Below are 72089 nucleotides of genomic sequence, written 5' to 3'. Positions count from 1 at the left end.
AGCTTCACTCCAGGTTTTATTCTTATTCACAAAGTGATAGCGATGAGGAATATATGTCTCTGTACCACAGACTAATGTGACAAGCAGTACAAAGAGACTCAATAAAACATTATGTTGAAGCAGAACAGAAGTCTCAGAATATAATTACATGCAAAATTCAAATAAGACATCTTAACAGCTTAATGCTCAAGTATCTGATCATCATTAGGATTTATCCATAGACACACAAGACACACTTAAGACTTATTGTGGCCACACACTGACCTGAGTAAAGCAAGATTATAAGAATTCCTTTCTGATCCATTTCTGTGGAGGAAAAATTTATAAAACTTATTATTAATATTATAATTCTTTTATGAAAACAAATGAAAGGATATTTTCATTAGCCTATTTTTTTTGCATGACACAGTGATCTACCCAGGCATCAATTTTTCTAGGACTGTTTTACAAGGGCTTTCTAGTGAATGAAGGCGTAAAACTTAAAAAAAAAAAAACATACGGTACTACAAATTTAGTATGGTCACAAGAATCTCAGCTGCCTAGTCCTTAAGAATCAGTAGATAATTTGGTAACAATTTGCAGAAGAGACCCATCAGTCTGTGGAAACTGTACACACATTTATTCACCAACACTACTTGCACATTACAGGAACTCAGGTGGGAGTTATTGTCACTTCCCCGTACATTACTGATCTCTCTCCAAGCCACTTTCACATGTGGTGTCCAATCACTGATGAAACGCTGGAATAAATGCATTATTGTAGATAATGAATGATGACATATTTAGAATGATGAACCTCGGCTGAGTCACTTGTAGGCTGTAAACATGTCAGTATTTTGTCTGATATTTCATATCAAATATGCCTTTTCAGCAAAACCATAATGCCAAAATAGAGACCCGTCAGATACAGTCTTAAGACATTAATAATAATAATAGTAATAATAATTATTATTATATATACATTAATAATAATAAATATTATTATTATTATTATATTATAATTAATTATATATTATAATATTAATAATAATAAGTATTATTATAATTAAATATTATATACGACTACTACTACTACTACTACTACTACTAATAATAATAATAATAATAATTATTATTATTATTATTATTATTATTATTATTATGCGAGATAATTAGCATTTTATCCGCGTGATGTCAATTCACCAGGTCACTAGGTCATTATTTGAATAAACCCAAACTGCATATGAAGGAAATCAGCAAATCATGGGTAGTGTATACCAGTGATTAAATATAAACAATACAACGCATGTACTGACATGTTTACAGCCTACAAGTGACTCAGCCGAGGTTCATCATTCTAAATATGTCCAAGATAACAAGGGAAACACATCCTGATGGCTAGAGTTCGTCAGGGGATTAAAAAACGCTAACAATTTCCTTTTTGGCCTTTACTGCGTTCCGTAGAAGCTCAGTGGTCCGCGCATATAGCCAATGTTTTATAGCCAAACGAAACTACCTTCGGTATTATTTCGCGAACTGGCGCGTTCACGTTGTTGTCACGTGTTGGACGCTGTCGAATCAAAAGAATCTACGGTACTTTGTTTGGATGTCGTGCCGAATGCGCGCATGCTTTCTGTCACACACACGTGCACAGACACATAAACAGAGATAGAGCGGACCGTGTTAACTTTATCCTTGGGCTTTTTATGGGAAGTAGCAAGTCTTTACAAGTCAATAGGCGCAAGTCCAAGTGAAAGTCCGAGTTATTTATGTTAAAGTCCAAGTCGAATTGCAAGTCTTTTTATATTTTGTCGAGTCTAAAGTCATCAAATTCATGACTCGAGTCTGACTCGAGTCCAAGTCACATGACTCGAGTCCACACCTCTGGTATTTTCTACATTTACTCACACATGCACGCAAGCAAGCACACACGTGCGCGCACACAAACACATGCATTATCTTATGAGTAATGTTTACAGTATTACTGTTCTGCCACTCCAATGCATACGTTGACAGACAGATAACTTCTCTACCAATCACCATGCTGAAGCAGATATTCTGTTCACTCCATTTAATGGATGCCTGGAAGTAGGGTAACACTAAAAAGAACAAATTAAACAAATTAAAAGTACATCAAAAAAAGTTATATTTCACATACTGTATAATTACTAGTGTACCATAAGCATGTATGCAATACCACTGCATATAAGTCTGCACTCATGCATATGTAATAAGCACTGTAACTGTAAATAAAGTATCTGAAATCTTTCACATTCCAAACTGTATACTAAATAAATAGCAACATACTGCACCAAAATAACAATATGTACTTGTAACATAAGTAATATAAGATTTGTGTATAACCAATAAACACATAGTGACACCTGTATAAGAATCAAAGTTTGCAATTAACACATAATACTATCTAATATAGTTTAATTACACTTAACATAAACTCACAAACCAACGATACTCCCGAAAGACAAGAACTGTAGTGGATGGCTGAAGATGGAAGGAACCACAATAACAGGCTGCTCTCTTCCATGCAATAGACTAAAGCTGGTCCTATATTGATGACATCATCCGCAAGTTACAACTCGTAAAGGAGCCAGCACCTTTTTCTCTAATATTACATATGACAACACACTCCCTGTCTGGAACCTTTTTGAACCTGTTTCCACTGCTTTTTGTAAAGATTGGCGTGATCAAATTCTCCAGGTGGACAAGGACCGTATTTATGAGTGAGTAATGTTGAGGGGGTGAGTATGAGAGGGTCCTCCGGGTCCATGGAAACCGCTACCAACGGTCTGGAATTTATTATCGCTGTTGCCTTTGCCATGAATGTTACGAGAACCTGATGTGTGATTCTAGATGGTCCCAGCTGCAGAATTATTGAGTCCAAAATCTTGCGAGTTATCCCAATCATCCGCTCCCATACTCCACCCATGTGGGAAGCGTATGGAGGGTTGAAGATCCATGAACATCCTTGTTCTGCAAGAAACTTTGTGACCTTGGTTTCATTCAAGTTGAAGGGCATGCCAAAAGGTTTGTATAAGCTGGTTAAAGGTGAGAGGACTGCACGACGTGTGAATAGCTTTGTGTCACATGACAACTGAAACGTGAACGTGTCAGTGAAAAGATTCCAACTAACTCCAAGGGTACGTTGTACAGGCACAGCAACCTTGCCTAGGTCTCATAGCCCACTAGCTTGGTGAGCTATCCTTACTGTTGGAGGCTAATTTGTGAAGCTTTAGGTTGGAATGTGCCAAGGCTGCTTTTGTCCTCTTGAGGAGATCAATTGCAGCTGCTGCAGATGGTAGTGATCTTAAATCATCATCCACATAGAAATCCCTTTCTATGAACCTTTCAACTTCTGCTCCTAACTCTGTCGCAGCCTCTCTTGCTGCATGTCTAAGCCCATAAATCGCAACAGCAGGAGAAGGTCTGTTTCCAATGATATGGACCTTCACCCTGTACTCGATAAAACTCTTTTCTGGGTCGTTATCTTTAAACCAGAAGAACCTGAGAAGGTCCCTGTCCTCTGGCTTGACGAGTAAGCAGTGGAACATTTGCTGAATATCTGAAGTAAATGCTACCGCTTCCTTTCTAAAGAGCAAGAGCACCCCAAGAAGTCCATTGTTGAGATTCAGGCCCTTTAAAAGTACATAGTTCATTGAAACCCTAATAAATTGACAGCTTGATTGGAAAAAAACACCCGGATCTGTTCTGGCTTCTTCGGGTGGTAAACTCCAAAGTGACCACATGTCAGTGGTGCGCTGAAGGTATTTAATGGTTCTTATGTTGGCTTTTACAGGCTACTTTACACTGATCAACAGTTTGTGCCCTGCTGTAACCAGCAGATAAAAGGAATATCCTGGCATCCTTCGGCTCAAACTAATCTGTGTGATTTAGATTGGTCATACATCCAGTCCGATGCTTGATCCAGTCCAGATAATCATTCAGGCAGTACCTGTAAGCTTGCGAAATAAGCAATAAATGGTTGCCATTTGTGAAAAAAAAATATTATTAGAACCTCTCAGTGTATATTTTATCTTTTCTGGCTTAAGAAAAAATAATAAATCTTTAACCCACTGAGAGATTGAGGGACAATTAACGGACTTCCAGTGTAAAAGTATTGTACGTCTGGCCAACAAAGATAAGAAGGCGACGACGTCTTTATGTGCAGAACTTAATGGAACTGAAACATCTGTAATGCCAAATATAGCAGTTAATGGACATGGCCTCAACTGTACCCTAAGTATAGTGGACATAAGATTAAAAAAACCTGTCCAAAAGTTGTGCAGGTTTGGGCACAAAAGGAACATGTGACTTAAGTTACAAGAAGAGGCATGGCACCTGTCACATCTGTCCTCAACATCAGGGAATATTTCAGCCAACCTTGATTTGGAATAATGGACTCTGTGCAAAACCTTAAACTGAATAAGACTGAGATGGGCACAGGAAGAGCTGGAGCTTATTCTGTCTATAGCCTTCCCCCAACATTCCTCACTCAACTGCAATCCCAGTTCATTTTCCCAAGCAGCTCTGGTTTTAGCGATTTTACAGTTACCATAAGATAAAATAAAATAAAATTATAGATTCTTGATATCACACCTCGCTGATATGGATTAAATGTGATCAGATTTTTCCAGGGCTGCCTGGGGGGTATAGAAGGTAAATTAGTAAAACGCTTGAATACAAAGTTGCGGGAACTTGCGGGTAACGAAAAAAATGAGATGCAAGCAGCTCACACTCCGAGGACAGACTAGCAAAACTTTTAAATACTCCATCTTTATACAAATTATAAAAATTTGTGATGCTTTTGTCGTGCCATGATAAAAATGCTGAATCTAAAAGTGACGGGGGAAACAAATTATTTTCATGCAATGGACCCATTGCTGATGCAGATCCAAATTTAAAGTGGCGTCTAAACTGATACCAAATCTTAAGTGTATTAAGTACCACTGGGTTATCAGTGTATTGAGTGGGTTTGATTGGAAATGAAGTGCAAAGTAGAGCTAATATACAGGGTGGTTTACAAGACAGTAACTCTAATTTGCACCATGGGGATTTAAATGAGTTTATCCAAAAATTTAATTTTTGAATATGTGCAGCCCAGTAGTAAATTTGAAAATTAGGCAGAGCTACATCTCTGTAGTAAGGTCTTACGGATTCTAGGAGGTTTCCCAGCTCAAAGAAAAGAGATTATGATTTTATCTAAGGAATCAAAAAAATACTTAGGAAGAAATAAAGGAAGTGATTGAAAAAAATTAAGAAATTTAGGAAGAATGGTCATTTTAACTGCATTGATTTTTCCGGCTAAAAAAAGAGGCAGATTGCTCCATCTCTGAATATCAGATTTAACATCAGTAATAAGAGAGGAGAAGTTGGCATGAGAAAGGTCAGACAGAGAACGAGTCACTGTAATACCAAGATATTTAAAGCCTGAACAATTGAATTTAAAAGGCAGGTTTAGATGCTGAAGTTGTAAAGCACTATTGTTAACCGGGTAGTATTCACTCTTATGCAAATTTAGTTTATACCCAGAGAAAGAACCAAAATTATCCAAAATGGTTAAAATAACAGGAATAGAGGATGCAGGATCAGTCACATATAACAACAAGTCATCGGCATATAGGGATAATTTATGTTCCAACCCATTACCAATAATACCTTTAAAAGCAAGAGAAGATCTAAGCTTAATAGACAATGGTTCAATAGCAAGGGTGAAAAGCAGTGGTGACAGTGGGCACCCCTGCCGGGTACCACGTCCAAGAGTAAAATAATCAGAGCTTATATCATTTGTTTGAACACTAGCTTGCGGGGATTTGTAAAGGAGGCGAATCCAAGAAATACATTTATCACCAAACCCAAATTTCTTTAATACGGCAAACAAGTATTCCCACTTAACCCTATCGAAAGCTTTCTCAGCATCCAGTGAAATTACAACCTTAGGAGATACAGATGTTTGCTTGGAGTAAATTATATTAAAAAGTGTACGAGTATTAAAAAACAAATGCCGTCCTTTTATGAAACCGGTTTGCTCCTCAGATATAACGTGGTAAAACATCTTCTAAACGGGATGCAATTACTTTAGCCAAAACTTTCACCATCAGCATTCAGCAATGATAATGGCCTATATGATCCACACTGAAGGGGATCCTTTCCCTTTTTAAGAAGAAGAGCAATTGAGGCTTGGTTAAAGGTAGATGGTAATAAGCCCTGATCGAAGCATTCATTGAACACACCAAGAAGCAATGGTGCCAATTTATCTATAAACTTTTTATAAAATTCAATTGGAAAACCGTCTGGGCCTGGAGCTTTATTAAACTGCATTGCCTTAATTGAAACTTTGATTTCTTCACAAGATAATGGAGAGTCCAAGTCCCTTACAGATATTGTATCAATAACAGGAATATCAATACTTCGAAGGAAATCATTCAATTTTATAATATCTTTAAGGCATTCAGATTTTTAAAGGGAGGAGTAATATGATTTAAAAACTGCATTGATCTCTATAGGATCAGCAGTAATAATATTTAAGTCATTTTAAATTTGTGGTATTAGGCGTGAGGCATGCTGTCGTTTTAGCTGATGTGCTAACAATCTACTTGATTTATCGGCATATTCATAATACGTTCCCCGAGTCTGTAACAACATACGTTCTGTTTCTTTTGTTGAAAGAAGATCAAATTCTGATTGTAGGTCAATGCGTTGCTTGTACAACTTGGGAGAAGGATTAGATGCATACATATGGTCGAGTTTGCTAATAGCTGATGTGAGTTCGTTGAGCCTAGTCTTGCGACTTCGATTTAGAAAAGCAGAGTATGAGATGATTTGCCCTCTAAGATAAGCCTTGAGAGTTTCCCATAATACTGAATAAGAAGTGGACTCAAGATGGTTAAACAACAAAAATTCATCAATAGTGTTAGAAATGAATGTACAAAACTCTTTGTCCGCTAAAAGAAGTGAGTTAAACCGCCAAGACGATGGGGTCTGTTTATGCGTTGATAATTGGATATCCAGTGATAAGGGAGCATGGTCCGAAATCACAATACTTAAATAATCTGAAGAAACAACAGAAGGATTGAGATGACTGTCAATGAAAAAATAATCAATTCTAGAGTATGAATGATGCACCTGAGAAAAAAATGAGAATTTTTTATCTACAGGATTACGGAATCTCCATGGGTCTACAAGGCCATTCTGTGACATGACATCAAAAAAATTTTTAAACATGGCAGACTGGGACACAACACGAGAGCTAGAGCGATCCAAAACTGGATCAGAAACACAGTTTACAGTGGGAGCCACGTCAAACAGCCGCTTGGAGCATGATAGGTCCATGACAGGACCGTGACAGGACCATGATCGATCCGTGCACGGAATGTGATCCCCCGCGATGACGTAGTTAACGATGCCCCACCCCATAAACGCCCCCATGCGCTTTCTAAAAAGATGGTTGCAATGCTGTATAATTCCGCCAGATGGAGCATTGACTGCTTCAGTTAACTGCAGTGTCCAAGCAGCCGTATACTATATTTAATATATATATAACATAACTTACATCAACATAGTTTCATAAATAGATGATGTGGTAAAAAAGAGGGATAAAAAACGATTCATAAAACAGATTTAAATCACTCAATACACAATCCATGATGCTTATGCTATTTTAATTAATGATTAAATTAATTAATAAAACTACTTATTGCAATATTTTTCACGACATCCTTAATAATACTTAAAGACGGTAAAATCTGTAATTTATCTATACCAGTTGTTATAGGTACGGAATACAAATGCGGGCTATGTACAGTATTTTACATTACGGTTGTAGGTGCATGTTATTCACAAGTTCTGACGCGTGTCTTTAGTTACACAGTGTCACTGACGACATCAGACGTTTCGTTGATTTCTTTGTCTCTTGTTTATTTTCAACATCAAAAACAACGGTTGTTACAGTTTCTTGCATAAATCCACTGTAGTCACGACAAGTCGCTTGCTGTGTTCTGTAGCTTCGATAGATTACAGTTACAACAACTTATTTTACTGTATTCCTTTTAGCTTACTGTCTCACGTTATCACGGTCAAAAGCTTGTGTGCTCCACACCTTTCTGTATCCTTCCGTGTCTTAACAACAACTACAACTAACGTGCGTGATAGACATGGAACTGCATAACTGTGGGATGATGTCACAGAACAACACATGAAATGATGTCACAATACAAATTATATTTATGATACTTAATGCTTAATGCTTAACTAATAAACTGAAATAAGATAAACATAACAACAAATCACAAGAATGAAATATGGCCCTTACAACGGTGTTTTTATCTATTTCCGTTTAATAGACTGGTAGATCATATTTACTGCAAAGTAAAGCTTGAAATTTAACTTCTGCTTGAGTTTGTTTTCGTTATATTTTTGATGTTTTCGCTGATGTTTTTTACGCTGATAGTCAAAAATTGCCATAACAAATCGATTAATGGCGCATAATATCTGGAACAAATATCTGTTCATACGGATCAGTATGTCTTTAGTCATTTAACCAGCATAACGTTTCCCCATCAAAGATCTGATGGGACATTAATCACTTATCACTACGGTGAATAGATGCGGCAGCAGTGACAGACTAAATCCCCATAAACATTCACACTTGAACACAATACTAACAGAACTAAACAGTTCCAGAGGGTCAGTGTCTGTTATCAGGACAGGGATCACCTACAGGATACTACTGTAATTTTTACTGCTTATATATTTTTGCCATAGTTTCATTTGGTTTTACGCGATTTCATGTTTTACTTGTTTGTGTGTGTACGTGTGTGTGTGTGTGTGTGTGTGTGTGTGTGTGTGTGTGTGTGTGTGAGAGAGAGAGCGTGCGTGAGAGAGGGCTTATATTGTGATTTATCCAGGGTTACTAAAGCCTGGCTTACTACTACTAATAAAAAATATTTCAATGTAACCCATGGGTCTCAATCACAAAATCAGCCAACGCTGTAAATGATGACAAGACAAATTATATAGGCTACCCTGAAACGTTAATTATATATATATATATATATATATATATATATATATATATAAGATTGACTATTATTGTCAGGGTCAAGTTTACGGGGCTTCTCAGTCTTTCGTTAATTTTACTACTGACTCAAAACCAATGTGGCTTATTAAAGATGCACTGCTTTATTGGACATGGCTGTTTTGTAATGTTCTGCAAAATAAACTCTGTCTACGGTTCGAATATACTGTGAACGTCTCAAAGTCACGTCTCTAGATCCTTCTGCAGTAATGTTATCGTTGTGTAAATTATTAACGTATCGATGTATTTCACTTGCAGACAAAATAGACCATGTCTAGTAACGAAAGTAATGAATCTCTTATGCAGCACGGCTAAAAAGATAAGAAAAGTTACACCAATCCTGCCACGATGCTACCCTGTCCCAACACTGGCTGGGGAGATGAACTCATACCAAAACTCCAAAACTTACTATTATTTCATGAGATGAAATTAAGCTAGGATGAAGAGAACAGAAATGAACTCCCCTCTGTGTAATATCTAAGTAGAGTGTAACTGGAGCAGCCACAAAATGCCCCCCGTGTAACTCTGATTAGGAAAAGCTCACAGACACCAAACCTGCAGCACTTTGGTGTAATTTTTATTATCTTTTTAGCCGTGCTGCATAAGAGAAGAGTAGTGACAAATTCGTTAATTTTAATAACGTGATGTTTGATTTGATATTATATAATTTCCAAGTTTGATAGTGTCGATTTTAGAGTGCATTACGTGCGATGCGAAAAGGAAGTAAATAAACATGTAGCAATGCAAAGAGGACAGAACTGCGAAATATTTAAGCAATATAAATTCAACAAAGTGTGATCATAATTTGTTGTTGCTGCTGTTTAGGTAATTGGTTCCATCGTGTTACTGAACGCAACTGTGTTCACAAAACCGAGCGGAGGGAAAGAAAAAACACTCGCTAACGCGTTTAAATGAAAAGGGGCAGCGGCTTTTCTTTGAATATAGCGATTGCGTAATGGGGGGCAATCCGTGGGGGGGGGTTTAGGGCATAACACACCTCTGAACGTCTTTTGTCTTGTAAATGATTATCTTCGTTCACCTTCCAATCCCCCACAGCGCACACACTCTCCACACTGTTGCTATGTCTGTTGGGGCACTTGGTTATACACAGCACCTTAATGTATGAAACCCTTACTTCCTGGTTTGTTTTATTTTAAATATTGCTTATTACCTTTTCCCGCAAAATAAACATTAAACATAAACAACATGTTATCATTGTGTAAATTATTAACATATTGGTGTCTTTTAATTAAGGACAAAAACAGACCCTGCGCTTGTGTTTAGCACTGATGCTGAACAGCTGTGTTCATAGGTTTAATCAACGATTTACAAGACAAAGCGTTTGTGGATGAGAGGTGTGTGTGCGCGCGCGCGCTCCGGCATTTCTCCGTTGCTTTAACACAAACATTTGGGCAGAGACAAGTAAGTCTGAAGTACCCCTCCCCTCGCCAAACACACACACACACACACACACACACACACACACAGAGAGAGCAATTAGCACCATGTCACAGTCAGTATTCTCCACTGAGGTTTCTTACCTTCCACTCCTTCTAAGTTTGTCTTTGCTCTTTTAATGGAGTTCTTAAAAAAAAAAAAAAACTTTTATACTGAGAAAAAATGATTATGGGTCACATAATCACAAACCAACACAGATAAATATAATCAAGTGTTTAACTGTTGTTTTCATTTGTTTCTATAACCAGTAATAATAATAATTATTATTATTATTATTATTAGCCCAACTCTTTGACTATTTAAAACAACGTCGGGTCCCATTTTTGCACATTAAAGTTGTTGGTTTAAACACGCACACATAACTTTAAAAATAAAATTTATTCTTCCAAAACTAGTCAAAGGTAAAACAATAATTTGTATAAAACAGGTAAAAACATGTTAAATTTTTGCTTAAAGGTCATTAAAATACCCGGATAACACCAGCTGCTTATCAGTCTCTATCTGGTTCTTTTATATTAAAATATCATTTAAAAAATATATGTATATATATTAAAGATGGAACTGTTTAATTCTTTGTTTTCCCCCTAAAGTATCAGACGTTTTGCAATTCTATGTTCAGAATATACAGTAGACCTGACCAAACATCATTCTAAAGCTGTTGCACTGTGACGTCATCCCTCCTACAGCTCCCTCAACAGCTTGTTCAGGCTCCTCCAGTAGCTCCAAAAGGCCAACCGTCATCCGTCTGACCCCCCAATCCTCCACGGCGGAGCTCTGCTTAAAGACAACAGAAGAATTTAGTGAAGACAAAGATAAATAAACTTTACAGAATATCTAGTTGTAATAAATATAAAAGATATTAGTAAACCTACACCACAGAGTGGGTGAAATACTGTTTTGGGGAATTCTGGAATGTAAATAAACTGGGATAACTTTAACCATTGAACTTTGTTAGTGTTAACCCCGGTCTGTCTGTAGTATCGTCTGCATTAAATTAAAATGCGCTTTTCATACAAATAAGTTAGGCGATATAACACTCGTATATATTAGTTCATCTCTGAAGCCAAACTATAACTTACCCAGTACTGAAGCCCCCCACACCTCCTCACACACCTCCCCACACACACACCTCCCCCTCCTCACACTCCTTAACTGATAAACACTTCAGAGTTTTTATCCATCTCGGTAACTAAACGCTCGCGCTACCGCGCAAAGTCACAGCCAAACTGAGAAAAATATAAACCTGGTTATAAACGTTTAGCTCGCGAGCTCCTGTACATCTATCCTCAGCTTGTGTCCTTCATGAACTGCATCACATTATATTCACAGATATAACCTGCAGATTAACTCTTACCCAAAGAATAAATAAATGCTGAATTTATCCAGACAACACGCGGTCAGACTCTAAAGGCATTTTTATAGAGCACAAACACTCTTCATCCGGTAGTGCAGCTTTTGTAATAGGGACATTAAGAGTATTTTCGAAGCTTTAGTGTCTTTTTAGTTAAAGAGGAGTGACATTGTGAGTTTGTGACACTGACAGTAAGCTGTAATGTTAACTCCAGACTTGGTAAACAGATCATTAAGTTATCTAAAGTTACATCTGACCGCTGCTGGTGCTGCCAGTGATTTTCAAAATGGCCGATAAAAAAACTAAACTGGGAAATAAACTTTAAACTAATCCCAAACTAATTTTATAAATTAAAACACCACTTACCGCGAATAGTCCATTAAGCCGCCATCTTCATCTCTAGTGCAGTTTGGCAGCGTCAGTTCGGCGGGGGTGGGAGCGGGTTGTTAAAATCACGTGATTGCAACTCAGCGCAGCTAAATTGCTGGCTTGTGTTAACGTGTCCTTGAGAACGAAGTGCCATCTAGTGGTGGAACCAGGTAAATGCATAAATAGGGCTTGAATGGGCGTGTTTACTTTGAAATCTTGACACGCCTTTCTCGAAGAAAAAGGAGGGGGGACTACGGCGTGCATGGGGCAGCCGTACGCCATTCGTACGCAATTCACACTTCCGCGGCTATTTGGCGTGGCTCCATCTGTAAATCTCCCCCAAAAATTATCAAGTGGGTGTTTAAGCAGGGAAGGCTACTAAGTAATTTATTCGCAAAATCTGGATCATCGAAGTTTGGAGCATATACATTTACCATCCACACCTTGCTTTAAAATAGTGTGCCTGCAACAATAAGATACCTGCCATTTCTGTCAGCAATTATATGGCTAGGTGAAAACTGTATCTTTTTGTTAACTATTATGGCCACACCTTGTGACTTAGAATTAAAATTAGAATGAAAAATTTGACCTACCCAGGGACGGAAAAGCCTATTATGATCCTTAACTTGAAGATGTGTTTCTTGTAAAAACACTATATCATGTAAACGTTTCAGGTGATTAAATACCCTAGATCTTTTAATTGGGTTACCTATATCTCTAATGTTCCAGCTAAGAAAACGGATAGGTGTACCACTCCCAACTAAACTTGGGCCTACATAGGAATTGGCCATTTATCCAAAAAATGTGAAAATGATAGAGATTCGCAGAGCCAGAAGGATGACACCCCCCTCCCACCACATGCACACACTCACAAACACACACAAAACACAAATCTAAAGTCTCCATCCTAACAAACCCTAGGAGACAGCAAATTAAACAAACTAAAAGAAAAGTCGCTCTCACAGTAACTGTGACCACGACTCAGAGAGTGAGCCCGATGTAGAAGGGGAAAGACGAAAGGGGAAAAAAAAAAACGAAGGAAAACAAAAAGGCTCCCACAGATTAAATACAGTAGAACAAAAATAATGCGCAAATGGAAGTATCCTTATCCCCAGCTTATAATAATGTATAGGTAAATAAAAACCATCTTGAAAGAAAAAGAAGAAAAGGAAAAAAAAGAAGATGGAAGAAAACCAGCAACAACAACAAACAAAAAAACCCTAGAGGTGAATGAATACAATATATTAATCAAAAACACTAACTTTGCAAAATAAGAAGCTTGTATAGATAGAGGTAGCATCAGAAAATGTAAACAGATCACACATTAAGCTTTTTTTTTAAAAAAAAAAGAAAGAAAGAAAGAAAAGAAAACCCCTATTCAACAATAAAACAGAATTAAGGTTTCCCATAAGGACGAACTATTTAAAACACGACGAGTGCAGATCACGCAGTTTGGATAGTTTTAATGTAGTCCTTTGCTTCATCGGCCGAAAGAAAATCTTTCCCTACACCATTGTAGGTTATCCTCAGCCGCGCTGGATGGAACAGACCGTAGCGCACGCCCTCAATGCCACAGAGTTGTCGTCGGACCTCATTAAAAGAAGCACGCGCTTTTGCAATTTTTGCTGTGTGGTCGGGAAAAAAAGAAATACTAAATTCCTTTAATTTAATCTGCCCTAACTCTCTGGCACGCCGTAAAACATCAAGGCATTCACTGTGGTGGTGAAATCTGGCCACAACAGTTTGAGGTCGTTCACCAGGCTTTGGTACAGGCTGTAGAGTGCGTGAGATTGGTCTAAAGTCGGCTCCTTCTCCAGGTTAAGCGCCTCTTTAAGCAACGCAGCGATGCTAGAGGTTGTGCAAACATTATTATGCGAACATTATTACGACGTGATCTGGCTTCCAATTCTTCGCATTTGTTATCCAATTTAATTAAATCTGCTGTAAGACGTTGTATCTTACTTTGCATTGCAGTAATATCATCAGTACAACCGGAGAGCGAACGCTCCATCTCACATACGGTACCCTTTAGCGCAGACAGTCCGGCTTCAACGGCCTTGTCATTAGCCAGTTGTGTCTTTACAGCCTGTAATTCCGATTTAATTGTAGACATGTCATCACCCAATGCAGCACGCAGTTCCGCCTTAAAAATATCCGCAATTTCGTTTCTTAATGAGGACAATATCTCGAGCTTCAGCGCACCCGTGTCAATCACAGAGACTGCCTGGTGAACCGTGGGATCAGCGCGCGGCGGCGAATCATGCGAAGGTGAGGCCGTGACCTGTGGATTAGGCCTCCGTTGTGACTGCGTTGTACTACGGGTTTTAGTGTTTTTACCGGACATTGTAACCACCTTTAGAGACAAATGTGCAAATAAAACTGTTACTGTAAGAATGACAGTAAAATTAAAACTGGACAGCGCAATTTAATAACAATTTTAACAATAATCCTCCAGAGCCTCCCAAAACACGTCCTACTCCATCACGAGCTCAACAGCGCCCCCATTCAGCTGTTTAAGTTATATGAAAAATAACGTGCCTACCAGCCCACTATTATTTTCTGTTTAAATTTAAAGAAGCCCGCGCTTGCATGCAAAAAGACAAAGTACACCCAAGAATACAAATGTGAATAATCTTCAGTAAAGTTAGCCTAATACAATATTGTTTCCAATGCTGAAGCACACATTTGTATTACAAAGTATATATAACAAAGTATTTCGCCAGCAAAACATAAACATAAATAGAAATAAAATGTTTAATGGTACCAACTAAACCAGATCTGATGGATTTGATACTTCAGATTCAGATATTTTGATTCAGTAAAAAAAAAAAAAAATTTTTTAGCACACATTCAATCAATAATATTTTTTAAAAGTTTGATCCGACATTAAAATTCGCCTCTTTAGTTTTAGAAAACGCGGAAGAATTTTTTTGTACTAAATAATACTTATTCAGTATAATCAGGACCTCTTATTTCTATTTACTTTAGGTCGTTGTTCTTGCAGTGTGCGCTTTGCAATGTCAGACACATTCAAATGCAAATAATACACCCTCCCCAGGTGTGAATCAGCTGTTCTCACCTTTACACTCAGAGAAACTAAAATGCACCCCTCCTCACTGTGCATGGTTTCAGTAAAGTGAAGAATCTTGGATCTTGCTTCAGGCCTCTTCTTAAATTTGTGTAAATTTAAAATCTTCTGGATTCTACATTCTAAAATTGACATTGTTACCGTTTTTAATTCCTGGAATGAGATTTTTCTTATCATAACATGCATTGTTTTGCTTTAAATCACTCTACACAGTTTTAATTTTAGATTTTATTTTAAAAATAAATAAATAAACAAAATGTTATGCTGTGCGAAATACACGCTGATGTAAGCCGCTTTATTTCAGTCATAATATACCAACATATTTTTTGCAAATGCTATTGTCCTTCTTCTTAATTTCCTACGTAGTCTAATCAGCTCTCTACCGCACGCATAAAGTTTTCCTGAGCGCAGAGGAATTTTGTTGTACGAAATAATATTTAAGCAGGGCCTCCTATTCATACTAATCCTGCGATGTTGTTCTTTTAGTGTCACTGTGTGTGCTTTACAATGGCAGACAACATTCAAATGCAAATAATTCACTTCTCAGGTGTGAATCAGCTGTTCTCACCTATACACTCGGAAAAACTAATGCACGTCTCCCCACTTTAAAAGCTGGATCTGAGGGTCTTCTGAAGAGCTGTAGTGCTTCAGGCCTCTTTTTAAAATTGTGCACACACACACACCAAAACACAAAGAAAGCAGACCAAACGTCAGCACGTCCCTCCCCCAAACAGCGCAGCAATGAGCATTTACTTACATCTAAACTGAGTTGTTTACATGAGTCACTGATCAATAGCTCATGATACATACATTTAAACAATTAATTCATACAGATGTACCTGTTTACAGGCTTGTTACTGAATGATTTCCTCCGATAAAGAGCCGTATAAGAACAGTGGAGTGGCACTATACCTACTGTAAAATTACAGTACACACATAAACATACTTATTCAATTTGAGAACATTAATTACCCTAATCTACATGTCTTTAACTGTAAGAGGAAACCGGAGAACCTGAAGGAAACCCACCAAGTACGAGAGAACTTGTAAACTCCATGCACACATAGGTGGGAATTGAACCTGACCGGGAATCAAACCCATATCCTGGAGGTGCAAGGTGACAGTGGGATCCACTAAGCCACCATGCCACCTGGGTGGTAACCTGTCCTCCATGATTTACTTTTGGGTTGTTAGAGAAAAACACTGACATGACCAAATAAAAATTTAAGTAGCATTGTTAAAATAGGAAATCATCCAAGGATTACATTTCTGGACTTTGCAGTGGCCTACCTCAGGAATGGTACGTTTGGCAGGATTGAGCAGAGGCAGATCATGTTCCGTGATCCATGCTTGCTCATTGATTCTATACATACATATATATATATACATACAGTGGTGTGAAAAACTATTTGCCCCCTTCCTAATTTCTTATTTTTTTGCATGTTTGTCACACTTAAATGTTTCTGCTCATCAAAAAACGTTAAGTATTAGTCAAAGATAACAATTTTGAACACAAAATGCAGTTTTTAAATGAAGGTTTACGTTATTAAGGGAGAAAAAAACTCCAAATCTACATGGCCCTGTGTGAAAAAGTGATTGCCCCCCTTGTTAAAAAATAACTTAACTGTGGTTTATCACACCTGAGTTCAATTTCTGTAGTCACCCCCAGGCCTGATTACTGCCACACCTGTTTCGATCAAGAAATCACTTAAATAGGAGCTACCTGACACAGAGAAGTAGACCAAAAGCACCTCAAAAGCTAGACATCATGCCAAGATCCAAAGAAATTCAGGAACTAATGAGAACAAAAGTAATTAAGATCAATAAGTCTGGTAAAGGTTATAAAGCCATTTCTAAAGTTTTGGGACTCCAGCGAACCACAGTGAGAGCCATTATCCACAAATGGCAAAAACATGGAACAGTGGTGATCCTTCCCAAGAGTGGCCAGCCGACCAAAATTACCCCAAAAGCGCAGAGACAACTCATCCGAGAGGCCACAAAAGACCCCAGGACAACATCTAAAGAACTGCAGGCCTCACTTGCCTCAATTAAGATCAGTGTTCACGACTCCACCTTAAGAAAGAGACTGGGCAAAAATTTCAAGGCGCAAACCACTTTTAAGCAAAAAGAACATTAAGGCTTGTCTCAATTTTGCTAAAAAACATCTCAATGATTGCTAAGACTTTTGGGAAAATACCTTTTGGACCAACAAGACAAAAGTTGAACTTTTTGGAAGGTGCGTGTCCCGTTACATCTGGCGTAAAAGTAACACAGCATTTCGGAAAAAGAACATCATACCAACAGTAAAATATGGTGGTGGTAGTGTGATGGTCTGGGGTTGTTTTGCTGCTTCAGGACCTGGAAGGCTTGCTGTGATAGATAGAACCATGAATTCTACTCTCTACCAAAAAATCCTGAAGGAGAATGTCCGGCCATCTGTTCGTCAACTCAAGCTGAAGCGATCTTGGGTGCTGCAGCAGGACAATGACCCAAAACACATCAGCAAATCCACCTCTGAATGGCTGAATAAAAACAAAATGAAGACTTTGGAGTGGCCTAGTCAAAGTCCTGACCTGAATCCTATTGAGATGTTTTGGCATGACCTTAAAAAGGCGGTTCATGCTGGAAAACCCTCAAATAAAGCTGAATTACAACAATTCTGCAAAGATGAGTGGGCCAAAATTCCTCCAGAGCGCTGTGAAAGACTCGTTGCAAGTTATCGCAAACGCTTGATTGCAGTTATTGCTGCTAAGGGTGGCCCAACCAGTTATTAGGTTCAGGGGGCAATAACTTTTTCACACAGGAGTTTGGATTTCTTTTCTCCCTAAATAATAAAAACCATCATTTAAAAACTGCATTTTGTGTTTACTTGTGTTATCTTTGACTAATAGTTAAATGTGTTTGATGATCAGAAACATTTTGTGTGACAAACATGCAAAAGAATAAGAAATCCGGAAGGGGGCAAATAGTTTTTCACACCACTGTATGGTTGTTAATGCTCTAAAGTTGACAGGTTTGAAATGTGATTATTCACTTTACAGAGGATTTTTTTTAAGGACTAATAGATAATTTAAGTGACATCAAAGTTTTATAACATGGTAGATTTTGCCAGTCATACACAATCACCAGGCTGGTACTGTGCTATCTCAACTGTGTGACAAAATCTTAAAGCTTTAGTTTCTCCTGACTATTTACTCCAATAACCTTTGTTGGCTATTGGCATACAGGGGCATACTCGGGACATGAAATAAACTAAAAGCAGTCCGATTGGTTTTTCAGGCAAAAGCATTAAACAAAGACACCCAACTCTTGGTTTGACTTATTCATTGGATTGGGGTGATACCTTGATGTAAGGCTCACCATGACTCCTACTGTAGTTTCTCCATGAAGCTAGACTGTACTTTTTACTTTAACCAGGTGCCTCTTTTACTGCCAAACTCATCGGGGTTACCAAAATACATGAATACACGTGTAACTATGGGTTAAGCTGGTGCAACTGAAGTAGAAAGCCCAAGTAGAGGAATTAGACTTCTGGATTTCCAGATGTGGTCAGACATGTCCTTGATCATAGTGTTGCGTTGTGATAGAGAGAGATCAGTGATGAAACTCGTCACATTGTGCAACCAGGGCTTCTGTGGTGTAGTTAGTGAAATGAGTTAGGCAGAGAAAAGTTAGTGTGAACCCTTCATTTGTGTACATTATTGTTCAAAATAAACAACAACAACAACAACAAAAAGACAAAACAAAAATATTAGAGTCAATAAAAATAATAATTTTATTGGGGAAATTAGTTCCAGTAATCATTACAATTCATAAGATAATGTTTTCCTTGTCAAAGAGATTAACATCACAGATATAAAGATACTATAATCCCTAAGAAAATACAATTTAAAATTATTTACAAATCTACTCATCAGGTACACGTGATGTGCCATAACTTGTCTTTAGCCTTTAAACTGTCAAAAATATAAAGAATAATATGTAAGATGTTTATGACATCACAAACCCGAACACACACTGACTAACTTTCATAGTTAGAGCAGATGAAGTTGAGTGTGTTGCTCTGAGGCAGGCTGATCCACTGCTGCTCTCCTCTAGACTGAACTGCTCCGGTTCTCTCCTCATTCCTGCAGTCTTCAAACCCTGTCCCGTTCCCCCGGGCCCAGTCCTGGTAGCAGATTGTCTGCCCAGTCACCCAGTACCAGAAGCCCAGAGTGCAGGTGTGACGCAGGCCGAGCCACACGTGTTCAGTGGAGGCGTTTCGAGCCACTTCCTTCACCCAGAGCTGCATCTCCTGAGTGAGCACTGAGACCAGGTCATAATGATTGTTCCTGCAGTATCTCAGAGCTTCTTTCCAGGTCAGATTCTGCTTGATCAATATAAGTTTGTCTGGAAATAAAAGCACAAATGTCTTTTTCTTCACAGTATATAATATCTACAATGAAATTCTGCAGTCACTGTTATATATCAGAAAGATATTTAAAAAATACAAAATATAAAAACACAAATAAATGTCAACTTATCACATGAACTAAATAATAAATATACATGTTGAATAAGTGTAGTGTAACTCACTCTCATGGCAGATGAACGGGAGGTTTTCTGTACAGTTCACGTCACTCCAGTAGAGTTGATCAGACACTTTCACTGCAGCACAGTTTAAACCTCCACTGGGTTTGTTAGAGCTCCAGTATCTGAATGAGGAATTACTCTGATCTGAACACTTCCAGGAGTCATTAAACAGACCAATCCAAAAGCCAGAAGAAGAAGAATTTTGAATGATTTTCCTGATCTTTTCATTCTTAGTTTGGTTCCTCACACTGACCAGGTCGATGTAGTTCTCTCTGCAGTAGGTCTGAGCATCACGCCAGGTCTTTTGTTTATTAAGCAATATGTAGCTTTTGGTGTTTGTGTCCTTCTCTAAAAGACATTGAATTTACAATATGAACAACTCCAATCAAATTCCAATGTTGGATTTTTTTTACACTTATTAGCATATATTTGAAAACTCTTACCTTCATAACACACAAAATATTGTGACACATCACACATATTATCATTCCATGTTCCATCCACATACATCTCAACACAAAACTCATTTCCCCCCTTGTTGATTGGTTCAGCACTTTTCCAGTTTCTGTAAGTGTCTCCATCTCTGTAGAAAGTTTGGTCTGCCAGAGACCACTGCCATCTCCCAGTGTCTCCTCTCTGTAGACCGATCCAAGCTTGGTTTACAGTTTCCATCTTCAGTGTGTTATTCAGCTTCATCATCTCTTCCATGTTGTTGATGGAGGCGAGATCAGTGTATTTCTGTCTGCAGTAAGTCTGAGCTTCACTCCAGGTTTTATTCTCATTCACAAAGTGATAGCGATGAGGAATATATGTCTCTGTACCACAGACTAATGTGACAAGCAGTACAAAGAGACTCAATAAAACATTATGTTAAAGCAGAACAGAAGTCTCAGAATATAATTACATGCAAAATTCAAAAAAGACATCTTGGTTTAACAGCTCAATACACAAGTATCTGATCATCATAAGAAATCATCTATAAACACACATTAACTTAAGACTTATTGTGGCTACACACTGACCTGAGTAAAGCAAGATTATAAGAATTCCTTTCTGATCCATTTCTGTGGAGGAAAAATTTATAAAACTTATTATTATTAATATTATAATTCTTTTATACATATGAAAACAAATGAAAGGATATTTTCATTAGCCTAAATTTTTTTGCATTACACAGTGATCTACCCAGGCATAAATTTTTCTAGGACTGTTTTACAAGGGCTTTCTAGTGAATGAAGGCGTAAAACTTTAAAAAAAAAAAAAAAAAAACATACAGTACTACAAATTTAGTATGGTTACAAGAATCTCAGCTGCCTAGTCCTTAAGAATCAGTAGATAATTTGGTAACAATTTGCAGAAGAGACCCATCAGTCTGTAGAAACTGTACACACATTTATTCACCAACGCTACTTGCACATTACAGGAACTCAGGTGGGAGTTATTGTCACTTCCCCGTACATTACTGATCTCTCTCCAAGCTACTTTCACATGTGGTGTCCAATCACTGATGAATCGCTGGAATAAATGCATTATTGTAGCAGAGGATTATATGGAGAAATAAAGGGGGTCTTTTCTTTCAGAACTGTCATTCTGTTATTCTGCACATTAACTTAACTCCGTGAAGAATAGTTGGGGTCAGTTGAAAGACTAATCAAGAAAAAGTAGACTTCTACTTATCGTGCGAGAACAAAGTAATGCACTTTCTTTCAATCAAATGTAAGACAAATTAAATTAATTATTTAGCTATGACAAAAAGAAATGGCTAAACCACTTCCCCAGCAGACTTTTAATTATTTAAAAATATGTATTATCAAGTATATTTATTTGTTATGAAATTAGTAAAAATAACTCACACTTTTGCATTTCATTCCTAACCGTGATCATTTATAGCTTTATGTACTTTTATAAAATTTCATCCCAGACATACAGAACCAAAATCCAGTCAGGTGTAATAACAGGTTAATTCAATATATTTTTGTTTGGTGAGTAAATATAAATCTTACCTAAATGTTTGTTGCTTTCTGTGTTTTGTCTCCTAAAGTAATCCTGTTTGCTCCTTCTTCTCGTATGTACCTTTATTTCACCATCCTCTTCATTTATCTCTGACCTGATGGCTCCGCCCAGCTCTTTGTTCCTGCGAACTTGAAAAGTGATCTATAGTTCATAGGTTGGTTCAGTGTTCAAAGAGTCAAGTATTTTAGTAGGTTGGCATGAAACAAGAGATGCTTTACATGAGGCTACAGGCTAAGATGTGTATCTGCATGCTGTATCAGGATATTGTTTAGCCGGGGTTAAGTTTGTATATCTATACATTCATCCCCAGTAAGCCCCCTGGCTGTCTTCTTTTTTTTTTTTCCTCATACATTATTTTAAATATGTAAAGCTGTTTCCATGATGGTGAGAAAAAAGTTGCGTCCCATTATACACTCTCAAGATACATATTGTATTTTCTACATTTACTCACACATGCACGCAAGCAAGCGCACACGTGCGCACACACACACACACACATGCATTATCTTATGAGTAATGTTTACAGTCTTACTGTTCTGCCACCCCAATGCATACATTGACAGACAGATAACTTCTCTACCAATCACCATGCTGAAGCAGATATTCTGTTCACTCCGTTTAATGGATGACTGGAAGTAGGTTAAAACTAAAAAGAACAAATTAAATCTAAGTACATCAAAAAAAGTAATATTTCACATACTGTATAATTACTAGTGTACCATAGGCATGTATACAATAACACTGCATATAAGTCTGCACTCATGCATATGTAATAAGCACTGTAACTGTAAAACCTGTAGATAGTCTTTCTTAGTTAGTTAGTTTTAATTAGTTTTTGTTAATTTATGTTGTAATTTATGTTAGGACTATTTGTTTTGTCTCTGCTAGCCGGCTAACTAGACCGCTTAGTTAGCTAGTTTAGCTTCTCTGTTAATTTTTTGTTGTAAGTTTATGTTGCATGTAGCACCGTGGTCCTAGAGGAACGTTGTTTCGTTTCACTGTGTACTAACTGTATATGGTTGAAGCGACAATAAAGCCTACTTGAACTAGAACATACCAACGATACTCCTGAAAGACAAGAACTGTAGCAGATGGCTTAAGATGAAAGGAACCACAATAACAGGCTGCTCTCTTCTATGCCTTAGACTAAAGCTGGTCCTATATTGATGACATCATCAGCAAGTTATAACTCTTAAAGGAGCCAGCACCTTTTTCTCTAATATTACATATGACAACACACTCCCCGTCTGGTATCACAAGATAGCAAACCTTCTGCTGATAAACTATGAAAAAAATAGACCAGTCTCTGGTTTACTCTGAAGGAATGATCATTATCACTTCAATTATGGGTGTGATGAACAATTTTGCCTCTTCTTTATCCATAACCTTGATCTCCACCTTTCGTGTGCTTCCATCTTCACTTGGGAACACTCTGGAGATGCGCCCCAAAGGCCACTGGTTATGTTTGGACTGATGGTCTTTCATAAGAACTACACTGCCCTCTGTGATGTCTTGCCTTTACATTTGCCACTTCTTCCTAGGTTGCAACGTGGAGAGATATTGTTTTCACCACCTGTCCCAGAAGGTGAACACCAAATTTTGAACCTGTTTCCACTGCTTTTTGTAAAGATCGGCATGATCAAATTCTCCAGGTGGACAAGGACAAGGACTGTATTTATGAGTGAGTAATGTTGAGGGGGTGAGTATGAGAGGGTCCTCCGGGTCCATGGAAACCGGGACCAACGGTCTGGAATTTATTATCGCTGTCGCCTCTGCCATGTTTGTTACGAGAACCTCATGTGTGATTCTAGATGGTCCCAGCTGCAGCATTATTGAGTCCAAATCTTGCGAGTTATCCCAATCATCCGCTCCCATACTCCAGCCATGTGGGAAGCGTAAAGAGGGTTAAAGATCCATGAACATCCTTGTTCTGCAAAAAACTTTGTGACCTTGGTTTTATTCAAGTTGGAGGGCATGCCCAGTTCTCTATACGCTCCTACGAATTTTGTCCCTCGATCCGATCGTATTTGTTTTACCGGACTACGAATGGCAATAAGGCGTCTCAGGGCGTTTATGAAACATGATGTGTCCATAAACCCCATTACCTTGATATGGACAGCCCTGATGATTAAAAAGGTGAACAACACCACCCACCGCTTGCTGTTTGCAAGTCCTCCTCTATTACGGTGGGCAGAAATGGGTCAAGGACCAAATACATCAGTAGGTAAACAGGGGTTCGGTGTTGTCTATTGGCAGATCGGCCATCTTCTGTGTTTTACTTTATCAACGCAGTTTCCGGCAAATCACACATCCAAAGATTAGGGAACATATACATCTTTTATGCTCCCACAATCCAAAAGCCTGCCAAATCCAGTGTTCGCTCAATGTGTATTAGACAAGCGATAGCCCAAAGGAGCTCCCTCCTATTCAAGAAACTCTGGAAGCGTTCTGAGTCTAGCTGCCTGTCCTTCGTTAAGGTGACAAATGTTGACACTTCAGGACGGACTTCGACAACTGTCATAGTATCAACAAGATCAAATAGGCCTGAAGAGAGGTATGTTGGATTGGGGCATAAAAAGAATGGAGGACTAGTAAGCCATGTTGTGTCTTTCGGATAGGCTGCAGGTACAGATCTTGTTGCATGGTCTGCTGGATTCTGCTCAATTGCCACATGATGCCATTGCTAATTCTTAGAACTCGGTTATTAACAAAAACATGGAACCTACGCTGCTCATTATGAATATACCCAAGTACCACTTTGCTGTCTGAAAAGAAGTTCACACTGTCAAACTCAGTATTCATTTCAGACATTATAAGGTCAGCCATCTGCACAGCCAACACTCAAGTCATGGGATGGTCAGCTCTGGCTGTGGAGATAGCTTGGCCTTCCCCAAGATAAAGCTTATCTTTCAGCTCCCATCAGGATTTAAACTTCTGATATAAGCCACTGCAGCTATAGCCAAGACTGAAGCATCTGAAAAGATGCAAAGCTCTCTCTGAGAAACTTTTGTATAATGTCTTGGGATCTGGAGATGATGAAGCTCTTGAAGAGAGTCCTTCCATTGCTGCCAAGGTCCCACCTTCTCTGGAGGCAAATGCGCATCCCAGTCACATGACTCAGTTGTGAGTTCTCTTATTAAAGCTTTGCCATGGATGACAACTGGAGCTGCGAAACCAGAAGGTTTGTATAGACTGTTTAAAGGTGAGAGGACTCCACGACGTGTGAATGGCTTTGTGTCACATGACAACTGAAATGTAAACGTGTCAGTGAGAAGATTCCAACTAACTCCAAGGGTACGTTGTACAGGCACAGCAACCTTGCCTAGGTCCATGTCTCTTAGCTCACTAGCTTGGTGATCCAAAGAAAATGCGTCCATAACCTCCTTACTGTTAAAGGCGATTTTGTGAAGCTTTAGGTTGGAATGTGCCAAGGCTGCTTGTGTCCTCTTGAGGAGATCAATTGCAGCTGCTGCAGATGGTAGTGATCTTAAACCATCATCCACGTAGAAATCCCTTGCTATGAACCTTTCAACATCTGCTCTTAACTCTGTCTCAGCCTCTCTTGCTGCATGTCTAAGCCCATAAATCGCAACAGCAGGAGAAGGAATGTTCCCGAAGATATTTACCTTCACCCTGTACTCGATAAAACTCTTTTCTGGGTTGTAATCTTCAAACCAGAAGGACCTGAGAAGGTCCCTGTCCTCTGGCTTAACGAGTAGGCAATGGAACAACTGCTGAATATCTAAAGTAAATGCTACCGCTTCCTTCCTTAAGAGCACGAGCACCCCAAAAAGTCCATTGTTGAGATCCAGGCCCTTTAAAAGTACATCGTTCAGTGAAACCCTATTAACACTAGAACTACCAGAGAGGGGCCATTTGGCCCTATCCCCCTAGCTCTACCAGAGAGGGGCCATTTGGCCCAGTTGTTTTTACCTAATATCCTTAATCACGTGTGAACAGTTGCCTTTGTTCCTTAAATGTGGCAATTACTTACAGAGCGACGTACAAGGTGCTATTGTCTTTACAATCAGGGATCACAGTCATCTAGGAGCAATATGTAAGGGGCCATACCATGGGTACAATTGGTGTAGAAAAAATTTATTCAAAGATTCCAAAGTTCAAAGCGTTTATTTTCTTAAACAAAAAACATACAACATGAATTCAAATTCAAACTTTATTTGTCACATTCACATACATACATGGTACGGCATGAAGTGAAATGTATTGCATGACTGCCCAATAAATTGACACAATAAGAAAACACAATAAAATAGAATAAAAAGAAAAGCATAGAAGAGGCATACTAAAGACAAATGGTATGTAAATTCCACTCATTTATCTCCACGTAGCCTTTTCCCAGCATAAAAACTACTACCACTAATAGAAAAATATATATTTACATAAGTGTGCAACATCTGGTGTTTGTGTATGTGTGTGTGTTTGAGTGACCAGTATTTTAGCAGTTTATTGGTGTGATCTGTTGGCACATATCTGGCACTGCCACTCAGTTTCCTTTTTGCATTTTCCACATGTGTACTTGTACCATCCTTGCTTGCATAAACTGCTCAGCAAGCTCAGTTGCAAGCTGCGCCAGGAAATCCACCCTTCTCTCCTTCACTCCAGTGCATGCCTGATACAGCACGAGCATTCATTGCTGCCATGTCAATCAAGTTGTAAAACACAGCGACTGGCCGTCTCTCCCCAGAGGGACGACTGAGGTCCTTGCCAAGATAAGGGATAGCGTTGCACATGTATTTTGACTTCAAGTCACATGCAACCCAAAACTTGATTCCAAACTTGTCAGGTTTTGTGGCAATGTACTGCTGAAAAGGACAGTGAGACTTGGTTGGAAAAAGTTGCTCGTCGACAGTGATGTGCTGGCCCGGGTTGTAAGACTTGATGCAGTTAGTAACAAACATCTGGCAAACGTTTAAGATTGCTGCGAACTTGTCCGTTGCTACCCGTTGAGTGCGTGTGTCCTTGTCATCGAAGCGTAGGTGTCTCATGATGTCCTGGAAGCGGTTTCGGGCCATCGTGCTCTTGACGTGCGAGATTCCCAATGTTGCCGACCATGCATCAGCCAGCGACGGAATTCTGATCACCCCCCTCCAGAGAAGGATGGAGATGAACGCCATCAGTTCATAGACAGACATGTCCCAATCTGCTTCCATCCTGCGGCCATACTCAACTGTACATTTTCTTATAGTGTGAAGGATGTCCCAACTCACCAAAAACAAAAAGCTCTGCAAGCGATTTTTGATGGTTCTTCTGACTTCTCCTGTTGGCTCTCCATCACATGTATATTTTTCTAGTTGGCCGTGAGGGAGCGGCCTCCCTACTTCTTCCTCAACCCACACTGTGCCATCTTTTGCCGTCTCATAGCAGGAATTCTTCTGTGTGGTCTGTGTCTCCAGCCGACTTTCCTTCTTAAGAGGAGTTCTACTTTCTAACCTTGGAACACATCTCATCACCTGAAGACATGTCAGAGTCCGAACTCTCTTGCAAGTGAATGGATACTTCCCCACCATCCGAGTCACAAGAGTCCATGTTTTGCAGCAGAGCCAAAGCCTCAGCAGCAGTGTAATGTCTTGGCATCTTTGCAGCTTGTTCGTACCGATAAGTTCTTGAAGATTGTGAATGCATGTAGTAAACTATCCCTTTTATTCCCAAGTTTAGCTTGTCATCAGTAAACAGCCCTACCGACAGTCATCCAAACATCTCAAGGGCCCCAAAATCACCTCGGGCCCCAGAGGGTTAACCACATAAGGCATATTTTAGGTTTCAGACATTTAAACACACATATGTGCTGGTAAAACAACACATGTTGAGTTTGTAAAATACACAAAGATGTCTATGGAAGCAACAATAACAACCCATTCAAATCTAATTTGCTCATGTGTTTTATTCATAACAGATACACATAGTGTAAGTAACTATAAAGTTCACTCTATTCTTCACACATATTTAAGATAAAATAGAATGAAATGATGGATGAAGTGTGTGGGCATATAGTGTTTCACCTTTCATGTTTGTCATGTTCAATACTGCTGAATACACCTAATCTTTCTGAAAAATAAAAACTTTGTTTTTTATTCATATTATGTTTATTTGTAATGTGTATCTATTCGAATAACAGAGATAAATTGACACAGATTTTTATCTTTGCTCATTCTGCTCTTTGCTTTATTTTATACTTTGTTACCTGAAAGGCTTTCTTTTTATATAAAAAAAAAAAAAGTCTAATTAGTTTGTGTGTACGTCTCAGACAACTTGCAAAATAGTAAAATCAATGAGAAAGAATCATGATGTAATCCTGATATTTACATATATATATATATAGTCTTTGACCTTAATTATGTACATTTAAATTATTATATATGGTATGTGGTTTATTTTGATAGGTTAACTGTTTTTGTGGCGTTTAGTGCTCCTCAGCGTGTTCAGAGAGAGAGAGAGATCACATCACACATACGCTTTTTCCACTCAACTCTTAAGGTGGATTTTTCCCTGGTTTTTGTTCTCCTCTTCGATTTAACTATAGTTTCCCAGCGTCCTTCAAAACTTTTCTTACTCTGCCCTTCCTTTTGGGGGGGGGAAGGGAGTGACACATTCCAATCGGCCACCCATTTACAAATGAATGGGACACAATTTTGTGTGATTAAGTTGTTAGTTTAAAACCAAGGGGCCATTTGGCCTACCTCTGGTAGGGCTGGAGGGGTCAGAAAAACCTGGTAGTTCTAGTGTTAAATTGACAGCTTGAATCGGAAAAAAAAACACCCGGATCTGTTCTGGCTTCTTCGGGTAGTTAACTCCAAAAAGCGGCAAGTACCAACGCTCACCTTGCTGCTTAACACTAGAAGCGCCGAGACCACATTTGACCGCAATGGGGAAAAAAAAAAATACTTCACACTCAATTAAATTTTAGGATCCTCCTTTCATGACTTTTCCTAGATCTGTGAGCTTAATCACTTCAGTTAAAGCCAGTATAAAGCGATTTTGCTCTTATTTACGTTAAATTGCTGACAGCTGCGTGCCAGTCATGCTGTTTCCTGCCTTTCCGAATTTATTATTATTGTTATTTACCTTAATGTAACACATCCGCACGTGTGTACAAAAAGACAAAGTAAAACAAATAATACAAAAATTTATGATATGTTGGCCTAAAACAATATCGTTTTTTTGTGTTTATGCACTTTAAATATACAGTACACTAAACACAAAACAAAACAAAAAAAAAAACATTAAGCAATTTCCTTTGGAATTAATAAAGTTCTTTGAATCTTGAAACACTGCGTGCGGCTTTTTGATCGAAAGGCTAATAAAAGCGTGCGCAGATATGAGCAGATGTATCAATAAAACTACAAACATAAAATGCAACAAACACAAAAAATATATGCTACTCGCTGAATACAACACGACAACACGCAGAATCCCCGGGCTTTGACTGCACTTTCTTCATTCATTAGTAGTAGTACTACTATTAGGTTTCTGTAAACACATCGTTGTGTTGTTTATGCTGGTCAAATTCTGTGTTATTTCAATTACTGTAATCACACTGTTGGGTTGCTTTTGCTACAGTATGAATACTAAAAGTGCTGCATGATAAAACTCAATGCAAAAAACGGAAAAAGAGATGTCTCCGTTTCCCTCCTAGACCTTTTGTTCCGGTGTTTATGTAGTAAACCCATCGGTGAACAAGATAATTTAATAAAAAAAAAAAAAAAAAAAATATATATATATATATATATATATATATATATATATATATATCTATATCTGTGATATTCCATTGTTATTTTTAACATTTTAATGGTTAGTGATTGTTGCAGACATTCAACTGTAGGCATTTGCAGTTCCTACAGATATTAGTAGCAACAGAAATGGAGGCAAAGACGTTTTATTCCACAAAGAATGTTGCCGTTTGTACAGGCAAAAAACAAATTGTTAGAAAGTCTTTCAATAATATATAGTAGTTATTCAGTTACTTGTTCAGATTTTTTCACTGACTTTATTCGACATTCTGATTTTGTTTTACTTGTATCCTAACTTTTTCCTGTCTGTACAGCGTTCTGGAAAAAAGAATAAATTGCCTCAAAGCAAAAAAAAAAAAACGGCTTGTAAAAAAGTAAACGGTATGTATTTTTCTTGCAACAACATTAAACAATCTGTACATGTCAGTGGTGTGCTAAAGGTATTAAATGTGTCAGAGAACTAACCTGAGTTGACCAGAAGACGTAGCTTTAGCGGTTAGCCCTTTGTAGCGTGGATGGCAAACCCAAACGCGGTAGCAAGCAAATAGACAGGATAACCATGCGATTTTGTCTAAGGACTCTCACGAAAGGGGAGCAAGGGAAAAACACAAATTTAACTCGCGTCCTATAAACACACACTTGAATCAGAAAGATAACCCAAGAAAGTGAAATGATGGACGAACAGCCTGACCCGACATGGGCGAACTCAATGACTGAGCGCTGTGCCGTGGTTTGTTTACTCCTTTTATACTTCCTGTTTAGCGTCCGGACTACTTCCGGGTTCAAGGCACTTTATTGGGCGCGGTGCGAGTGTGTGTGACAGTACCCCCCTGTCCAGGACCGACTTTCGACGAGGAGGGTCTGATCGTACCTTGTCGTGAGCTGTTTGACACATACTCCTCCATCGCCTGTGTCTTGGTGGATGTGAGAGAGTAGAGATGGCCGCGGGGAGGAGCCGAGCTTGGCTGAAGGTCAATCGCCAGGTCGTAGGGGTGACGAGGCGGGAGATGGGTGGCACATAATTCTTATGTTGGCTTTTACAGGCTACTTTACACTGATCAATAGTTTGTGCCCTGCTGTAACCAGCAGATCAAAGGATCATTTGTTTAAATCATAATATAATACAACATATTTTTGCTGTGTATAATTTTTTTCTGTGTATAAGAATTGCATTTCAAATAATGTTTCATAGTGCACCAGATGGCCAGTCCTCTACTGCTTAAGAGTATATTATTTTAGAGTTTATTATTTAAACTAGCTAATTAAGTTGACTAACAATTTTATTTGTACAAAGAATGAATGGTTATATAGATTCTCTTTGTATCGGTTTATTGTTATTATAAGAAAAATGTTACATTTAAAGACATCAAAATTTAAATATAGGAAAAACTGGGAAAATAGACTTTCAGAATTGAACATCGGTATAATATGGTTATAGTATAGTATATGGCGGGTGTGTGATGCACCCTTTAGTCTGCGTTCCAGACTCTTTGGTGAAAGTTTGTTGATGTTAATTTCATTTGTTTATTTTTGTCTTTGATGTTAACTACACAAAGCAGTTCCCACCTAGAGTGTTTTTAGCATTGTATATATATATATATATGTATATCAGATTGATCTAATCAGCGCTCAACTGCACGCATAAAGTTTTCGAGAACGCGGAGGAATTTTGTTGTACCAAATAATATTTATGCAATATAATCACAGCCTCTTATTCCTATTTACTTTAGGTTGTTGTTCTTTCAGTGTTACTGTGTGTCAGGGGCGATTTCTTTAAGACTGCGAGGGAAGCTCAGCTTCCCCTATAATGTCACAAAATTAATGGTCAAATTATTTACTATTGTATTAACATTTTATTGACTAAAAATGCGTTAGAAAACGTTCATCTCAAACACAAGTTCGTTCAGAATCAGTTAGATATAGCAGGTCGGCTGACTTGATTTTCTTCTCATACATTCCCGTAGCGTCACAGTGCATTTCCCCGTTGAAGCCCAGCGTCCATTGACTTCAATGCGGCTGCTTTGAACGTTTTTTTTTCAGTGCTTTGAAACGCTGGGCTGCTGCATGATGATTGGAGGAGCTGTTTAAAGGGCAGAACCCCTTTTTTGATTGACAGCATATCTTAAGTATACACCAGCGCCACAGAGATCCGAGTTCTGTCCCATGCGGATTTGCAGGTGAAGTGGTAAGACGAACTGCTGCACTCTGTATTGTTTGTACAAATCATTCTTTAAATAATAAAAGAAATATTATGGCATTCTTACCTTCTCTCCTTGTTTCAGCATTGTAAAGTTAGTTCGTTCATATAATTAAAGTAGCTCGTGGAAAGGAAAACTAGCCAGCTAGCAAGCTGTGCATAATGGCAGACGCAGACGGTGCCAATATTGTTGACCTGCTTTTGGCAAAACCATTTAGTAGTCTTCCTTACAAGAAGAGACTTAGAATTAAATGGCAGGGCAGACCAATGCCCAAGATCTGGTGCAAAAATCAGGAAAAAAAAATAACAGGTCTTTTCAGCTCTCCTGGTATGACAAGTGAACTGGCTGATTGGAAGTGATGTGACAAAGAAAATGTACTGTTAGCCATGCCTGTTGACAAAACCTTCTCAGGGAATATGCGTTTGGGTTTTGGGGATCTGGATAACTTTGACATGAAAAGTGCAAAGAACATAATGAATTTTATGTTATAGACCTAATATGAGCTTCCCCTGTTTCAAAAGCTAGCAGCCTCCACTGCTGTGTGTGCTTTGCAATGTCAGACACATTCAAATGCAAATAATACACCCTCCCCAGGTGTGAATTGTCTGTTCTCACCTTTACACTCGGAGAAACTAAAATGCACCCCTCCTCACTGTGCATGGTTTCAGCAAACTGAGAAGGATCTTGGATCTTGCTTCTGGCCACTTCTTAAATTTGTGTAAATTTAAAATCTCCTGGATTCTACATTCTAAAATTGACATTGTTACCGTTTTTAATCCCTGGAATGAGATTTTTCTTATCATAACATGCATTGTTTTGCTTATAATCACTCTACAATGTTTTAATTTTAGATTTTATTTCAACAATAAATAAATAAATGGAGTAAAATTATTTCATTTGCATTTTTCATTCGAAAATAGCATTAAAAAAATCATGGGTTGTGTATCGAGTGATTTAAAACAATACAAGGCGTGTTATGATAAGGAAACGTTTTATCTCTTCTATTTCAGTGATTAAAAAATGGTAATGTCATTTTTGGAATCCGCAGAAGCTCAGTGGTCCGAGCACAACGTAATAATCTTTGTATGATAAAATGACTTGTGGCATGAATCTACACGAAGCGCTTCAGTTTCAAATCATCTTTTAACGCTGACCCCAAAGAGCAAAAGAATATGATAATGATAATAATCAGAAGAATAATAAACATCTTAGCATCTTAGTGCTTTTTGCTGTTTATGTCCAGCTTTAAATAATTATTTAATTATTAATAATTAAAGCTGCTCACATTGCAAGTATATGTCACCACTCTTTATGATAGATTAATATTCTGACTGAAACAAAGCTGCTCGTGTCGGCTCATATCGGGAGCATTTTGATTGAAGGGGAGATAAAAAGTGAAAGTGTGTACCAACAACGTAGCACAATGCATGTGTGTGAATGGCTAAAATGTGGTTGTGAATAAACCTTTTAGTGAATGTAAAATGTTCGCGTGAACCCGCAGCGCGAGTGCGCTCTTTCACTTTGCCAAATTTTGATCTAAATTCAGATGAACGCGTGCGTCGATATGAGAGATTTATAAGAGATTTATTTTCCCAGAAATACAACAAACACAAATTTATACTTGATAAATGAGCGCTGTCTTTGCGGCGCTGTGCGAAATACACGCTGATGTAAGCCGCTTTATTTCAGTCATAATATACTAACATATTTTTGCGATTGCTATTGTCCTTCTTTTTAATTTCCTACGTAGTCTAATCAGCTCTCTACCGCAAGTTTTCCTGAGCGCAGAGAAATTTTGTTGTACGAAATAATATTCAAGCAGGGCCTCCTATTCATACTAATCCTGCGATGTTGTTCCTGCAGTGCCACTGTGCTTTACAATGGCAGACAACATTCAAATGCAAATAATTCACCCCTCAGGTGTCAATCAGCTGTTCTCACCTATACACTCGGAAAAACTTAATGCACGTCTCCCCACTTTAAAAGCTGGATCTGAGGGTCTTCTGAAGAGCTGTAGTGCTTCAGGTCTCTTTTTAAAATTGCGCGCAAACACACACACACATACACACACACACACAAAAACACAAAGAAAGCAGACCAAACGTCAGCACGTCCCTCCCCCAAACAGCGCAGCAATAAGCATTTACTTACATCTAAACTGAGTTGTTTACATGAGTCACAGATCAATAGCTCATGATACATACATTTAAACAATTAATTCATACAGATGTACCTGTTTACAGGCTTTTTACTGAATGATTTCCTCCGATAAAGAGCCGTATAAGAAGAGTGGAGTGGCACTACACCTACTGTAAAAATACAGTACACACATAAACATACTCATTCAATTTGAGAACATTAATTACCCTAATCTACATGTCTTTAACTGTAAGAGGAAACCAGAGAACCTGAAGGAAACCCACTAAGTACGAGAGAACTTGTAAACTCCATGCACACAGAGGTGCGATCCACTAAGCCACCATGCCACCTGGGTTGTACTCTGTCCTCCATGATTTACTTTTGGGTTGTTAAAGAAAAACACTGACATGACCAAATAAAAATTTCCAAGGATTACATTTCTGGACTTTCCAGTGGCCTACCTCAGGAATGGTATGTTTGGCAGGATTGAGCAGATCATGTTCCGTGATCCATGCTTGCTCATTGATTCAATTTATATATATATATATATATATATATATATATATATGGTTGTTAATGCTCTAAAGTTGACAGATTTGAAATGTAACTACTAACTTTACAGAGGATTTTTTTTAAGGACTAATAGATTATTTAAGTGACATCAAAGTTTTATAACATGGTAGATTTTGCCAGTCATACACAATCACCAGGCTGGTACTGTGCTATCTCAACTGTGTGACAAAATCTTGAAGCTTTTGTTTCTCCTGACTATTTACTCCAATAACCTTTGTTGGCTATTGGCATACAGGGGCATACTCCATACTCGGGACATGAAATAAACTAAAAGCAGTCTGATTGGTTTTCCAGGCAGAAGCATTAAACAAAGACACCCAACTCTTGGTTTGACTTGTTTATTGAATTGTGGTGACACCTTGATGTGAGGTTCACTATGACTCCTAGTTTTTCCATAAAGATAGACTATACTCTGTAATTTAACCAGGTGCCTCTTTTACTGCCAAACTGATCGGGGTTACCAAAATACATGAATACACATGTAACTATGGGTTAAGCTGGTGCAAATAGAAAGTAGAAAGCCCAAGTAGAGAAATTAGACTTCTGGATTTCCAAATGTGGTCAGAAATGTCCTTGATCATAATGTTGCGTTGTGATAGAGAGAGATCAGTGATGAAACTCGTCACATAGTGCAACCAGAGCTGCTGTGGTGTAGTTAGTGAAATGAGTTAGGCAGAGAAAAGTTAGTGTAAACCTTCACTTGTGTACATTATTGTTTAAAATAAACAACAAAAAAAGACAAAAAAAAAAATTAGAGACAATAAAAATTATAATTTTATTGGGAAAATTAGTTCCAGTAATCGTTACAATTCACAAGATAATGTTTTACTTGTCAAACAGATTGACATGACAGATATAAAGATACCATAATCCCTAAGAAAATACAATTTAAAAATCATTCACAAATCTACTCATCAGGTAGATACAGATGATTTGCCATAACTTGTCTTTAGCCTTTAAACTGTTAAAAAATATTAAGAATAATATGTAAGATGTTTATGACATCACAAACCCAAACACACACTGACTAACCTTCATAGTTAAAGCAGATGAAGTTGAGTTTGTTGCTCTGAGGCAGGCTGATCCACTGCTGCTCTCCTCTAGACTGAACTGCTCCGGTTCTCTCCTCATTTGTACAGTTTTCAAACCCTGTCCCGTTCCCCGGGGCCCAGTCCTGGTAACAGATCATTGATCCAAAAATCCAGAACCAGATACTCTGGATGCAGTCATAACGCAGGCCGAGCCACACGTGTTCAGTGGAGGCGTCTTGAGCCACTTCCTTCACCCAGAGCTGCATCTCCTGAGTGAGCACTGAGACCAGGTCATAATGATTGTTCCTGCAGTATCTCAGAGCTTCTTTCCAGGTCAGACTCTGCTTAATCAATACAAGTTTGTCTGGAAATAAAAGCACATGAAAAGTCTTTTTCTTCACAGTATATAATATCTACAATGAAATTCTGCAGTCACTGTTATATATCAGAAAGATATTTAAAAAATACAAAACATAAGAACACAAATAAATGTCAACTTATCACATGAACTAAGTAATAAATATACATGTTGAATAAGTGTAGTGTAACTCACTCTCATGGCAGATGAACGGGAGGTTTTCTGTACAGTTCACGTCACTCCAGTAGAGTTGATCAGACACTTTCACTGCAGTACAGTTTAAACCTCCACTGGGTTTGTTAGAGCTCCAGTATCTGAATGAGGAATTACTCTGATCTGACCACGTCCAGGAGTCATTAAACAGACCAATCCAAAAGCCACGAGAAGAATAATAATTTGGAATCATATACCTGATCTTCTCATTCTCAGTTTGGTTCCTCACACTGACCAGGTCGATGTAGTTCTTTCTGCAGTAGGTCTGAGCATCACGCCAAGTCTTTTGTTCATTAAGAAATATGTAGCTTTTGGTGTTTGTGTCCTTCTCTAAAAGACATTGAATTTACAATATGAACAACTCCAATCCAAGTCCAATGTTGGATTTTTTTTTACACTTATTAGCATATATTTGAAAACTCTTACCTTCATAACACACAAAATATTGTGACACATCACACATATTATCATTCCATGTACCATCCCTATACATCTCAACACAAAACTCATTTCCCCCCTTGTTGTTTGGTTCCACACTACTCCAGTTTCTGTAAGTGTCTCCATCTCTGTAGAAAGTTTGGTCTGCCAGAGACCACTGCCATTTCCCAGTGTCTCCTCTCTGTAGACCGATCCAAGCTTGGTTTACAGTTTCCATCTTCAGTGTGTTATTCAGCTTCATCATCTCTTCCATGTTGTTGATGGAGGCGAGATCAGTGTATTTCTGTCTGCAGTAAGTCTGAGCTTCACTCCAGGTTTTATTCTCATTCACAAAGTGATAGCGATGAGGAATATATGTCTCTGTACCACAGACTAATGTGACAAGCAGTAGAAAAGAGACTCAATAAAACATTACATTGAAGCAGAACAGAAGTCTCAGTATAATTATATGCAAAACTCAAATAAGACATCTTAACAGCTTAATGCTCAAGTATCTGATTATCATTAGGATTCATCCATAGACACACAAGACACACTTAAGACTTATTGTGGCTACACACTGACCTGCGTAAAGCAAGATTATAAGAATTCCTTTCTGATCCATTTCTGTGGAGGAAAAATTTATAAAACTTATTATTAATATTATAATTCTTTTATACATATGAAACAAACAAATGAACAAATGAAAGGATATTTTCATTAGCCTACATTTTTTGCATTACACAGTGATCTACCCAGGCATCAATTTTCCTAGGACTGTTTTACAAGGGCTTTCTAGTGAATGAAGGCGTAAAACTAAAAAAAAAAAAAAACATACAGTACTACAAATTTAGTATGGGCCCAAGAATCTCAGCTGCCTAGTCCTTAAAAATCAGTAGATAATTTGGTAACATTTTGCAGAAGAGACCCATCAGTCTGTGGAAACTGTAAACACAATTATTCACCAACACTACTTGCACATTACAGGAACTCAGCTGGGAGTTATTGTCACTTCCACGTACATTACTGATCTCTCTCCAAGCCACTTTCACATGTGGTGTCCAATCACTGATAAAACGCTGGAATAAATGCATTATTGTAGCAGAAGATTATATAGAGAAATAAAGGGGGTCTTTTCTTTCAGAACTGTTATTCTGTTATTCTGCACATTAACTTAACTCCGTGAAGATTAGTTGGGGTCAGTGGAAAGACTAATCAAGAAGAAGTAGACTTCTACTTATCGTGCGAGAACAAAGTAATGCACTTTCTTTCAATCAAATGTAAGACAAATTCAATTAATTATTTAGCTATGACAAAAAGAAATGGCTAAACCACTTCCCCAGCAGACTTTTATTTATTTAAAAATATGTATCATCAAGTATATTTATTTGTTATGAAATTAGTAAAAATAACTCACACTTTTGCATTTCATTCTTAACCGTGATCATTTATAGCTTTATGTACTTTTATAAAATTTTATCCCAGACATACAGAACCAAAATCCAGTCAGCTGTAATAACAGGTTAATTCAATATATTTTTGTTAAATAAATTATATTTGAGTAAATATAAATCGTACCTGAATGTTTGTTGCGTTCTGTGGTTTGTCTCCTAATGTAATCCTGTTTGCTCTTTCTTCTCGAATGTACCTTTATTTCCCCATCCATTTAATTTATCTCTGGCCTGATGGCTCCGCCCAGCTCTTCGTTCCTGCGAACTTAAAAAGTAACTTATAGTTCATAGGTCGGTTCAGTGTTCACAGAGTCCAGTATTTTAGTAGGTTGGAATTTTCATGAAACAAGAGATGCTTTACATGAGGCTACAGGCTAAGATGTGTATCTGTATGCTGTATCAGAATATTGTTTAGCCCGGGTTAAAGATTTATATTCATTAATCCATCCCCAGTAAGCCCCCTGGCTGTCTTCTTTTTCTTTCTTCCTCATGCATTATTTTGAATATGTAAAGCTCTGTTTAGGTTGGGTAAGGCTCTAAATAAATAAAATACATTAGCATTAGCATTTAGCATGAATACCAAAGCTTAGTATCCCTACAATAGGGATTTTTACACTTTCTGGTGGTCCCCTTAACCAAACCCTGATGTGGGACTGAAATCAGTGTTTGATCCTTCATTCTGAGTCATATGACTGGATTTACTTCCTGTTTCTGTTTTCATGATGGTGAGAAAAAAGTTGCGTCCCATCATACACTCTCAAGATACATATTACATTTTCTACATTTACTCACACATGCACGCAAGCAAGCGCACACGCGCACACACACACACACACACACACATGCATAATCTTATGAGTAATGTTTACAGTATTACTGTTCTGCCACTTCAATGCATACGTTGACAGACAGATAACTTCTCTACCAATCACCATGCTGAAGCAGATATTCTGTTCACTCCGTTTAATGGATGACTGGAGGTAGGGTAAAACTAAAAAGAACAAATTAAATCTAAGTACATCAAAAAAGTAGTATTTCACATACTGTATAATTACTGGTGTACCATAAGCATGTATGCAATACCACTGCATATAAGTCTGCACTCATGCATATGTAATAAGCACTGTAACTGTAAATAAAGTATCTGAAATCTTTCACATTCCAAACTGTATACTAAATAAATAGCAACATACTGCACCAAAATAACAATATGTACTTGTAACATAAATAATATAACATTTGTGTATAACCAATAAACACATGACACACACCTGTATAAGAATTAAAGTTTGCACTAAACACATAATACTATATAATATAGTTTAATTACACTTAACATAAACTCACAAACCAACGATACTCCCTAAAGACAAGAACTGTAGTGGATGGCTGAAGATGGAAGGAACCACAATAACAGGCTGCTCTCTTCCATGCAATAGACTAAAGCTGGTCCTATATTGATGACATCATCCGCAAGTTACAACTCGTAAAGGAGCCACCTCTTCTCTAATATTACATATGACAACACACTCCCCGTCTGGTATCACACGATAGCAAACCTTCCGCTAATAAACTATGAAAAAAATAGACCAGTCTCTGGTTTACTCTGAAGGAATGATCATTATCACTTCAGTTATGGGTCTGATGAACACTTTTGCCTCTTCTTTATCCATAACCTTGATCTCCACCTTTCGTACCCTTCCATCTTCACTTGGGAACACTCTGGAGATGCGCCCCAAAGGCCACTGGTTACGTTTGGACTGATGGTCTTTCATAAGAACTACACTGCCCTCTGTGATGTCTTGCCTTTCCATATGCCACTTCTTCCTAGGTTGCAAAAGAGATATTGTTTTCACCACCTGTCTCAGATATTGAAGAGATATTGTTTTCACCACCTGTCTCAGAAGGTGAACGCCAGATTTTGAACCTGTTTCCACTGCTTTTTGTAAAGGTTGGCGTGACCAAATTCTCCAGGTGGACAAGGACAATGACCGTATTTATAAGTGAGTAATGTTGAGGGGGTGAGTATGAGAGGGTCCTCCGGGTCCATGGAAACCGCTACCAACGGTCTGGAATTTATTATCGCTGTTGCCTCTGCCATGAATGTTACGAGAACCTGAACCCCACGCGCCTCATAGGAGAGGGCAATAAGCCCAGTGTAGTGGGGGCCAGCCCCCGTTGCGGCCCCAGACCATGTAAAAGCTGCTTTGACTTACGCCACTAGCTGATGCGGTGGACGTGAATCAAAAGAGCACGTACTGGACAAAGTAAGTGAAGTCTTGCTGCAAGGGAATACCTCTTGCTAGTGCAATTGATGAGGCGATTCCCCTGGTTGAATGAACCCTGATTCCTAGAGGCGAAGTGAGCCCACGCGCCTCATAGGAGAGGGCAATAGCATCTCTCACGCCGCTTGCGGCTTCAAAACATGTAAAAACTGCTCTGACTTACGCCACTGGCTAATGCGGTGGACGTAAATCTGAAGAGCACGTACTGGACACAGTAAGTGAAGTCTCTCCTGCTCCGAAGCTGTAAAGGCGGAGGACAGAAGGCTTTAAAACAATAGGATGCATATTGGCAAATGTGTGTGGAGAGGACCAACCCTCCGTGTCACATACTTGCTGCAAGGGAATACCTCTTGCTAATGCAATTGATGAGGTGATTCCCCTGGTTGAATGAGCCCTGATTCCTAGAGGCGAAGTAAGCCCACGCGCCTCATAGGAGAGGGCAATAGCTGTCCGATCCTCTTAGAGAGGTAACACCATTTAGAAAAACCATCCCAACTTTTCAAATACATTCTATTTGAGGGGAGGCAGTCCTAGTACTTAGAATAGTCTTAATTACGCTGGCTGGAAGACCAGCTTGAATTAGAGTCAGAGAGTAGTAAAGGGGACATTTGCTGATCTTGCGAGGCAAAGAGGTCCACCTACGCTACATGAAATTTTCCAAGAATGTAAATCGCCCTGAGGGACAGGAATCTGGTGCGCTAGCTATTTAGCAGCGCGAGCACAGTCCGCCCTGGCGATTAATATACGAGACTGCCATAGTGTTGTCCACCCGCACTAGGACATGGTAGTCTCAACTGCTGGAGGAAGTGCTTTAGGGCCTGAAATAGAGCCATGATTTTGAGGCAATTGATGTGCCGCGCAAAAATATGGCCTCTCCAGCTCCTTTGGGCTGGACGGTCATTCAAGACCGCACCCTAGCCCCTGAGGAAAGCGTCTGTCGTTAGCATCTGCGACGACAAGACGAACTTAGAGTGGGACCCAGAGTTAGAAACCGGGGTCTGAACCACATAGGAAGGGTACGAAGCACCTGAATCCCCCTTATTGGGGATTGGCCCTAGAGTAAAATCCCCTGGTTCTTAGCCACAACTGAAATGCTCTCATGTGCAGAAGGTCCAAAGGTGTCACCGTGGATACAGCTGCCATGAGAGCTAAGATCTCTGGAAGTGATGGTCACTTTCTGGTCTAGCTTGATTTCCTTGACGGTGTTGAGAATGGATTCGACACGAGCGGGAGACAGCTGTGCCCGCTTACGCTCAAATTCCATGTGACACCCAAAAATGTTGTCCTCTAAACAGGAAAGAGCATGCTTTCATGGCATTGGATCTCAATCCTAGGAAACAAAGATTAGCTAGAACGACATGCTGATGTCGAAGCGCTAGCTACTGAGACTGGGCCAGCCAGTCATGTAATTCAATACGGATGCTCTGGAGTCGTAAGAGCCAGAACTACATCCATGTATTTTGTGTATGTGCGGGTGAAAAAGCTAGACCAAATGGAAGGACCCGATACTGGTAAGCTTCGCCCCCGAAAGCGAACCTCAGGAACCTCCTGTGTTGTGGCAATATTTCCATTGATTTATTTTTAGATAGCGGTAAAGCCCGCAAAATCTAAAAAATTGGACGCAGCCCTCCGTTCCTCTTGCACTTTCCGGTTTCATGGAAGTGGAGACCACGCCATTAAAACGCGGAGGGTGATGTGAGAACTGAATCCTGTAGTTTCTCTGTACAGTGCTTAGTGCCAAAGGAGATATACTTGGCAGTAGCTTCCACGCTGCCAGTTTCTCAGAAAGGGGCAAAGCTCAGCGGCTTGGTTAAACGGGGGGGATGTTAGATGTTCGGCATCCTGAAACATGGCAGGAAAAACCCGAAGAACTAACATTTTATTGGAGACTGGAGTTGCCCGAAACACCAGTGGTGGCGGAGCAAGAACACCAACCTCCTGGGGGTGCCAGGGAGAACACTTTATTCTTTAAAAGGAATTCTGCGTGCCTCTCCCCATTGGGGGGCCACCCCCCACGGTCCTGGGCACATGAACCTCAGGGTCTTATTTGTGAAGACAATATAGTCTGACCTCTTTTGAGGCGGATTGCGTGATGCACCCCAATCTTGCGACGGGGTGCCCAGCTCAAAAACACTCTCCTTGTGTGTTTCATGCCTCGCAACAGTCAGACCCGGTCGAGACTGGGTGGCCGACAGTCCCGACTCTTGAGCAAGGCGGGGAAGGAATTTCCCGAAGGCTTGTTATACAAACTTCGCCTCATGAACCTAGTGGCGACCGAGTTAACGACATCGCCAAGTAGGCCGGGAGGCGAGATGGGGCATCGAGGAAGAATACACGATCCTTCTCCTTAATGCCCCTGAGATTCAACCACAAGTGCCTCTCCGCGGAGACCATAGCAGCCATAAAACGGCCGATAGCACGAGCCGTCTGCTTTGTTGCACGAAGAGACAAGTCTGTGGCCCGGCGTAAATCCAATACGCCTTACCTTGCAGAGCCCTGCCAGTACTCAAGTCTCTCAGCAGGTCAGCCTGGTAGGCGTGCAAAACCGCCATGGTGTGCAATGCGCCAACCTGACCTGCTGCCTGAAAAGCTTTTCCCTCCAGGGAAGATAAAAAGTCTACACAGCTTGAAAGGAAATAATAGCTTTTCAGGAAGGATGATGTCCCAGAAGAGAGATAGCCTGGAAGCGTCTCTTCTATCTGGGTGTCATCATATAACTCCGCGTTTCTACCTCAATTATATTTAAATAAATAAATAAGTTGATGGCAGGAAAACACGGGATGAATACAGCTTACTCCATGAAAGGGTTAACTTATATGGAGATTGCTAAGAAAAGGGGAGAGAGCGACGTTGAGGCTCCGCCCCCGGCCACCCGACAGAACCTGCCGTCTATGTTTTTTTTTTTTTTTTATTATTATTTTTGAGTGCTTAGAGCCTATTACCATCTCCGCGGAAGCAAGAGAGGATGTTTATCCTTGCCCATTCACAAGAAGCGCGGCGCGCGCTTGCGAGCGGACAGAGGGATTTCCCGATCCGATGAGAACGCGAAAGAAAGGAGTTTTAAATCCGTCTCTCACTGCTCTGCCGGATGCACGAGGTTAAGCCCCAGGAATGCGCGGCGGCTCGAAGATTCTCAAGGAATGCGAGGCGCGCGCGTAGCACTTAATCAAAGCAGTAAAGTGTAGAGATCGCCCTCCGATATGGATTATACACACGGAGGGACATCTTTAAACTCTGCCATTATCGGTGAGTTAAACACTTATTTTTGCTGGTTAGACACACACGCTCACAACTAGGTGAAGACAAGAATCTGAGGAATGTTTCCGGTTCACTCCTATTTATAACCTGCAGGTGCGTCCTATCAGATGACGTCACCTGACCGAGGTTATAAAAGCCAAAAATTTGGCGTGTTTGGTACACACATGCTTCACAACCGGCAACATGACAAGATGTTCCCATAGCGTTTTCACGCAGCATCGAGTGTAGCCTTTGAAAGGGAACAATTGCAGCTGCTGCAGATGGTAGTGATCTTAAACCATCATCCACATAGAAATCCCTTTCTATGAACCTTCCAACTTCTGCTCCAAACTCTGTCGCAGCCTCTCTTGCTGCATGTCTAAGCCCATAAATCGCAACAGCAGGAGAAGGACTGTACTCAATAAATCTCTTTTCTGGGTTGTTATCTTCAAACCAGAAGAACCTGAGAAGGTTCCTGTCGTCTGGCTTGACGAGTAAGCAGTGGAACATTTGCTGAATATCTGAAGTAAATGTTGAGATTCAGGCCCTTTAAAAGTACATCGTTAATTGAAACCCTAATAAATTGACAGCTTCTCCAAAAAACTCCAAAAAGCGGCAAGTACCAACACTCACCCTGCTGCTTAACACTAGAAGCGCAGAGTACCGGTCATTTGACCGCAATGGGGAAAAAAATAAATACTTCACACTCAATTAAATTCCAGGACCCTCTTTCATGACTTTTCCTATATATATATATATATATATATATATCATTTTAATTTAAATCAAACTCTTTAATGGTTAGTGATTGGTATTGGTGCATGGGCGTCAACTCGCACATTCTGGTAATGGTTAGTGATTGTTGCAGACATTCACACTACGAAACAACTGTAGGCATTTGCAGTTCCTACAGATATTAGTAGCAACAGAAATGGAGGCAAAGACGTTTTATTCCACAAAGAATGTTGCCGTTTGTGCGGGCAAAAAACAAAGGGTTAAAAAGTCTTTTATTAATATATAGTAGTTATTCAGTTACTGATTTTTCCACTGACTTTATTTGACATTCTGATTTTGTTTTACTTGTATCCTAACTCTATACTGTCTGTACAGCGTTCTGTAAAAGAGAACAAGTTGCCTCAAAGCACAAAAAAATTGTGAGAAAAAAAAGAAAACGGTATGTACTTTTCTTGCAACAACATTAAACAATCTGTACATGTCAGTGGTGCGCTGAAGGTATTTAATGGTTCTAATGTTGGCTTTTACAGGCTACTTTACACTGATCAACAGTTTGTGCCCTGCTGTAACCAGCAGATAAAAGGAATATTTGTTCAAGTCATAATATAATACAACATATTTTTGCTGTGTATTATTATTTTTTCTGTGTATGAGAATTGCATTTCAATTAATGTTTCATGGTGCACCAGATGGCAAGTCCTCTACTGCTTAAGAGTATAGTATATACTACATAAGAGTGTAGTATATAAAATTAAAAAGCTATTTACACATGAGTGCTCAAATGTAAAGCAAATTAATAATTTATTGTGTATATTTAACTTCATTCAGCTTTTTTTTTCAATTTTTTCTATTGAACAATTGTCATACATAAACATTACAGAAGCAACTAATTAAATGTATTATTATTATCAAATGAAAAGAAAAATGAAAAACTCCCCACCCACACACACACACACACACACACACATCCTGGCATCCTTCGGCTCAAACTAATCTGTGTGATTTAGATTGGTCATACATCCAGTCCGATGCTTGACCCAGTCCAGATAATCATTCAGGCAGTACCTGTAAGCTTGCGAAATAAGCAATAAATGGTTTCCATTTGTGAAAAAATAACATATTATTAGAACCTCTCAGTGTATATTTTATCTTTTCTAGCTTAAGAAAAAATAATAAATCTTTAACCCACTGAGAGATTGAGGGAAAATTAACGGACTTCCAGTGTAAAAGTATTGTACGTCTGGCCAACAAAGATGAGAAGGTGGCGACGTCTTTATGTGCAGAACTTAATGGAACTCAAAATCAAATTCAAATTCAAATTTTATTTGTCACGTACACAGTCATACACAGTACGATATGCAGTGAAATGCTTTTTTGACTACCAGTGACCTTAAAATAAAAAACTTAAACATAAGAATAAACATAAATAAAAGGTAATACGGTAGAAAATAAAGTTAACTGGTAAAATATACTGTACAAGTAAAAATAAAGACATATTGCAGTAAAAGAAATATTGCAGGAAAATGACTGTGAATAAGAATAAAAATATACTGTACAAATAAAAACAAAATATATATAATATAGAAATATGAAAGAAGAAAATAGAAATTTGTCCATAAGTACTGTAAAAAATGGCTGAGGTGTGCAAATATGCATAAAGTGACTGTCTTCTTAAAGTGTCTTATTATTAAAGTGATTTGTGCAGTGGTCCATAATGAAAGTATAGGTATATAGTGCAAAAATTGTCAGGGAGCTCGGTGCGGATGATTCGTTCAGCTGAATGCACCACCCTCTGTAGAGCTCGTCTGTCCTGCATGGTGCTGTTCCCGAACCAGGTTGTGATGTTTCCTGTCAGGACGCTCTATATGGTGCAGGAGTAGAAGTTCCTTAGCACCTTGGAGGGCAGTCTAAAGTCTCTTAAGCGTCTGAGGTAGTAGAGACGCTGCCGGGCCTTTTTCACCGCGGTGTTGATGTGACAGGACCATGACAGGTCCTGCTTGATGTGAACACCGAGGTATCGAAAGCTGTCCACTCTCTTCACTGGGCTGCTGTTGATTTACATTTACATTTAGGCATTTGGCAGACGCTCTTATCCAGAGCGACTTACATTTTTTTATCTCATTATACATCTGAGCAATTGAGGGTTAAGGGAGTGGTTGTGGGGTTTGAACCTGGGATCTTCCGAACCGTAGTCCAATGCCTTAACCATTGAGCTACCCCTGGCCCCACTGGGGTCTGGTAGTTCCTCTCCTGCTTTGTACAAAAGCCCACAATCAGCTCCTTTGTCTTGCTGACGTTCAGGAGGAGATTGTTCCTCTGGCACCATTTCTCCAGATTTCCCATCTCCTCTAGGTAGGCCGACTCATCATTGTTGGCGATCAGGCCCACCACGACAGTGTCGTCAGCAAACTTGATGACGGCGGTGGAGTTGGTAGTCGGCACGCAGTCGTGGGTGTACAAAGAGTACAGCAGGGGGCTCAGAACACAGCCCTGGGGTGCTCCAGTGCTGAGAGTGAGGGAGGCTGAGACATGACCGCCCATCCTTACTGCCTGTGGTCTGCCAGTTAGGAAGTTTGAGATCCACTGGCACATAGATGAGCTGAGTCCCAGGTGCTCCAGTTTGGTGGTGAGTGTGGAGGGAATTATGGTATTAAATGCAGAGCTGTAGTCGATGAAGAGCATTTTCACATAATTCCCTTTCCTAGAGTCCAGGTGAGTGAGTGATGTGTGGAGGAGGTGAGAAATGGCATCATCAGTAGAACGGTTGGGGCGGTATGCAAACTGTAGTGGGTCAAGTGTGTCTGGTAGTGAAGAAATGATGAAGTCTCTGACCAGGCGTTCAAAGCACTTCATCACTACTGAGGTGAGAGCTACAGGGCGATAGTCATTAAGAGAAGCAGGTTGAGGTTTCTTTGGGACAGGAACAATAATGGACTCTTTGAAGCATGTGGGGATCACCGACTGAGATAAAGAGATGTTGAATATCTCAGTGAACACAGGTGCTAGCTGGTCTGCGCAGGCTCTGAGGATACGACCTGAGATGCCGTCTGGTCCTGCTGCTTTCCTGGTGTTCACTCTCTTGAAGGCTCTCCTCACGTCATGCTCGGTGATGATGAACGCGCTTCCGGCGCTGGCAGTGACTTCCTGTCTGCAGCCGTTAGCGCCGCTAGCATTAGCGCCGCTAGCGTCTTTAGCTGCAGCCTCGAAGCGAGCATAGAAAGTGTTCAGCTCATCTGCCAGAGTCACGTCCGCGTTCGTCATACCGGTTGTTGGTGCTTTATAGTCTGTAATTGTCCTTGATCCCTGCCACAGGCTCCTAAAGTCACTCTGTTGGAGTTGTGACTCTAGTTTTCTTCCATAGCGCTGCTTCGCCTCTTTCACCGCCTTCCGGACGCTGTATTGACCCAGCCTTGTATGGTTCCATGTCCCCCGACGCGAGTCCCGTGTTGTAGGCAGCGGTGCGAGATCTCAGAGCGTCGCTAGTCTTTTTTTTCACGGTATCATCCGCTAGTTTCCCGATGAATCCCACAACCGCTTCCGTAAACACGCTGACGTCATCATCGGAGCTGTTCCTGAACATGTCCCAGTCTGCGTCATCGAGTGCGTCCTGTAACGTGGCCACCGATTGGTCCGTCCAGCGCGCGACCTCCCTCTGAACCGGAACTTCCTGTTTCAGCCTTTGTTTGTATTTTGGCATGAGGAAGATGGCGGCGTGGTGGGATTTACCAAACGGAGGGTGAGATTGTGCCTTGTAGCCGTCCTTGACCGTAGTGTAGCAATGGTCCAGTGTCCTTTCGCCCCTGGTGGGGCAGGTGATATGCTGATAAAAGTTCGGCGCTGCGCGTTTGAGGTTGGCACTATTAAAGTCCCCCCCCACAATAAGCACAGCGTCCCGGTGTTGTGTTTGTTGTTGTGTGAGTGCCTCATGCAGCTCGCATAAGGCAGTGTCCGTGTCCGCCTGTGGTGGAATATAAACGGCGCTGATTATGACCGATGTGAACTCTCGAGGTAGATAAAAAGGACGACACATAATGGACAGTAGTTCCAGGTTTGGTGTGCAGGAGCGTGTGAGAGGAACAACTCTCGCGCTGTTGCACCAGCTGCTGTTCACCATTAAACACATGCAGCCTCCCCTTGACTTCCCCGAGTCTCGTGTCCTGTCCATGCGGTGAACCGAGAAGAACTCGGCCGGCTGGATGGCGTGGTCCGGCACCGCTGGGTTCAGCCATGTCTCGGTGAAGCAGAGGAGATTGCAGTCCCGAATGTCTCTCTGGAACTTTATCCTGGCCCTGAGGTCATCAAGCTTGTTTTCCAGTGACTGGACGTTGGCGAGCAGGATGCTAGGCAGAGGTGTGCGGTGTGCACGGACTCTCAGCCTGTTCCTGACGCCGGCTCGTTTCCCTCTGGGCCGCCGCTTCGCGTCGCGTCCTTTGTTTTTCCACAGGATCTCACTCGGCCAGCTCGAATCCGGAGTTAAAAACGTTGAATTGTGAGCACATTGTATACCAATAGAAACAAGAGTGTCTCTATCATAACTAATGTACTCCATGGTGGTAATTTTACCGGTTTAGAGTTACTGAAAGATATCTAAAAAAACGAAAACAAAGTAAAATAGGTCGGAGCAGTCGTGACAGCAGCCGACCTCACCGGCGCCATCTTGCCGGAACTGAAACATCTGTAATGCGAAATATAGCAGTTAATGGACATGGCCTCAACTGTACCCCAAGTATAGTGGACATGAGATTAAAAAAACCTGTCCAAAAGTTGTGCAGGTTTGGGCACAAAAAGAACATGTAACTTAAGTTACAAGGAGAGGCATGGCACCTGTCACATCTGTCCTCAACATCAGGGAATATTTCAGCCAACCTTGATTTGGAATAATGGACTCTGTGCAAAACCTTAAACTGAATAAGACTGAGATGGGCACAGGAAGAGCTAGAGCTTATTCTTTCTATAGCCTTCTACCAACATTCCTCACTCAACTGCAATCCCAGTTCATTTTCCCAAGCAGCTCTGGTTTTAGCGATTTTACAATCACCATAAGATAAAATAAAAAAAATTTATAAATTCTTGATATCACACCTCGCTGATATGGATTAGATGTGATCAGATTTTCCCAGGGCTGCCTGGGGGGTATAGAAGGAAAATTAGGAAAACGCTTGGATACAAAGTTGCGGGAACTTGGGGGTAACGAAAAAAATGAGATGCAGGCAGCTTTGTGATGCTTTTGTCGTGCCATGATAAAAATGCTGAATCTAAAAGTGACGGGGGAAACAAATAATTTTTATGCCATGTACCCATTTCTGATGCAGATCCAAATTTAAAGTGGCGTCTAAACTGATACCAAATCTTAAGTGTATTAAGTACCACTGGGTTATCAGTGTATTGAGTGGGTTTGATTGGAAATGAAGTGCAAAGTAGAGCTAATATACAGGGTGGTTTACAAGACAGTAACTCTAATTTGCACCATGGGGATTCAAATGAGTTTATCCAAAAATTAAATTTTTGAATATGTGCAGCCCAGTAGTAAATTTGAAAATTAGGCAGAGCTACATCTCTGTAGTAAGGTCTTACGGATACTAGGAGGTTTCCCAGCCCAAAGAAAAGAGATTATGATTTTATCTAAGGAATCAAAAAAATACTTAGGAAGAAATAAAGGAAGTGATTGAAAAAAATTAAGAAATTTAGGAAGAATGGTCATTTTAACTGCATTGATTTTTCTGGCTAAAGAAAGAGGCAGATTGCTCCATCTCTGAATATCAGATTTAACATCAGTAATAAGAGAGGAGAAGTTGGCATGAGAAAGGTCAGACAGAGAACGAGTCACTGTAATACCAAGATATTTAAAGTCTGAACAATTGAATTTAAAAGGCAGGTTTAGATGCTGAAGTTGTAAAGCACTATTGTTAACCGGGTAGTATTCACTCTTATGCAAATTTAGTTTATACCCAGAGAAAAAACCAAAATTATCCAAAATGGTTAAAATAACAGGAATATAGGATGCAGGATCAGTCACATATAACAACAAGTCATCGGCATATAGGGATAATTTATGTTCCAACCCATTACGAATAATACCTTTAAAAGCAAGAGAAGATCTAAGCTTAATAGACAATGGTTCAATAGCAAGGGTGAAAAGCAGTGGTGACAGTGGGCACCCCTGCCGGGTACCACGACCAAGAGTAAAATAATCAGAGCTTATATCATTTGTATGAACACTAGCTTGCGGGGATTTGTAAAGGAGGCAAATCCAAGAAATTCATTTATTACCAAACCCAAATTTCCTTAATACGGCAAACAAGTATTCCCACTCAACCCTATCGAAAGCTTTCTCAGCATCCAGTGAAATTACAACCTCAGGAGATACAGATGTTTGCTTGGAGTAAATTATATTAAAAAGTGTAGGAGTATTAAAAAAGAAATGCCGTCCTTTTATGAAACCGGTTTGCTCCTCAGATATAACGTGGTAAAACATCTTCTAAACAGGATAAAATTACTTTAGCCAAAACTTTCACCATCAGCATTGAGCAATGATAATGGCCTATATGATCCACACTGAAGGGGATCCTTTCCCTTTTTAAGAAGAAGAGCAATTGAGGCTTGGTTTAAGGTAGATGGCAATAAGCCCTGATCGAAGGATTCATTGAACACACCAAGAAGCAATGGTGCCAATTTATCTATAAACTTTTTATAAAATTCAATTGGAAAACCGTCTGGGCCTGGAGCTTTATTGGACAGCATTGCCTTAATTGAAACTTTGATTTCTTTACGAGATAATGGAGAATCCAAGACCCTTACAGATATTGTATCAATAACAGGAATATCAATACTTCGAATGAAATCATTCAATTTTATAATATCTTAAAGGCATTCAGATTTATAAAGGGAGGAGTAATATGATTTAAAAACTGCAATGATCTTTATAGGATTAGTAGTAATAATATTTAAGTCATTTTTAATTTGTGGTATTAGGTGTGAGGCATGCTGTCGTTTTAGCTGATGTGCTAACAATCTACTTGATTTATCACCATATTCATAATACGTTCCCCGAGTCTGTAACAACATACGTTCTGTTTCTTTTGTTGAAAGAAGATCAAATTCTGATTGTAGGTCAATATGTTGCTTGTACAACTCGGGAGAAGGATTAGATGCATAAATATGGTCGAGTTTGCTAATAGCTGATGAGAGTTCGTTGAGCCTAGTCTTGCGACTTCGATTTAGAAAAGCAGAGTATGAGATGATTTGCCCTCTAAGATAAGCCTTGAGAGTTTCCCATAATACTGAATGAGAAGTGGACTCAAGATGGTTAAACAACAAAAATTCATTAATAGTGTTAGAAATGAATGTACAAAACTCTTTGTCCGCTAAAAGAAGTGAGTTAAACCGCCAAGACGATGGGGTCTGTTTATGCGTTGATAATTGGATATCCAGTGATAAGGGAGCATGGTCAGAAATCACAACACTTAAATAATCTGAAGAAACAACAGAAGGATTAAAAAACAGATGAAAAAATAATCAATTCTAGAGTATGAATGATGCACCTGAGAAAAAAACCTGAGAAAAAAATGAGAATTTTTTTATTTACAGGATTACGAAATCTTCATGAGTCTACAAGGCCATTCTGTGACATGAAATCAAAGAATATTTTAGACATGGCAGACTGGGACACAACACGAGAGCTAGAGCGATCCAAAACTGGATCAGAAACACAGTTTAAATCTCCCCCAAAAATGATCAAGTGGGTGTTTAAGCAGGGAAGGCTACTAAGTAATTTATTCGCAAAATCTGGATCATCGAAGTTTGGAGCATATACATTTACCATCAAAACCTTGGTTTGAAATAGTGTGCCTGCAACAATAAGATACCTGCCATTTCTGTCAGCAATTATATGGCTAGGTGAAAACTGTATCTTTTTGTTAACTATTATGGCCACACCCCGTGACTTAGAATTAAAATTAGAATGAAAAATTTGACCTACCCAGGGACGGAGAAGCCTATTATGATCCTTAACTTGAAGATGTGTTTCTTGTAAAAACACTATATCATGTTAACGTTTCAGGTGATTAAATACCCTAGATCTTTTACTTGGGTTACCTATACCTCTAATGTTCCAGCTAAGAAAACGGATAGGTCTACTACTCCCAGCTAAACTTGGGCCTACATAGGAATTAGCCATTTATCCCAAAAATGTGAAAATGATAGAGTTTCACACAGCCAGAAGGATGACACCCCCCTCCCCCCACATGCGCACACGCACACACACTCACAAACACACACAAAACACAAATCTAAAGTCTCCATCCTAACAAACCCTAGGAGACAGCAAATTAAACTAACTAAAAGAAAAGTCGCTCTCACAGTAACTGTGACCACGATTTAGAGAGTGAGCCCGATGTAGAAGGGGAAAGACGAAAGGGGAAAAAAAAAATTAAGGAAAACAAAAAGGCTTCCACAGATTAAATACAGTAGAACAAAAATAATGCGCAACTGGAAGTATCCTCATCCCCAGCTTATAATAATGTATAGGTAAATAATAACCATCTTGAAAGAAATTGAAGAAAAGGTAAAAAAAGAAGATGGAAGAAAACCAGCAACAACAACAAACAAAAAAAAAACCTAGAGGTGAATGAATACAATATATTAATCAAAAACACTAACTTTGCAAAATAGGAAGCTTGTATAGATAGAGGTAGCATCAAAAAAAAAAAGGAAGAAAGAAAGAAAAGAAAATTACAACAATAAAACAGAATTAAGGTTTCCCATAAGGACGAACTATTTAAAACACCATGAGTGCAGATCACGCAGTTTGGATAGTTTTAATGTAGTCCTTTGCTTCATTGGCCGAAAGAAAATCTTTCCCTACACCATTGTAGGTTAGCCTCAGCCGCGCTGGATAGAACAGACCGTAGCGCACGCCCTCAATGCCACGGAGTTGTCGTCGGACCTTATTAAAAGAAGCACACGCTTTTGCAATTTTTGCTGTGTGGTCGGGAAAAACAGAAATACTAAATTTTCTTTAATTTAATCTGCCCTAACTCTCTGGCACGCCGTAAAACATCAAGGCATTCACTGTGGTAGTGAAATCTGGCCACAACAGCTCGAGGTCGTTCACCAGGCTTTGGTACAGGCTGTAGAGTGCGGTGAGATCGGTCTAAAGTCGGCTCCTTCTCCAGGCTTAGTGCCTCTTTAAGCAACGCAGCGATGCTAGAGGTAGTGCAGCTGTTAGGACCCTCAGGAACACCGATTATGCGAACATTATTATGATGTGATCTGACGTCCAATTCTTCGCATTTGTTATCCAATTTAATTAAATCTGCTGTAAGACGTTGTATCTTACTTTGCATTGCAGTAATATCATCAGTACAACCGGAGAGCAAACGCTCCATCTCACCTACGGTACCCTTTAGCGCAGACAGTCCGGCATCAATGGCGGCCTTGTCATTAGCCAGTTGTGTCTTTACAGCCTGTAAATATTATACAAATGTGAATAATCTTCAGTAAAGTTAGCCTAATACAATATTGTTTCCAATGCTGAAGCACACATTTGTATTACAAAGTATATATAACAAAGTATTTCGCCAGCAAAACATAAACATTAATAGAAATAAAATGTTTAATGGTACCAACTAAACCAGATCTGATGGATTTGATACTTCAGATTCAGATATTTTGATTCAGTAAAAAAAAAAAAAAATTTTTTAGCACACATTCAATCAATAATATTTTTTAAAAGTTTGATCCGACATTATAATTCGCCTCTTTAGTTTTAGAAAACGCGGAAGAATTTTGTTGTACTAAATAATACTTATTCAGTATAATCAGGACCTCTTATTTCTATTTACTTTAGGTCGTTGTTCTTGCAGTGTGCACTTTGCAATGTCAGACACATTCAAATGCAAATAATTTACCCCCTTCCCAGGTGTGAATCAGCTGTTCTCACCTTTACACTCGGAGAAACTAAAATGCACCCCTCCTCACTGTGCACGGTTTCAGCAAAGTAGAGGATCTTGGATCTTGCTTCAGGCCTCTTCTTAAATTTGTGTAAATTTAAAATCTTCTGGATTCTACATTCTAAAATTGACATTCTTACCGTTTTTAATCCCTGGAATGAGATTTTTCTTATCATAACATGCATTGTTTTGCTTTTAATCACTCTACACGGTTTTAATTTTAGATTTTATTTTGAAAATAAATAAATAAACAAAATAAAATTATTTTATTTGCATTTTCCATTCGAAAAAATAGCATTAAAAAATCATGGGGTGTGTATCGAGTGATTTAAAACAATACAAGGCGTGTTATGATAAGGTAACATTTTATCTCTTCCATTTCAGTTATTAAAATATAGTAATGTCAGTTTTGGAATCCACAGAAGCTCAGTGGTCCGAGCACAACGTAATAATCTTTGTATGATAAAATGACTCATGGCATGAAACTACACGAAGCGCTTCATTTTCAAATAATCATTCAACGCTGACCCCAAAGAGCAAAAGAATATGATAATGATAATAATCAGAAGAATAATAAACATCTTAGCATCTTAGTGCTTTTTGCTGTTTATGTCCAGCTTTAAATAATTATTTAATTATTCATAATTAAACCTGCTCACATCGCAAGTATATGTCACCACTCTTTATGATGGATTAATATTCTGACTGAAACAAAGCTGCTCGTGTCGGCTCATATCGGGAGCATTTTGATCGAAGGGCAGATAAAAAGTGAAAGTGTGTACCAACAACGTAGCACAATCCATGTGTGTGAATGGCTAAAATGTGGTTGTGAATAAACTTTTTAGTGAATGTAAAATGTTCGCGTGAACCTGCAGCGCGAGTGCGCTCTTTCACTTTGGCGAGTTTTGATCTAAATTCAGATGAACGCGCACGTCGATATGAGAGATTTATGAGATTTCTCCAAAACGTCAGCACGTCCCTCCCCCAAACAGCGCAGCAATGAGCATTTACTTAAATCTAAACTGAGTTGTTTACAGGAGTCACTGATCAATAGCTCATGATACATACATTTAAACAATTAATTCATACAGATGTACCTGTTTACAGGCCTGTTACTGAATGATTTCCTCCGATAAAGAGCCGTATAAGAACAGTGGAGTGGCACTACACCTACTGTAAAATTACAGTATACACATAAACATACTCATTCAATTTGAGAACATTAATTACCCTAATCTACTTGTCTTTAACTGTAAGAGGAAACCGGAGAACCTGAAGGAAACCCACCAAGTACTAGAGAACTTAAACTCCGAGCACACTAAATACTAAATTCCTTTAATTTAATCTGCCCTAACTCTCTGGCACGCCGTAAAACATCAAGGCATTCACTGTGGTAGTGAAATCTGGCCACAACAGCTCGAGGTCGTTCACCAGGCTTTGGTACAGGCTGTAGAGTGCGGTGAGATCGGTCTAAAGTCGGCTCCTTCTCCAGGCTAAGTGCCTCTTTAAGCAACGCAGCGATGCTAGAGGTAGTGCAGCTGTTTGGACCCTCAGGAACACCGATTATGCAAACATTATTACGACGTGATCTGGCGTTTAATTCTTCACATTTGTTATCCAATTTAATTAAATCTGCTGTAAGACGTTGTATCTTACTTTGCATTGCAGTAATATCATCAGTACAACTGAACAGCGAACGCTCCATCTTACATACGGTACCCTTTAGCGCAGACAGTCTGGCATCAGTGGCGGCCTTGTTATTAGCCAGTTGTGTCTTTACAGCCTGTAATTCCGATTTAATTGTGGACAAGTCATTACCCAATTCAGCACGCAGTTCCGCCTTAAAAATATCCACTCCGAGCACACAGAGGTGGGAATTGAACCTGACTGGGAATCAAACCCATATCCTGGAGGTGCAAGGTGACAGTGCGATCCACTAAGCCACCATGCCACCTGGGTGGTAACCTGTCCTCCATGATTTACTTTTGGGTTGTTAGAGAAAAACACTGACATGACCAAATTAAAATCTGAGTAGCATTGTTAAAATAGGAAATTATCCAATGATTACATTTCTGGACTTTCCAGTGGCCTACCTCAGGAATGGTACGTTTGGGAGAATTGAGCAGATCATGTTCCGTTATCCATGCTTGCTCATTGATTCTATATATATATAGAATATATAGGCTGGTACTGTGCTATCTCAACTGTGTGACAAAATCTTGAAGCTTTTGTTTCTCCTGACTATTTACTCCAATAACCTTTGTTGGCTATTGGCATCCAGGCAGAAGCATTAAACAAAGACACCCAACTCTTGGTTTGACTTGTTCATTGGATTGTGGTGATACCTTGATGTGAGGCTCACCATGACTCGTAGTTTTTCTTTTTTTTACTTTTTAATTTAACCAGATGCCTCTTTTACTGCCAAACTCATCTGGGGGACACAAAATACATGAATACACGTGTAACTATGGGTTAAGCTGGTGCAAATGAAGTAGAAAGCCCAAGTAGAGGAATTAGACTTCTGGATTTCCAGATGTGGTCAGACATGTCCTTGAGCATAGTGTTGATAAAACTCGTCACATTGCGCAACCAGGGCTTCTGTGGTGTAGTTTGGAAAATGAGTTAGGCAGAGAAAAGTTAGTGTGAACCCTTCACTTGTGTACATTACTGTTTAAAATAAACAACAACAACAACAACAACAAAAAGACAAAACAAAAATATTAGAGTCAATAAAAATAATAATTTTATTGGGGAAATTAGTTCCAGTAATCATTACAATTCATAAGATAATGTTTTCCTTGTCAAATAGATTGACATGACAGATATAAAGATACCATAATCCCTAAGAAAATACAATTTAAAATTATTTACAAATCTACTCATCAGGTACACGTGATGTGCCATAACTTGTCTTTAGCCTTTAAACTGTTAAAAAATATTAAGAATAATATGTAAGATGTTTATGACATCACAAACCCAAACTAACCTTCATAGTTAGAACAGATGAAGTTGAGTTTGTTGCTCTGAGGCAGGCTGATCCACTGCTGCCCTCCTCTACACTGCACTGCTCCGGTTCTCTCCTCATTCCTGCAGTCTTCAAACCCTGTCCCGTTCCCCGGGGCCCAGTCCTGGTAACAGATCGTCTCCCCAGTCACCCAGTACCAGAAGCCCAGAGTGCAGGTGTGACGCAGGCCGAGCCACACGTGTTCAGTGGAGGCGTTTTGAGCCACTTCCTTCACCCAGAGCTGCATCTCCTGAGTGAGCACTGAGACCAGGTCATAATGATTGTTCCTGCAGTATCTCAGAGCTTCTTTCCAGGTCAGATTCTGCTTGATCAATACAAGTTTGTCTGGAAATAAAAGCACAAATGTCTTTTTCTTCACAGTATATAATATCTACAATGAAATTCTGCAGTCACTGTTATATATCAGAAAGATATTTAAAAAATACAAAATATAAAAACACAAATAAATGTCAACTTATCACATGAACTAAATAATAAATATACATGTTGAATAAGTGTAGTGTAACTCACTCTCATGGCAGATGAACGGGAGGTTTTCTGTACAGTTCACGTCACTCCAGTAGAGTTGATCAGACACGTTCACTGCAGCACAGTTTAAACCTCCACTGGGTTTGTTAGAGCTCCAGTATCTGAATGAGGAATTACTCTGATCTGACCACTTCCAGCGATCAAAAAACAGACCAATCCAAACATTAGAGAAATTTTGAATCATATTCCTGATCTTCTCATTCTCAGTTTGGTTCCTCACACTGACCAGGTCGATGTAGTTCTCTCTACAGTAGGTCTGAGCATCACGCCAAGTCTTCGTCTCATTATTTATTATATAATAATTACTCTTTGTGTTATTTTCTGAAAAAAGTGTCATAAATGTCTAATATATAATTCAATTAGATTCCTGTAATTAATAGAGCATCAATTTAAAATCAATAAAAAATCAACAAATTTTCCACACAGGTCCTTATTTTCATAATTGTAAAATAGTTTTTTGTTGCATATTACTAACAAAGTTCTTACCTCCATAACACACAAACGGTAATGTCGTGTTACATGTACTGCTATACCATAAACCATCCTTTGTTGCTATGTCAGCACAGAACTCATCCGGGTTGTTTTTCTCCTCCCCACTATCCCAGTTTCTGTAAGTGTCTTCATCTCTGTGGAAGGTTTGGTCTGCCAGAGACCACTGCCATCTCCCAGTGTCTCCTCTCTGTAGACCGATCCAAGCTTGGTTTACAGTTTCCATCTTCAGTGTGTTATTCAGCTTCATCATCTCTTCCATGTTGTTGATGGAGGCGAGATCAGTGTATTTCTGTCTGCAGTAAGTCTGAGCTTCACTCCAGGTTTTATTCTCATTCACAAAGTGATAGCGATGAGGAATATATGTCTCTGTACCACAGACTAATGTGACGAGCAGTACAAAGAGATTCAATAAAACATTACATTGAGTCAGAAGTCTCAGAATATAACTACATGCAAAACTCAAAAGAGAGATCTGTTTTAACATCTTAATACACAAGTATCTGATCATCATAAGAAATCATCTATAAACACACATTAACTTAAGACTTATTGTGGCTACACACTGACCTGAGTAAAGCAAGATTATAAGAATTCCTTTCTGATCCATTTCTGTGGAGGAAAAAAATATAAAACTTACTCTATTATACATATAAAAAAACAAATGAAAGACTATTTCATTAGCATTAATTTGTTGTATTCCACAGGGATCTACCCAGGGACTATTTTTCTAGGACACTTGTTTTACAAGTGCCATTCAAGTCATGCCAGGGCTTTCTGGTGAATGAAGGTGTGAAACTTAAAAAGGAAAAATAAAACAGTACTATAAATTTAGTATGGTCACAAGACTCTTAGTTGCCTAATAAAAATAGATATTTTGCCAGCAATTTGCAGAAGAGACCCATCAGTCTGTGGAAACTGTACACACATTTATTCACCAACACTACTTGCACATTACAGGAACTCAGCTGGGAGTTATTGTCACTTTACCTTGATGGTTTGCAAACATGAGTGAAACGCTGAAATAAATGCATCATTATAGGAGAGGATTATATAGAGAAATAAAAGGGGTCAGAACTGTGTTCTGTTATTTTACACAAAAAGTTCTGCTTTGACTTGAACTTTATTAAGATTAGTTGGGGTCAGTTGAAAGATTAACCAGGAAGAAGTAGTCTTCTAATTATCATGTGAGAACACAGTAATGAACTTTCTTTCAATCAAATAAAAGACAAATTAAATTAATTATTTAGCTATGACAAAAAAAATGGCTAAACCACTTCCTCAGTAGACTGATGGTTTGGTGCACTTTTATTATTTTTAAATTATGTATTACTAAATATATTTATTTGTTATGAAATTAGTCAAAATAACTCCCATTCCTAACCTTAATCATTTATAGTTTTATGTACTTTTATAAAATTTCATCCATCACTATATGCAATTCGCAATTAAGAAAATAAACAACCTATACAAGTTTAAAGAAAATTAGAATTTTTGATAATGTTGTAAATCCCAGAAAATACAGAAACAAAATCCAGTTAGCTATAAAAACAGGTTAGGTCAATATCTTTTTGTTTGGTGAGTGAATGTAAATCTTACCTGAATGTTTGTTGCTTTTTGTGTTTCGTTCTCCTAATGCATTCCTCTTTACTCCTTCTTTTCGTATGTACCTTTATTTCACCATCCTTTTTTATTTATCTCCTGATTGCTCCGCCCAGCTCTTCTTTCATGCAAAATTGAAAAGTGATCTATACTCCCTGCAGGTAGTTCAGTGTTCACGTAGATAGGTAGGTAGGTAAATAGATACTTCATTCATTCCCTTGGGGAAATTCACAGATAGTTACATCTAAAAATAAGTAAAATAAGGTAAAAACAATCCTATAAACAAACAAGAATTTTAAAAAATTAAATAAATAAAAATATGTAAGTCCAGTGTATTAGTAGGTTGGCATTTACATGAAAACAGGAGATGCTTTACATGAGGCTACAGGCTAAGATGTGTATCTGCATCAGGATATTGTTTAGCCGGGGTTAAAGATTTATATCCATTGATCCATCCCCGGTAAGCCCCCTGGCTGTCTTCTTTTTCTTTCTTCCTCATGCATTATTTTGAATCTGTTTAGGTTGAGTAAGGCTCTAAATAAATAAAATACATTAGCATTAGCATTTAGCATGAATACCAAAGCTTAGTATCCCTACAATAGGGATTTTTACACTTTCTGGTGGTCCCCTTAACCAAACCCAGATGTGGGACTGAAATCAGTGTTTGATGTTTCGTTCAGAGTCATGTGACTGGATTTACTTCCTGTTTTTGTTTTCCTTTCATGATGGTAAGAAAAAAAGTTGCATCCCATTATTCAACCTCAAGATACATTTTGTATTTTCTACATTTACACACACACACACACACACACACACACACACATGCGCGCGCACGGATTATTTTAAGACTGAATACTGAGGAAAATTAGGTAACTGTTAAAATAGGTTGGTGTAAAAATAGTGTTAAATATAATAAATAATAATAAAATAATGTTTGTTTTTAATGCTACATTTGACAAAATTTTGCCCAATACAGCTTATAAAACTTAAAATTACTGTTAGAAAAGAATCAGCTTTGGCATCATTAGATTAGATTAGATTCAACTTTATTGTCATTGCACATAGTTACAAGGCAACGAAATGCAGTTAGCATTTAACCAGAAATATAAGTTAGCAGTGGCGTATAAACATATATACAGATCTATATATACTATACATAAATAAATAAAAATAAAGGCTATGTATGAATTGGATTTACAGAAGAATATACAGTATGTATATATTTAAATAAATATACAGTGTAAAGTGAGCGGAGATGGATGAATTAATTGACTGAATAAGTGTAGATATACAGATATGTCTAAATATAAGTATATGGGATAAAGATATACAGAAACTATATATGGTTGAATTTTATAGGATGTGCAATAGTATGAAAACATATACGAATAAATATGAATAACTTAACAGCTGGAAGGGAATGCAGAGAGTATATCTATACACACATATATACAGTACATATATCAATATATATATATATATATATATATATATATTAGTGTACTGTCTATGTGCAGATTATACAAGTGAATGTACAGGGAATATTTACAGAAATATTTTACAGGGATGTTGGGTTATCAGTGATGATGACGCCGTGCATGTAAAGGGGTTAGGTGGTTGGTGAAGTGTTCAATAAGGTACCACTGTGGGGTAAAAACTGATTCTCATCCTGCTGCTCTTGGCTTTTAGGCATCATAGCACGTTCCTCAAAAAAAAAAAAAAACATAATAATAATAATAATAATAATTAAGTAAGTGTAAAATGACACACATATCACAATTACACAACATTAATAAGTCCAAAACCACAGTTTTAATTGAATAGCATTATTTTAAAGATAATATGCAGAAGGTGTAAAAGGTCTATCCAGCGAGTGTCATGGTATAGTGGATCAACACTGCTGTAAGAGCAAATGAACTGAAACATATTTTTTTCTCACTACAATATTTACTGTAGTTTCAAGATTCAAGATTCAAAGAACTTTATTAATTCCAGAGGGAAATTGCTTATGCTAGGTTACAGTTGCTCAGTTACAGTTGTTATCTAAGGAAAGGTAATAAAGGTAATAAATAATAATAATAATAATAATAATAATAATAATAATAATAATAATAATAAGCCCAAAATAAGGTCTTAAAACAGTAAGTACCAAAAAATATGACCCAAGAGCATTCGTAAGTATTGCACAGTAATCTATTGTATGTACAGTATGTAATATTGTATTAATATATGTAATCTTGTATTACATGTTTTATTGGGAAGTAGTATTTCACTTATTATATTATTAATACGTGTGAGTATTAATGTCCTGTTTTGTTACAGTCAGTGAAAATCCACGCACATGTGTGTATGAGTTACAGAGAAGAGTTGTAAACTTTTATGGCTTTTATAGTTAGATATTTAGTTAAAAGCAGAGTAAAGTCCAAAAACTCCTTAATCATTTATATATTGTTAAATTAAATTACATGTTTTAAAAAACACCATATTAACTTAAACAATTTTTCTTTTTTTTTTTCTTTTTGAAAAACAGTGAAAGGATATTCGAACAAAACATACTTGATATAAACTCTAAAATATTATTTATTAATTGCATAATCAATCAACAGAAAAAAAAAAACTACTTATTAAAAAAAAATGTATCCAAACTATCACACCACTGTAAAAAACATAACAAAATGAAACACCAATGATGAGCAGGTACACTGTAAAAAACAAAAACAAACAAACAAACAAAAAAACAGGGTGTCTCAACGTTGCATAGCTTTTTTTAAGTTTACAAAACTTTTATTTATTTATTTATTTATTTTTTAATTGCTGGCCGACCAAAACGTTGACACATTGTGTACCCAGTTCAAAATCTTAGGTTGACTCAACTTGTAATTCAAGTATTTAAGTCAACTTAAGTAGTATTAGTTGTGGGCTTTCTCTAGGGTTGACTTAGCCCAACATTTTTTTTTCAGAAAGGTAAGTTGTCTCCTTACATCTCCCATTGATGTAGTTTATTTTTCTATAAAAACAGATTGGCCTAACAATACTCTGACAATTAAAACACACAAACATCACTTTAAAAAAAACTTATTCTTCCAAAACTAGTCAAAGTTAAAACAGTGGTCTTCATAAAACAGGAGAATACACATTCTATTTTGCTTTAAGGTCAATAAAATACCTGGAGACCACCAGATGCTTATCAGTATCTTACTAATTCTTTTACATTACAACATCATAATGATTTGTAACCTTTAGAAAAGATTTGACTCTTGAGGACTATTTTTCCCCAGACACAAAAAAGAGTCTGGCAACAAGAGTATGTTTCTCAACATGTGAATCAGAGGGGAGCGTGTCTCTCAGAGTCCAATAATAATAATTTGGATGGCTTCATAGGTGTTTGCCCAGTCCTTTTGGAATTTAATGTTTAGAACACAGACCTGACCAAACATCACTCCTAAAGCTGCTGCACTGTCACCCAGACCCTCAAAGACTACAGTTCTCTCCAACAGCTTGTTCACGCTCCTCCAGTAGCTCCGAAGGGCCAGCCGTCACCCCTCTGACCCCAATCCTCCACAGCAGAGCTCTGGTTAAAGAGAACAAGAGAATCATATAAAAACGAAGATGATTTCACTTAAAATCTCGTTATGATAAAAAGTAAAACATATAAATAAGGCTTTATACCACCAGAGTGTAAAACACTGTTTTCTGGAATTCTAATGTTTTAAAGCTATGCATTGTTTCATACCCAAAAGGGTTTTATATTTTCAAGGGTTTTACCTTGTCATTCTCAGGAGTAACTACATGATTGGAGTGAGTTTTAAATTTCAACTCATTCGCTTTTCATACAGATAAGTTAACCGATGTTACATGCCAGTGTGTGTGTGGCATGTAGGCGTAGAGGCGCGGATGCTGGTGGCGGCGTGCACGCGCGCTCTTTTTCTCTCTCTCTCGCTTTCCCTTTCCTGCAGGTGGCCACGCCCTGATTGGACGTGCATGACGTGCGCCAGGATTGGCCGTCGTTGGACCTGCGCGTCTTTTTAAGGTCGCGGAAGAAAGCCGGAAGCGCGCGCTGTGTTGGAGATGTTGCTAGTGCTTGTTTGTTAATGTTCCAAAAATAGAGCTGTTGGATCGCGCCTGTGTTTGTGAGCTTAGGTCCGTTCTTCGTACGTCGCTTGACACATCCGAGATGAATTGACACATCTAAGATGAGATCATCGTGCTAATTACGATCTGGCTAAGTCGGTTCTTCGAGCACACCTGTTGTTGATGATTAGTATAGCTGGATTGAGTTGTCTAGGATTATTGCGCGCTCGTGCGTTGGTTTAAAAGGCGATATGCATCGACAGTAGAAACACTGATCACAAGCCCTTTAATTGGTTGACGAAATGGAAAAAGAGCGACTCAACTTTTTTTGTAACACGTGGTATGCGCTGAAATGCCACCCTGCCATGGATTGCCCCCCCACATAATCGCTATCAAATATTATATTAGAACATAAATTTATAGGTTAATGGTTTACAAATTACATGAGACAATAAAATAAAATAAGCAATATGAAAATAAATATGTTGTATATGAAAAAATTGAAATATTATGTATAGTTTTATATTGTTTATTTTATAATAAAATTAGTTTTGTCCAATTTATCATTATAAAATATACATTATAAAATTAAAAAATAAATTTTACAAAATAAACATTATACAAGAGTTTGTATTAATGGTCTTGACGGCTGTCTCGTGCCTAGGGTTTATTATAATAGTAATATCATATTTGATAATAATAAACCTATGAATTTATGTTCATATATAATATTTGATAGCGATTATGTGTGTGTGTGTGTGTGTGTGTGTGTGTGTGTGAGTAGGGGGGAGTCCATGGCAGGGGGCATATACTTTTCTTTTTCCACGTGAGTCGGTCATGCTCTTTAACCAATCAGATGTCACCTCGCCATTTCAACCAATCATAACCCGCCAGGAGCGCAGGCTAAATCCTGTTTACATGAAATAAACCTGCTCCCGAGCAGGTTCAAGCTTACGGATATGTTGCTATGACAACAAATGCTAGAAGCGCATCGAAGAACGAAACAATCCAAGATCAGGACAAATCCACAACAATCAAATCCAGCTAACTGAGTTAGCGACGTACGAAGAACGGACCCCTTGTGTGGTGTGTGTTTTGGTCTCTTTGTGTTTATGTTAATTGTTTGTAAATATTGTAAATAGTTATTTTTGTTAGTATATACATTTTCGTTGATGGAAGCAGTAGGGGTTGGGTGCCATTTTAGTTAGACCCGTTTTCTCCTGTTTTGAATGTTTAGTTAGGGAGTCAGTTTAGCCCTGTGTTTTTGGTTTAGTTTTCTTTGTAGTGTAGTTAGTTTTTGGGAGGAGATAGGGCAGGGTTTTTGTTTATTGTTTTGGCCGAGGCCCAACCCTAAAGCCAAGAGCTTCCGGTGTGTGTGTATGTATAAAAATAAAAGAGAAAAAGACCAAGTTGGTTGTCGTGTAAGATTTTATTATTTATTACGCCCTGGGACCCTAGACCTAGGGACGTAACACACTTGTAGATGAGCATTAGCAAACAAGCCAAATGAACAAATTTTGCATTACTGATTGCTTTTTCGCTTTCGCGAACGAACACTGACTGCCAAATTTAAAATAAATAAAGAAAAGTCCATTTTCAGTTGCATTTCCCATGTCTTAAGTTATGAGCCTGCCACATTTAAATAGCAAAAGCAATTACCACGTCTGCTTTTTCACTGTGTCTGTGTTGCGTATGTAGCCTGCAGAAACTTAAACGCAGTCGCAAAAAAAAAAAAAATATTTTAATTTCCAAAGCATTACACGTAAACCTGTCAATCAGCATCAGGGGTGGGTCTATACTGTGGGGCGTGATTGTAACCCTACCCTAGGGGCTGTGCACTAGCAACATGACTGGACTGCTTGGAACAGGTGTAATGTCCGGATGATAAAGTCAGTCGTGGAGTGACCTGCCTGGTTCCGGGCCGAGCTGAGCCGAACAGAGTTCGGTTGGGTCAAGGAGGCATCAAGGCACTGTAGCAGGTTCGATGCAGGCTGTTTTCTCTGTGGCAAAGTCTTCCCTGAGTTCTCTGGATAAAGGAAACCACTGTGAGATCTTATAATAAAAGAACCTACTCACCAGACTGGGCCTCCATGGCCGTTTTATAGACCATGGACAACAGTGAGATGGTAGCTGATTATCCGTGTCTAGGCCTGGTAAGTTAGGGCACTCCGGCAATTCCCTGTCCACACTGGAGATGTCCAAGGTGACAAATGCATGCTGTGTTTTCCTTTCGTTCTTTGTGCACGAAGCTGTCCAACATAAAGTAGCACTGGCTATTAGCCTGCCCTCACATTATTTACAAAATGGCATCCATGTGGAAACCATAATGTTCAATTATTTCAAAATCAATTAATTAATTATGTCTGATTTTTGACAGTTATAATTATAAAGTAAGTAACACCAATGACACAGTTAAAAGCTTAGCATAAAATTTAAATAAGCAAAATTAATAATAAAAATTTCAAAACAAATGAAACAAGACATATATTTTACCTTTTGCATTTGCTCAGTGCTCTTCCTCTATTGACCTCTGTCTCGGGAACAATTTCAAATGTACAAATTTATTTAAACAATAAATTTATCCAAAAAAATAAAAAATAATGATAACACCAATGACATAGTTTAGGGTGACTGATTTTTATTTCATATTCTTAATTATAACCAATTAATGTTTGACTTATTTTATAAATTATTGATGTTATTGAGAATCAGATTTATTAGATGAAAAAAAAATATGGGTCCACTTTCATGTGTGGTTATGGTGACATTTCCCATTTCGTGTTTGAAAGTACAAGTACAAGTAATGTGAGTTTTTATGTTAATTTTTTTTTCTCTTAGTAAAACTAAGTGACTCCACCATTTTCCAGAGTGACCCATTATTTTAAATATGTGAAGCACTGTTCAGAAGGTAAGGTGCTACATAACCGAAATATACAGTATTAGCATTTAGCATGGAAACCGAATTTTGAGCTTAGCTGACCTACTGCAAGTGGTTTTTACATATGCTGGGGGTCGCTTCACCCAAAACCCTAATGTGGCGGAAAATAATCAGTTTTTAATTTAAAATACTGTTACGATATTGGATTAGTTTGTTTTTTTTTGTGTATCTGGTTATCCTTGCTTTGTCTCTGCTGGTAATGGGATAGGGTTTGTCTTCCCTTATTGGTTCAGGTCCCACCCTCTTCAGTGTGCCATTGCCTGAAATCTATTGGTTGCTGCTTTGCCTGTCCTCTGTTGGTCCCGCCTCCTCCCAGATGATTGGTCCTACAGGAGACCTAGAGGCCTACAGTACTTAAGGCCTTTAGACCACAGTGCTACAGACCTTGCATTGCTTACTGTTTATCTCATGATTGATTCTAAATGTTATTCTGCATGTGACCTTCTTGCTACTTCCCTGACTACACTTAATTTTTGTTCGCCTATTCCGTGTATGACCTTTTTGCTTGTTTTGACCATGCTTTTGTGTTTGCCCTCTCTTAGTTTTTTTGTTTTGGATTGTAAATACTTTAGTATATACAGTATTTGTATTAAATTCTTGATTTAGTGGCTTAGTAAGGAGTTGATGCCTTTTTTTGGCCTTTTTTTTTCCTAGTTAGTGGTTAGTTAGGGAGTAAGGAAAAAAAAATTGTATTTCTGTTTCTTTATTTTTGGTGCAGGTTAGTTGTTTCACTTTGGTACTAGGTAGAGGGAATATTGTTTATTGTTTTGGCCATGTCGGCTTCTGAAGCTCACAGCCACCTTTTGGGGATTTGCTTATTCACCTTTTGTTTTTTTTGTTCCTGTTATGGCCCAACCTACAGTAGACCGGGGTGTGACAATACAAAATAATGTGATTGGTTTAAATTCTTGTGTTACTTCCTGTAACTAATGCTAATAATAATAATAATCATCATCATCATCATCATCATAATTATAATAATAATAATAATAATAATAATAATAATAATAACAGCAATTGGAATGTAAAACACAGAATGTCTTTATTATAAAATCAAAAATCTTCACCAGAATTATAATATAGTATTCTGGCAAAAGAGCACAAAACAAATTATTACAGTCAAATCATACATTTTATGGACGAAAATAGGTCCAATAATCATTGCAGTTCATATAATATGTATAAATTATTTACACATTATAAATAAATGTTTTAAATGTCAAATCGCTATAAATATGAATGTATAAATAGACCACCAAACTATACTTTTATTTCGTGATCTATTCATGCAATTTTTAAAGAAAGAATGTCTTTTATGTGAATAATAGGTTTTGCATTTATGTGTTATAAAGATATTACGTATAAGCTCTAACATATACATTAAGGCGTTATACAGATTTTGTAATTATAACTTTATATGTTATACAGGATGTCTAAATAAACTAAGATATTATAAAGCAGCAAACACTTTAACTATCCTAGATAATGTGTACATTAAACAGAGGGGAACATACAGTATGAGAGAAATTAGTACATTTCATCTTCTTTACCTTAAACATATTTCTATAAACAAAGAAAAATATATTGCATAGTGTGTACAGCTTGTATAAGTGAAAATACAGGAAATAAGAAAAATAATTAAACAATAAACATTTGGAATTAAAAAAAAAAACATTTGTATAGAGTGAATTAAAAATGTTTATTCATATGAATAAAAGGTTATGTCTGTATATTGGTCAGAACTCGCTCTTTCATTTAAATCTTTACATTTCATACATTGGAGAACCTTAAACCAGACTCAGAAAAAAATTCTGTATATCCAGCAAATTTTATTACAGCCTCATGCAAAACCGGCAAGACAGAATTTAATGAAACCTTTGCCGTACCAACATTTCCGTCTGGTTTAAAACATAAAGAATATCAAATATAATTGTTAAAAACATATCATAAACCCAAACACACACTGACTAATCTTCATAGTTAGAACAGATGAAGTTGAGTTTGTTGCTCTGAGGCAGGCTGATCCACTGCTGCTTTCCTCCAGACTGAACTGCTCCGGTTCTCTCCTCATTTGTACAGTTTTCGAACCCTGTCCCGTTCCCCAGGGCCCAGTCCTGGAAGCAGATCGTCTCCCCAGTCACCCAGTACCAGAAGCCCAGAGCGCAGGTGTGACGCAGGCCGAGCCACACATGTTCAGTGGAGGCGTTTCGAGCCACTTCCTTCACCCAGAGCTGCATCTCCTGAGTGAGCACTGAGACCAGGTCATAATGATTGTTCCTGCAGTATCTCAGAGCTTCTTTCCAGGTCAGATTCTGCTTGATCAATACAAATTTATCTGGAAATAAAAGCACAAATGTCTTTTTCTTCACAGTATATAAGATCTACAATGAAATTCTGCCGTCACTGTTATATATCAGAAAGATATTTAAAAAATACAAAATATAAAAACACAAATAAATGTCAATTTATCACATGAACTAAGTAATAAATATACATGCTGAATAAGTGTAGTGTAACTCACTCTCATGGCAGATGAACGGGAGGTTTTCTGTACAGTTCACGTCACTCCAGTAGAGTTGATCAGACACTTTCACTGCAGTACAGTTCAAACCTCCACTGGGTTTGTTAGAGCTCCAGTAACTGAATGAGTAATTACTTCGATCTGACCACTTCCAGGAGTCTTTAAACAGACCAATCCACAAGCCAGGAGAAGAAGAATTTTGAATCATATTCCTGATCTTCTCATTCTCAGTTTGGTTCCTCACACTGACCAGGTCGATGTACTTATTTCTACAGTAGGTCTGAGCATCACGCCAGGTTTTCTTCTCATTATTTATTATGTAATATTTACTCTGAGTGTTATTTTCTGAAAAAAGGGTCATAAATATCTAATATATAATTTAATTAGATTCCTGTAATTAAACGAGCATCAATTTAAAATCAATAAAAAATCAACAAATTTTCCACACAGGTCCTTATTTTCATAATTGTAAAATAGTTTTTTGTTGCATATTACTAACAAAGTTCTTACCTCCATAGCACACAAAAGGCAATTGGTTGTTACATGTACAGCTATACCATAAACCATCCTTTGCTATGTCAGCACAGAACTCATTCTGGTTGTGTTCCTCCCCACCACCCCAGTGTCTGTAAGTGTCTCCATCTTTGTAGAAAGTTTGGTCTGCCAGAGACCACTGCCATCTCCCAGTGTCTCCTCTCTGTAGACCGATCCAAGCTTGGTTTACAGTTTCCATCTTCAGTGTGTTATTCAGCTTCATCATCTCTTCCATGTTGTTGATGGAGGCGAGATCAGTGTATTTCTGTCTGCAGTAAGTCTGAGCTTCACTCCAGGTTTTATTCTCATTCACAAAGTGATAGCGATGAGGAATATATGTCTCTGTACCACAGACTAATGTGACGAGCAGTACAAAGAGATTCAATAAAACATTACATTGAAGCAGAAGTTTTAGAATATAAATACATGCAAAACTCTAAAGAGAGATCTGTTTTAACATCTTAATACACAAGTATCTGATCATCATAAGAAATCATCTATAAACACACATTAACTTAAGACTTATTGTGGCCACACACTGACCTGAGTAAAGCAAGATTATAAGAATTCCTTTCTGATCCATTTCTGTGGAGGAAAAAAATATAAAACTTACTCTATTATACATATAAAAAAACAAATGAAAGACTATTTCATTAGCATTAATTTGTTGTATTCCACAGGGATCTACCCAGGGACCATTTTTCTAGGACACTTGTTTTACAAGTGCCATTCAAGTCATGCCAGGGCTTTCTGATGAATGAAGGTGTGAAACTTAAAAAGGAAAAATAAAACAGTACTATAAATTTAGTATGGTCACAAGACTCTTAGTTGCCTAATAAAAATAGATATTTTGCCAGCAATTTGCAGAAGAGACCCATCAGTCTGTGGAAACTGTACACACATTTATTCACCAACACTACTTGCACATTACAGGAACTCAGCTGGGAGTTATTGTCACTTTACCTTGATAGTTTGCAAACACGAGTGAAACGCTGAAATAAATGCATCATTATAGGAAAGGATAGAAAAATAAAAGCGGTCAGAACTGTGTTTTGTTATTTTACACAAAAAGTTCTGCTTTGACTTGAACTTTATTAAGATTAGTTGGGGTCAGTTGAAAGATTAACCAGGAAGAAGTAGTCTTCCAATTATCATGTGAGAACACAGTAATGCACTTTCTTTTAATCAAATGAAAGACAAATTAAATTAATTATTTAGCTATGACAAAAAAAATGGCTAAACCACTTCCCCAGTAGACTGATGGTTTGGTGCACTTCTATTATTTTTAAATTATGTATTACTAAATATATTTATTTGTTATGTAATTAGTTAAAAAAACTCCCATTCCTAACCTTAATTATTTATAGTTTTATGTACTTTTATAAAGATTCATCCATCACTATATGCAATTCGCAATTAAGAAAATAAACAACCTATACAAGTTTAAAGAAAATTAGAATTTTTGATAATGTTGTAAATCCCAGAAAATACAGAAACAAAATCCAGTTAGCTATAATAACAGGTTAGGTCAATATCTTTTTGTTCGGTGAGTGAATGTAAATCTTACCTGAATGTTTGTTGCTTTTTGTGTTTCGTGCTCCTAATGTATGCCTCTTTGCTCCTTCTTTTCGTATGTACCTTTATTTCACCATCCTTTTTTATTTATCTCCTGATTGCTCCGCCCAGCTCTTCCTTCATGCAAAATTGAAAAGTGATCTATACTCCCTGCAGGTAGTTCAGTGTTCACGTAGATATAGGTAAATAGATACTTCATTCATCCCCTTGGGGAAATTCACAGATAGTTACGTCTTAAAATAAGTAAAATAAGGTAAAAACAATCCTATAAACAAACAAGAATTAAAAAATAAATAAATAAATAAAAATAGGTAAGTCCAGTGTATTAGTAGGTTGGCATTTACATGAAAACAGGAGATGCTTTACATGAGGCTACAGGCTAAGATGTGTATCTGCATGCTGTATCAGGAGCCGGGGTTAAAGATTTATATCCATTGATCCATCCCCGGTAAGCCCCCTGGCTGTCTTTTTTTTCTTTCTTCCTCATGCATTATTTTGAATATGTAAAGCTCTGTTTAGGTTGAGTAAGGCCCTAAATAAATAAAAT

At 38.3% G+C, this 72089-nt stretch overlaps 4 protein-coding genes across 4 annotated transcripts; all 4 read right to left on the bottom strand.

Annotated features, from left to right (window-relative positions):
• Positions 1–19357: 19357 nt before the first annotated feature.
• On the bottom strand, positions 19358–25965 carry LOC128506364 (macrophage mannose receptor 1-like). Its single transcript, XM_053476785.1, has 5 exons — positions 25916–25965; positions 25220–25689; positions 20352–20735; positions 19912–20256; positions 19358–19725 (listed from the first exon to the last, which is right to left on the bottom strand). Exons 1-5 carry the CDS (start codon positions 25963–25965, stop codon positions 19358–19360), a joined length of 1617 nt encoding a protein of 538 aa, XP_053332760.1.
• A 9644-nt stretch (positions 25966–35609) lies between these two features.
• On the bottom strand, positions 35610–36875 carry LOC128506363 (macrophage mannose receptor 1-like). Its single transcript, XM_053476784.1, has 3 exons — positions 36665–36875; positions 36167–36514; positions 35610–35977 (listed from the first exon to the last, which is right to left on the bottom strand). Exons 1-3 carry the CDS (start codon positions 36873–36875, stop codon positions 35610–35612), a joined length of 927 nt encoding a protein of 308 aa, XP_053332759.1.
• Positions 36876–39653: 2778 nt separating this feature from the next.
• Positions 39654–58563, bottom strand: LOC128506362 (C-type mannose receptor 2-like). The gene is made up of 5 exons (XM_053476783.1): positions 58299–58563; positions 57795–58133; positions 57246–57608; positions 56663–56690; positions 39654–39879 (listed from the first exon to the last, which is right to left on the bottom strand). The coding sequence occupies exons 1-5, from the start codon at positions 58561–58563 to the stop codon at positions 39654–39656; spliced, it is 1221 nt and encodes a 406-aa protein (XP_053332758.1).
• Positions 58564–68879: 10316 nt separating this feature from the next.
• LOC128506361 (macrophage mannose receptor 1-like) lies at positions 68880–70202 on the bottom strand. Its single transcript, XM_053476780.1, has 3 exons — positions 69944–70202; positions 69434–69778; positions 68880–69247 (listed from the first exon to the last, which is right to left on the bottom strand). Exons 1-3 carry the CDS (start codon positions 70200–70202, stop codon positions 68880–68882), a joined length of 972 nt encoding a protein of 323 aa, XP_053332755.1.
• Between the last annotated feature and the right edge of the window lie 1887 nt (positions 70203–72089).

Source organism: Clarias gariepinus, chromosome 18 (genome assembly GCF_024256425.1).
Source record: "Clarias gariepinus isolate MV-2021 ecotype Netherlands chromosome 18, CGAR_prim_01v2, whole genome shotgun sequence".
Lineage (NCBI taxonomy): Eukaryota > Metazoa > Chordata > Actinopteri > Siluriformes > Clariidae > Clarias > Clarias gariepinus.
This window is presented reverse-complemented; position numbering and strand designations above follow the sequence as displayed.

Coding starts and splice junctions, on each gene's coding strand:
- LOC128506362 (XM_053476783.1), bottom strand. CDS start 58,563: ATGGAAGAGATGATGAAGCTGAATAACACACTGAAGATGGAAACTGTA. Junction 57,609..57,794: donor CCCGTTCATCTGCCATGAGA/GTGAGTTACACT, acceptor TTTTATTTCCAG/ACAAACTTGTATTGATCAAG. Junction 39,880..56,662: donor GGCAGTAAAAGAGGCATCTG/GTTAAATTAAAA, acceptor TTTGCAACCTAG/GAAGAAGTGGCATATGGAAA.
- LOC128506364 (XM_053476785.1), bottom strand. CDS start 25,965: ATGACTGTGATCCCTGATTGTAAAGACAATAGCACCTTGTACGTCGCT. Junction 20,736..25,219: donor GGTTGCTGTGCCTGTACAAC/GTACCCTTGGAG, acceptor TTGTCACATTAG/TCTGTGGTACAGAGACATAT. Junction 19,726..19,911: donor CCCGTTCATCTGCCATGAGA/GTGAGTTACACT, acceptor TTTTATTTCCAG/ACAAACTTATATTGATCAAG.
- LOC128506361 (XM_053476780.1), bottom strand. CDS start 70,202: ATGGAAGAGATGATGAAGCTGAATAACACACTGAAGATGGAAACTGTA. Junction 69,779..69,943: donor GCCTTTTGTGTGCTATGGAG/GTAAGAACTTTG, acceptor CCCTTTTTTCAG/AAAATAACACTCAGAGTAAA. Junction 69,248..69,433: donor CCCGTTCATCTGCCATGAGA/GTGAGTTACACT, acceptor TTTTATTTCCAG/ATAAATTTGTATTGATCAAG.
- LOC128506363 (XM_053476784.1), bottom strand. CDS start 36,875: ATGGAAGAGATGATGAAGCTGAATAACACACTGAAGATGGAAACTGTA. Junction 36,515..36,664: donor TGTTGAGATGTATAGGGATG/GTACATGGAATG, acceptor AATGTCTTTTAG/AGAAGGACACAAACACCAAA. Junction 35,978..36,166: donor CCCGTTCATCTGCCATGAGA/GTGAGTTACACT, acceptor TTTTATTTCCAG/ACAAACTTGTATTGATTAAG.